At 43.1% G+C, this 72,089-nt stretch overlaps 2 protein-coding genes, 1 non-coding gene and 3 pseudogenes across 3 annotated transcripts; 4 read left to right on the forward strand and 2 right to left on the reverse strand.

Annotated features, from left to right (window-relative positions):
- Positions 1 to 6,375: 6,375 nt before the first annotated feature.
- LOC136479903 (uncharacterized) lies at positions 6,376 to 6,807 on the reverse strand. Its single transcript, XM_066477619.1, has one exon. The coding sequence runs from the start codon at positions 6,805 to 6,807 to the stop codon at positions 6,376 to 6,378; it is 432 nt and encodes a 143-aa protein (XP_066333716.1).
- A 14,206-nt stretch (positions 6,808 to 21,013) lies between these two features.
- Positions 21,014 to 21,799, forward strand: LOC136481930 (uncharacterized). Its single transcript, XM_066479208.1, has 2 exons — positions 21,014 to 21,136; positions 21,226 to 21,799. Exons 1-2 carry the CDS (start codon positions 21,079 to 21,081, stop codon positions 21,573 to 21,575), a joined length of 408 nt encoding a protein of 135 aa, XP_066335305.1. The 5' UTR covers positions 21,014 to 21,078; the 3' UTR covers positions 21,576 to 21,799.
- Positions 21,800 to 33,959: 12,160 nt separating this feature from the next.
- On the forward strand, positions 33,960 to 35,215 carry LOC136479904 (uncharacterized; annotated as a pseudogene).
- A 2,230-nt stretch (positions 35,216 to 37,445) lies between these two features.
- On the forward strand, positions 37,446 to 40,475 carry LOC136479905 (uncharacterized; annotated as a pseudogene).
- An 11,329-nt stretch (positions 40,476 to 51,804) lies between these two features.
- LOC136479906 (uncharacterized) lies at positions 51,805 to 54,282 on the forward strand (annotated as a pseudogene).
- A 15,181-nt stretch (positions 54,283 to 69,463) lies between these two features.
- On the reverse strand, positions 69,464 to 69,572 carry LOC136484489 (small nucleolar RNA R71). Its single transcript, XR_010766008.1, has one exon. It is a non-coding gene; the product is annotated as a small nucleolar RNA R71 (small nucleolar RNA).
- Positions 69,573 to 72,089: the final 2,517 nt, after the last annotated feature.

Genomic DNA, 72,089 nt, shown 5'->3' on the forward strand with positions numbered 1-72,089 from the left:
GGGTTCGTGGGTGGGTGGGATAGATGTATGTGGCCAATAGTTTATTTTATATTTGGGGGGCATGAACAACACTATCGGTTTTTAAATAGAACTGACAGTGAAAGTTATTATCACTACCGGTTTTTAAATAGAACCGACAGTGAAGGTGCATATATGTAAAGGATATATTTATTTATATACTATAGTGGGAAAGTTTTAACAACAACGATATATTTATTTAGATAGTAATGAAATACATCAAAAAATTACAAAAAAATTAGAAATAAGTTACATATACGATAACAAAGACCTTACACTAAAATTTCATATACGATAACAAAGACCTATTTGCGAACTGGTCATTGTTACCACCAATGTGTATCAACAAATTATAATTTAACCACCTCACTAGCATTCTTCTAGCACCAACTAGGGTCAAACAATAGCACTGAGGTGGTCTACGAGCTATACCGGTTGGAGATGATAAGGTGGCATCGATGAATCCAAGCCTCTGCTGTACATGGCCTTTTTCTCGGTACAGTCCAGAGCACAGCGAATTCAGCTTGGCACCGCACCGATGAACCAATGCTGCTCCGGGACAGGAAATTGCCAAGAGCACATCAGGTCTCTCTGGACATACAGTCCAGAGCGCACCACAGCGGATGGCCCTGTGAAACTTGTGGCATCTCTAAGCGTTGCTCTATCTTCTGTAGCATTCTTCTAGTACCTCATGTGTGCACCATTTTGGTGGACTACGATGCATAACGATATATGTGGTTTGTTGTGAGAGAAAAATATTGTATTATAGCTGACAAGGCCTGGCTGAAACCAACATGCATGGAGAGGCTAGCTTCTGATCGAGGGCCATTTTATAGGGGCTAGCAGTCGTGATACATTTTTATTTCTAAACTAAAGTTGTTGGGTAGGTAGGAGCAGTGTTCCAACTATTATGGTTATGGGAGCACTGTTGGCATGTGAGGAGCATCTACACATCACTGTCGGTTTTAGTTTAAAAACAGACAGTGAATTGGGCCTTCTGTGCTGGTTTGAGCAACCAACTGTGATAGAAGCTGTCTCTGTTGGTTTTAAAACCAAAACCAGTAGTGAAGGGCCCTACCGCCATCTTTTAGTAAAAAAATATAAAAAACACTATCGGTTTGGAGCATGCCATCACAGCCTTTTTGTAAAAAATATAAAAAAGTTTGGCCCGCCTAAGATTCGAGCGCGGGTAGTGGGGTTGAGAGTGCGTGACCTTAACCGCTGAGTTAGGATAGGGAGTTCGGTTAGAACGGTTTTATTTTTTTCTTTTATCCCATCATAATGCACTACTAAATAATAAATGCAAAATCAAAAAAGTTTGGCCCACCTAGGATTCGATTGCGGGTCTCATAGTACAGAGTGCGCAGCCTTAACCGTTGAGCTAGGATAGGGAGTTTGGTTAGTTTGCTTTTCTTTATTTATTTATTAATAGAAATAATGCAGTTAGTTTATATTCTAAAATAACACAAAAATTTGTGTCTTGATTATTTAATTATATGATAATTAATTAATGGTCTATAATTATCAAATAATAGTGTTTGTGAACATCATCTTAATATTTGATTACATAGTCAATAATTAAATTATAGAGATGCGCACAAAATATAAATTAAATATTTAGTGCGAATTACTGATACAACATCTGCATAATGATTACATAGTTAACAATAATCTAACTATCTTTAGGTGCATCAACAATGAGGGCCTCATTGTGATCAATTCGTACGTAAGCAGGTTTGTCACCCTCTTGAAGGATATGTAGGGGTATGTTCGCCCCGAATGGATGTATTTCCTGATAGCCCCTGTAGTCTTCTTCATCCGTCACTCTATTGACACCGACAATCTTCCTTTTCCCTTTTAGGACTATTTTTAGCCTTCCTTTTGTCTTGTTGTCCCTTGCATAACATCTCTTGCAAGGACGAAGGGGTCGTCTCAGTATGCGGTCTTAGTGAGATCAATGGTAGTGAATCCTTTGCTATCAGTGTTGATTTCCTCGAGCCAGACCCATTGGCAGCGAAAAAGAGCTGCCTTCAACGGACCGTAGACTAGCTCCCATATCTCCTCTATGAAACCATAGTATGTCGCCTGCACGTTGCCGTTTTTGTCGTGAGCATCAAAATGAACACCACAGTTTTGGTATGTGCTCTTTCTATCTTGATTTTTTGTGTAAAATGTGAATCCATTAATCTCATACCTTTGGTACTTAAGATATGTACTTGAAGGCCCCTTGGCTAAGGCATCCAGTTGATTACCCAACTTTATTCCAAGCAAGCGACTTCGTAAACAGCTGACAAATTCCTCCTTTTGTTTTTTATCCAGCCAAGCCTGTGACCTGCTCGGATACAGTGTTTGCAGCGATTGCTTGTGCTCGTCAATGTATGGCATCACACCCTCGGCTTGCTGGAGAACAGTGAACTGTGCCTGTCTGAAATAAACAGGGTCGTCTATTGTAACAGATTTCTCTCCGATCGTTCCTTTGCCATGTAGTCTTCCCTCGTGACGAGATTCTGGAACTCTGACCCTTTTGATGTCCAGATAATATGTGTAGAACTCAATGGCATCCTCCATTGACCATCCTTCAACCATGCCCCCTTCTGGCCTGAATCTGTTCCTAACATACCTCCTAAAAACTTTTATCAATCTTTCGAAAGGGAACATCTAATGTAGGTACATTGGGCCAAGGGCTCTAATTTGGTCAACAAGATGAATGGGTAGATGCAATGAGATATCAAAGTAAGTCAGCGGGAAATGCATCTCAAGCCTAACGAGAGTTTCAGCTATGTCCCGCTGCAGCTACTCTAGCGTGGACACATCAATGACCTTTTTTGAGATCACGTTGAAGAACGAGCAAAGCTTTATATTGGGGCGCAGACCTTTGGGGGGAGGATACCACACAGGGCAACAGGGAGCAGCTGAGTCATAATGACATGACAATCATGGGCCTTCATAGGGCCATAGTTGAACTTGAGTTCTCTCATATTCACTAGCCTCTTTGGGTTCGCACAGTAGCTCGTCGGGACTTTGAATTCATTGAAGAAAGAAATAAGTGCACGCTTTTCTTCCTTCTTCAATGTCCATGACGCAACCAGAAGTTCGAACTGGCCATTCTCTAGCTCCACGGGATGCAGCTCCTTCCTGATTCCCATGTGTTGCATGTCTAGGCGTGTGGCTAGTGAATCCTTCGATGTCCCCCCGGTGTCCATTAAGGTGTTAAGAGTGTTAGCGCACACGTTTTTAGTGATGTGCATGGGATTAAGATAGTGGCGTACACTCAGAAATGGCCAGTAAGGTAGTTTCCAAAAAATCAATTTTTTCTTCCAAATGCTCCCATCAGGCGCTGCTACTGCATTGTCCCCCTTTACAATCACAACCTCCAGTTTATTGAGTTCTCAAAGTATCACAGGCCCGTCTCGATATTTTGGAGCTAAGCATTTCTCAATAGTACCATTGAAATCTTTTTTGTTCCTGTGGTAAGGGTGATCCTTAGGTAGGAACCTACGGTGTCCCATATAAACTATCTTTGAGTTATTTGACAGATTTACCGCATCGGTGTCGCCCAAGCACTCGACACATCCAGTATAGCATTTTGTCTTCTCTCTGGACAACGAACCTCGACCTGGCAGGTCAGTGATTGTAGCGATAAGTACTCCCTTGATCATGACATGTTCCTTTTTGTACTCATCCCAAACATCCGGCACACCCTTTCCAAACATCTCCACTAGTTTATCGATCACTGGTTCCAGAAAACACATCGATGTCATTCCTAGGTTGTCTTGACCCTTGGATCAGTAGTGGCATCTGGATGTACGACCGCTTCATACAGACCCAAGGTGGAAGGTTGTATATACAGAGCGTCACTGGCCAGATGCTATGATTGCTTCTAACCTGGTCGAAAGGATTCATCCCATGTGTGCTCAAAGAAAACCAAAGGTGCCTTACCTCTCCACCGATGTCCTTATACAACATAGTATTGTCAGTCCTCAAGTTATGCCCATCGGCAAGGTGCCTCATCATTGTATCTTTCTTACGCTCTTCACCATGCTAGCGCAACAGCTTGGCTGACTTTGAACATGCAAACAGCCTATGCTCCCGGGGAGCTATAGGGAAATACCAAATGACCTTTATGGGACCCTCATCTGGTTTTGGTACCCTCATCTGACGACCCTTCCTTGTACCATGGAGCTTCACACTTGGGGCACTTGTCCAAGTCTTTGTATTTTTCTCCATAGTACAATATGCAATCATTGGAACACGCGTGGGTTTTTTCAACCTCAAGGCCGATGGGGTAGATCATTTGCTTGACCAAGTATGTCTTTTCTGGCAACTCGTTTTTTCTGGGAGCATTTTCCTTATTATACCTAACAACTGATCGAAGATTTTATCGCTCAATCCATTTGTCGATTTGAACTCTAACAGCATGATGTCGGCTTCTAGTTTGCTCATTGGACAATTCCTATACAATGTTTTGCCATCTTGTCTTATTTTCTCTAGCTTTCTCAGTTGTCTTTCACTAAGACATCCAGTCTCTATCAGGTCTCTATATTACGTAGCAGCTGAGAAATGCCATTGTTATCCTCGGTGTCGTCAGCTAACGTGTTCCTAAACACATTAATAACTGTGGCCATAGGTTCTATGTTGAAACCGGGTTCCTCGTCAGCATCGTGGATGGCTACGCCAGGCATGTCCACATCATCATCGTTTTCCTGCAGAACATTCACACCAACCTCGCCATGCATAGTCTATATCGTATAGTTTGGCATGAACCCCCTGGTAATCAAGTGCGATCATATAGACTCAATTTGATGAAAGTTCCTATGATTCTTGCAATATTTGCATGGGTAGAAAGACAGGGTTCACATTTTCAGCATGGGCTTTGGCATCGGTGATAAACTAGCTGACGCCATGCATGTACCATTTGTCCACTCGGGATAGATGCATCCACTCTCGATCCATCTCTGCATAAAAAAACACTGAGACAGTAATTACAAAGAATTAATAAGAAATTGAGCTTCATGAACAACAATTGTAGCTCGAAAGTACCATTTTTAGAAAACATTATTGTACACTAATTATTGGAAAATTAAAATTGGTAGCCCCGGCCCTGTAAATTAAAAATCATAGTAAAAAATAATTATTGCACAATATTGAAAAATAACTATTCTACTCTACTTCTAAGAACTAATTATAGCATCACATACTAACAATGATGATCTTGACCACCATGGAATAATTAACTAGGAATTTAAATGTGTTCATAGACACCAACCTTTTGGATGATGGATTCACCATAATTTGAGTCTTGCACAAATGTTCAATTAGAAAAGTGCTCTCTAGAATAGAGAAAGAACTAGAATGAGAATCAAGCAATGTAGCCATCAAAACGAAGCTAATTAAGCAACAAAATTAAAGGAGTGAATGTTTGTTACTAACCTTAAAGCAAAAAGATCAAGCTATTCTTCAAAATCCAAGCACTAGCTTCATGGTGAAGAGCAGCCGCAACAATAGAGGAAAGGGTCCAAACACGCCCCTTTGTTCTCGGGATCGAAGAGAGGAGGAAGGAGAGGACAGCTGTAGCCTTTTTGTGTCGTAGGCTTATCACCGTCGGTTCTTGGCTAGAACCGACAGTGATAGAGCCCAATTACTGTCGGCTCTTGGCTTAAACCGGCAGTGATGAGTGCCCGCCAAAACACTGTCGGTTCAAGCCACAAACCGGCAGTGATGTAGTCCTTCACTGTCGGTTTTAGCTCAGCCCCAATTATTTTTTCATTTTCAAGCTCATAACCGGCAGTGAAGTGAAAGTACATCACTGTCGGTTCTCATAAATCCGGCAGTAACGATGATGCCGATAGTGACGTGCAAATCTGACGTAGTGCTATATGTATCTTCAACCTGTCATGGTTTGTAGCCAGGCTAATGAAACTAAAATTCAGCCCAAACCTGTGCTTTGTTTCTAACAGTGGCGACATACCATCCGCGACGAGGATGGCCAGAACCACCCTTTCGTTTGGAAGGAGCCCCTAGAGAAGACAATTGGATCGGAATCGGAATCACGAGCCTGCTGTTGAACAAGACGAACATCAAACCTAGCACAATGGGTGACATCCAAGAACTTTATGTATCCAGAGAAATGCTAGAGTAGCTAGTACGTAGCTAGATAAACAGGAGCTCTGGTCCTCTAGATCTGGATTTCAAAGACAACTGTCTTTGAGCGGCGGTGTACAACTCCAACCGGATGGTTCTATCCCTTGCGACGACATGGACTTGCACGGTTGCACCCCAATAGAGGACGAGTTTATTACATTACAAAAACGTCTTCATAGTAGAACAGCATCCATGAGTGGAATCATACAGAGAAACCTAATCTTGAAGGGCTGCAGCCTCTAGGCTTGGACCACTCCCCTCGTCACACCGCGAAGTGGCGCTGACGACGGTGAAGTCCTGCGGCGTGTTCCAGGCGTAGGTGAAGGAGATCTTGGACCCCCTGAAGAGAGTCGTGGCGAGCATGCAGAGCTCATCCATCACCTTGATCTGCCTGCTGTCGATCGGCTCGACGCTGGGCAGGCGGTTGCAGCGCACGTCGACGTAGTCCTGCGGGCAGTCGCACAGGTTCTCGAAGGTCACCCGGTATTCCGGCTGACCCTGCACCACCTTCCCCGTCTTCTCCTGCGAAACCTTGATGTCCGACAGCTGACACCGCCCTCCTATCTGCTGCGCGTTGCCCGTCCGCGCATGGAAGCAGCAGGTTACGGCGGCGGCGACGACGAACAGGATACCGGCCCTGGCAGCCATGGAAGCTGCAGCCATCTGGGTGGTTTTGTCTCTGGTTCTTGTCCTATGATGATTGTTCTTGATTAAACGAGGCAGTGGCCGAGGCCGGTTTCTAGTCTAGATGCAGACTTGCAGTGAACGAAGATAACCAGAGACGATATGGTTTTGCTAGCTTGGTTATGGGTATATGGGAGGGAGGAGATAATTGGTATGAGATAAATTGACGCGTTAATTTGTTGTATGTATACCTGTAGGCTTTGCTGCATGCAGATTAGTACGCCTCTATTTATTGATTTCCTGAATCGTGCTCCTGCCTTTCTGATACAACCTTGCAAACACATTATTAAGACATGCATTTTTAGTAGTAGTATCGGATGAAATCCTGACCAATTTGCCTTGATTCTGAAGAGTCTTTAAAAAATGTATTTTATTGTCTTAATCGATGCAAAGAAGGATTTATTTCTAATTCTAGCCTCGAAGAACCACTAAAAACGAAATTAAATTAGGTGGATCTCGGATCTAAACCATCACCTGTGTGCCCCACTGTTGGATTGTTGTAACCAAATCCTCACAATCTGTGCAGCACCTGGTGTAACACCCTAAATTTTGAATTTTTGGAAATAGAGCTAAACTGATTAAATTGGGAATTTTGTGTTCATTAAAACATAGGAAATAAAAATTTTCATGAAATTAAAATTTAATATAAGGTTTAGAAACATGTTTGTGCATACATGCCCTTGCATTCGATGTATTTGATTGAGCGGTTTTGATTTAAAATTCAAAATAGTTTGAATTGATTTGGAAAGAAATTAAAAATGGCTTTAAAGTAAAAGAAAGGGAAGAAAAGAAAATTTGAAAACAAAAGAATTTTTTAAAAAAAAACTTGTAAAATTTATTTTTGGGAGCACACCAAAATTTCTCATTTTTATTTGTATTAAAAAAATGTATTTCAAATCATATTCGAATTTGATTTGATTCGAATTTGAATTTGGTTTTGAAAACAAATTAGAAAAGGATTTGGAAAAAAAAAGAAAACCCTCTCTCCTCCCCTCTTTCTCTTTCGGCCTGCTTGGGCCAGTCTGTGTTTTTTTCTCCCGCCGGCCTGCTTCTTCTCCCTGTGAACCAGCCCAGCTGCTTCTATTCCCCTCCCGCGCAGCCAACAGAATGGCCCAGCTCCCTCCTCCGCTTCCGCGAGCCCTTGGCCAAGTGGCCGGTTTCACCCTCAGCTCCGCAGGCCTGTTTCTTCTCTGTCGCTGGCCCAGTCCACCAGTGCCAGCCTGCTTGCGTCTCGCGGCCCGCTGTAGTCGGCCTAGCAAAGCAAGCCCACAGGCCGACCAGTCGCTTTGCGCTTTTCCTTCCTCTCTGAGCCGCTGACGCGTCGGGTCCGCTCGTCAGGCGTCTCCTTCCTCCTCCGTCTCGTGTCCGGCATGGACACCACGCCGACACCGCCCGAGTCCGGCCCTGCCACGCCTCATGCGTCGTGCCGCCCAAGTTTCTGTGCCCCATAAATACCTCCGTGCCGCGCCGCCTCCCTATACTGCCTCAGAGCCAGCTATTGCCCTGTTTTCGAGCTGCAGTCGCCAAAGGAGATCCACTGTCCGCCTCGTGGAGTACTGCAGCCGCTCTGTTCCCTCTCCGCCGATGAGATGACCCTAGGTGAGACCGCCGTCACCCCCTCTCTCTCTCCTGGACCTCTTAGTTCGTCGAACAATGCACCTTAGGCCCTAAATCGATGTCTTCGGCAGCTCCTAGCCGTCCCAGCCATGGCGCCACCGCGCCTGTCTATTTCGGTCAGCCGCTGCCGTCTTTTTCCCCGTCTAATCTGTTTTGGTCCGTTAGATCGGGATCCAACGACCGGTATTCAAGGATACCGATTCGGCTGGCAGTTTTGCAAGAAGGTCCCTCGGGGTTTTAATTATAGAACCCGCCGTTCCTAGCACATTTTCAGATCCCATTTTCTTCTTTTGAAAGCGTATTTTGGTTCGTTTAGATTGAAAATACGTTTTCACTTATTCACAGTTTTGCCACTAGATTTGTTTATACCATAATTTTTCCGTTTTAACTCCGATTTGACCCGTTCAAATTGCGTTAGGTTCGTAATTTCATAATGTACATGTTCATCCTACTATTAGATGTGTTTTCAACTTTTAAAATTCGTGATTAGATTTAATCTATTATTTTGTCAAAGGAAATCTTGTTCATTTTATATCTTCTGCGTCTTAGATCCGTTTTAGTCCATTCAAGTTGCGTTAGATTCATAGCGTCAAGATCTACGTGTTAGTAACGGTGTTTATCATTTAATTCATGCTGCATGTGTCTACCTTGACTGCCACTAAGGAATTACTAGTAATTTACACTTGTACCTTGATGCCTTTGGGTTATTGCATTGGGTAGCTTTGCTAGTGCTCAACTACAACCATGATCTTGTAACTTGACTAATGTAATATGCAATAAACATTAAAGGATGCTTTTTAGCAACATGGAACAAGGAGGCTAGAGCATTGGGCTATTTATGGTGCTCTAGATTCCTCTCCCTAAGGACTTATCTATAAGTGATCATCCGGGACTTACAGTACAGCTGTGAGGGCTACATGGCTCTGGATTTAGCTCAGTATGAGGACCTTTTCTAGCTTGTTAGTGGTTACCTTTATTGGCGTAAGAATGGCTTGCCAAATCGGGTATAGCGCGGCCTCTGTCCCCATGTGTATAGGCTGCGTGTCAATGTGCCATCGGGAAGGGGGGCTCTACATCTGTTTGCCGAGTGAATCTAATGGTCCTAACTTGTTAGACGAACCTTTGAAAGGCTTCATAGTGAACCTTGCCGACCTTCCTTGGTAGTGGGTCAAGAGGTTGGCCGCCTTGGGCGAAAGTGTAAATCACGACTCACAGTGAAAGTGTACAACCTCTGCATAGTGTAAAACTGGTATATCAGCCGTGCTCACGGTCACGAGCGGCCTTGGAACATTTACGGAATAGATGATCACTAATGATATGGATGATGAAGATGCTCATTAACGATTACTGTTTATGCTATTCATTGTTCATGTCTACCTGATCATGTATTTATGGGCTTGAGGTGAACTTGTTGCTACTCAATTGCTAAAATCATGACTCATTAAAAGCTAATTGCAGTTAAACCGGTGTCAGCCTTTTGAGCCTCATGAACCCCATGTTATATTTGTTGAGTACGACATGTACTTACGCTTGTTTTATTTTCAATCATTTGGATAAAAATTTCGGATGGGTACCAGATTGCTAGAGTTTGGAGGAATTAGGCTTGTGATCAACCAGTCAGTTGTCCCTGTGGATTTGGAGTCTTCGCCTGAAGATCGGAGTCGTCTTTACGCTGTCTATACTCTGAAGTTATATTCTTTATACTAATACGTTATGTATTTAAGCATTGTCTATTGATATTATCCTTATTTGTAGCTATATGTGAAATTTGACTTCCTGGGCTCACATATGGTGTGTATCTGGTTTTGTTCTTAAAACCGGGTGCGACAAAGTGGTATCAGAGCAATGCTGACACTAAGACGCAAGCCTAGTTAGAAACTGGTGGTTCTAAGGTTTACAAATTGCTACAAAAATTCTTGCTCTATGAACCTTGATATTTTCTTCTCTACTATATATCTACCCTTGCTATTCATCTCTACCTTGGTGCTTATTTTAAAATCTTTGTTCTCATCTGCACTCCTTGATTTGATATGCTTTTAGAACTGTTCCTTATCACCTTCTTGCATAATCTGAAGATAAGTCTTAGGATTTTTACCCCTAATACAATGAGGACGATAGTATCGCAAGTTGAGTCTATGATTGAATTATGCACCTTTAATGCTTGTTGAATTGTCATTATGCTTATGATTGTTTTGTATCTTTGTAATGATTGCAATGATCTTGTTGGGTGTTCCCACAATTTCAGTTAATTTATAGACCTAAGGTATAAGGATTAGTGAAATAAATAGTTGGGATATGTTATTTTTCTGTTTTCCCTATCCTGTCTTTTTAGAGTAGTCCACACTTTTCGGCTTATATCTCTATTCTTGGACAACCAAAAATCATGATAAAATTCTGGACAATACTAGACTCCAATATATTTCTCTGAGCGTAAGAATCACCCTGATAGCTATTTTAATCATGGAGATATGAAAATCACAAGCCGATGCATCTGTGTTGTTTGGAACCTGGAATAGTTTCTGTTGTGCACTAATTTCGACCAAGTTAACTGCAGAATTTGGAAAAGTGTTCTATAAGGAAGTTGTGGATAATTTTATAAGCTTTCCAACGGTATAAGCTACAATATAATTGGATTAACAAAATGAGAGTTACAACTATTTTACCGCACTACTGTTTTTCTGCTCGTGAGGAATTCCAGATTTCTTGTTCTTGCCCATACACAAGAGTCTCATTGGGATGTCAGGACATCGTGATACTAGTTAGATCATCGGGAAGAAGATTCAAGCTACCCTTCTTGTGTACCCTAGTTTATCTTTTCTTAAGGGGGTAGCCAAGTTGAAGAATTTACAAGATGAAGTATCCTACGTTTTAGTTTGCGTAGCGGAAGCGTGGTGGTACTCAAAGATGTGAAAGAAGTTCAGAGTCTCAATGAGGTTTGATTAAAGGTTCAAGGGAGGTTTAACCAAGGTCATTAAGATATTGATAATGCTACTAGAAGAGGTTTTAAGTTAGTTTGTATCAAGAGACCTCAGCTAAGTGCTGAAGGAATCCAAGAAAAGGTTGAAGTAAAATCTAAGTATTAGCTTTGCCAGATCTGGACAAGAGCTTCATAACTACAATGATGCACCTTGTCAAGGTATGGGATGTGTCCTGATGCAAGAAGAAAAATGTAGTACCTTGTTCATTAAGTCAACTAAGGAAGCGTGAGTTGAACTAACCGACATGTTACTTGGAGTTATCCATTGTGGAGCGTGGAAGTACTGTCTTTTTGGAAGTAAAGATGACATTTAGGAGGATCATAAGAATCTATAGGACATCTTCACTAAGTTAGTCTTGAGCTTGTGATATCTTCATTGGAATGAGATTGATTATAACTTGGAAAGGCGCTATCACTTCGAGGAGCAAAGTCATGGCCGATGCTCTTAGACATGGAGAATTATACTAAGAAGGTTCGGGTGACACCAAGGACTAAGAATTATATGCCAAGTTGAGCAACTTGACCGGAATCATTAATGTTTTGAAGGTTGGTAGTAGAAATTCCTTCTGACTAAGAGATTCGTCAGGCTCTGTTGGAAGATAAGTATTTTAAGGAAGAAAATTGGTATTATAGGAAAGGTGCTTAGTGATTGAAGTTACCTGAGTATCTTTTAGAGTATCTATCAGAATCTTGGAATCCTTTTTGGTAAGTTATTTAGAGTAAGGTCAACAGGTGTGCAAAGTAAAGTGAGATCCTTATCAAGACGATGGAACTACACGAGGAAGTAAAGAAGAGTCTAAAGACGAAGTATCTCTATCTCCCAGTCGATGTCGTCCGAATCTTGGGGATGAGATTTATCTTAAGGGGGTAGAATTGTAACACCCTAAATTTTTAATTTTTGGAAATAGAGCTAAAATGATTAAATTGGGAATTTTGTGTTCATTAAAACATAGGAAATAAAAATTTTCATGAAATTAAAATTTAATATAAGGTTTAGAAACATGTTTGTACATACATGCCCTTGCATTCGATGTATTTGATTGAGCGGTTTTGATTTAAAATTCAAAATGGTTTGAATTGATTTGGAAAGAAATTAAAAATGGCTTTGAAGTAAAAGAAATGGAAGAAAAGAAAATTTGAAAACAAAAGAATTTTTTTAAAAAAAAAGTTGTAAAATTTATTTTTGGGAGCATACCAAAATTTCTCATTTTTATTTGTATTAAAAAATGTATTTCAAATCATATTCGAATTTGATTTGATTCGAATTTGAATTTGGTTTTGAAAATAAATTAGAAAAGGATTTGGAAAAAAAAAGAAAACCCTCTCTCCTCCCCTCTTTCTCTTTCGGCCTGCTTGGGCCAGTCTGTGTTTTTTTCTCCCACCGGCCTGCTTCTTCTCCCTGTGAGCCGGCCCAGCTGCTTCTATTCCCCTCCCGCGCAGCCAACAGAATGGCCCAGCTCCCTCCTCCACTTCCGCGAGCCCTTGGCCAAGTGGCCGGTTTCACCCTCAGCTCCGTAGGCCTGTTTCTTCTCTGTCGCTGGCCCAGTCCACCAGTGCTAGCCTGCTTGCGTCTCGCGGCCCGCTGTAGTCGGCCTAGCAAAGCAAGCCCACAGGCCGACCAGTCGCTCTGCACTTTTCCTTCCTCTCTAAGCCGCTGATGCGCTGGGTCCGCTCGTCAGGCGTCTCCTTCCTCCTCCGTCTCGTGTCCGACATGGACACCACGCCGACGCCGCCCGAGTCTGGCCCTGCCACGCCTCATGCGCCGTGCCGCCCAAGTTTTTGTGCCCCATAAATACCTCCATGCCGCGCCGCCTCCCTATACTGCCTCAGAGCCAGCTATTGCCCTATTTCCGAGCTGCAGTCGCCGAAGGAGATCCGCTGTCTGCCTCGTGGAGTACTGCGGCCGCTCTGTTCCCTCTCTGTCGATGAGATGACCCTAGGTGAGACCGCCGTCACCCCCTCTCTCTCCTGGACCTCTTAGTTCGTCGAACAATGCACCTTAGGCCCTAAATCGATGTCTTCGGTAGCTCCTAGCCGTCCCAGCCATGGCGCCACCGCGCCTGTCTATTTTGGTCGGCCGCCGCCGTCTTTTTCCCCGTCTTATCTGTTTTGGTCCGTTAGATCGGGATCCAACGGCCGGTATTCAAGGATACCGATTCGGCTGGCAGTTTTGCAAGAAGGTCCCTTGGGTTTTTAATTATAGAACCCGCCGTCCCTAGCGCGTTTTCAGATCCCGTTTTCTTCTTTTGAAAGCGTATTTTGGTTCGTTTAGATTGAAAATACGTTTTCACTTATTCACAGTTTTGCCACTAGATTTGTTTATGCCATAATTTTTCCGTTTTAACTCCGATTTGACCCGTTCAAATTGCGTTAGGTTCGTAATTTCATAATGTACATGTTCATCCTACTATTAGATGTGTTTTCAACTTTTAAAATTCGTGATTAGATTTAATCTATTATTTTGTTAAAGGAAATCTTGTTTATTTTATATCTTCTGCGTCTTAGATCCGTTTTAGTCCATTCAAGTTGCGTTAGATTCATAGCGTCAAGATCTACACGTTAGTAACGGTGTTTATCATGTCACTGATACTGGAATTTCATGGTTTGAATCATATCTTAAATAACAATTATGCAACTGGATTTTATAAATAGAATATGATTTGTTTCACTTTAGTTTTATAAATCAAATCTAAATTTGACTTAAATTATAATCTCTATGAAATATCTTATATATGTTTTTATATATTTAAAACACATGAAGCTAATAGTTTTATATTTTCTCCTATGAGCGAATCTTTCGGTAGATGTATCTTTTTCACCGTAGCTTCGATTAGCGTGTTTTTCGCATCTGTGTGTTCGTAGCGAGACGTAGATTCGTTTTACAAACTTTCATCTTGATTTTATGTTTGGTGTACTGTTCTAATTTAGATATATTGTTGCTTTGTGTATGATTGTATGGATGTTTGTGTGGTGCTTTATGATTACATCCAATCAGTGAGATATACGTGGTGACCAAGAAGAAGAAGGAGTATGTTGAAGATTAAAGCTTACCGAAGGATCGGTGTTTTAAGGCAAGTATAGCATGGGATCTTCATTGTTGCCTATTCACTGTTAATCATTTAATTCATACTGTATGTGTCTACCTTGACCGCCACTAAGGAATTCCTAGTAATTTACACTTGTACCTTGATGCCTTTGGGTTATTGCATTGGGTAGCTTTGCTAGTGCTCAACTACAACCATAATCTTGTAACTTGACTAATGTAATATGCAATAAACATTAAAGGATGTTTTTTAGCAACATGGAACAAGGGGGCTAGAGCATTGGGCTATTTATGGTGCTCTAGATTCCTCTTCCTAAGGACTTATCTGTAAGTGATCATCCGGGACTTATAGTACAGCTGTGAGGGCTACATGGCTCTGGCTTTAGCTCAGTATGAGGACCTTTTCTAGCTTGTTAGTGGTTACCTTTATTGGCGTAAGAATGGCTTGCCGAATCGGGTATAGCGCGGCCTCTGTCCCCATGTGTATAGGCTGCGTGTCAATGTGCCATCGGGAAGGGGGGCTCTACATCTATTTGTCGAGTGAATCTAATGACCCTAACTTGTTAGATGAACCTTTGAAAGGCTTCATAGTGAACCCTGCCGACCTTCCTTGGTAGTGGGTCAAGAGGTTGGCCGCCTCGGGCGAAAGTGTAAATCACGACTTACAGTGAAAGTGTACAACCTCTGCAGAGTGTAAAACTGGTATATCAGCCGTGCTCACGGTCACGAGCGGCCTTGGAACATTTACGGAATAGATGATCACTAATGATATGGATGATGAAGATGCTCATTAACGATTACTGTTTATGCTATTCATTGTTCATGTCTACCTGATCATGTATTTATGGGCTTGAGGTGAACTTGTTGCTACTCAATTGCTAAAATCATGACTCATTAAAAGCTAATCGCAGTTAAACCGGTGTCAGCCTTTTGAGCCTTATGAACCCCATGTTATATTTGTTGAGTACGACATGTACTTACGCTTGTTTTATTTTCAATCATTTGGATAAAAATCCCGGATGGGTACCAGATTGCTGGAGTTTGGAGGAATTAAGCTTGTGATCAACCAGTCAGTTATCCCTGTGGATTTGGAGTCTTCGCCTGAAGATCGGAGTTGTCTTTACGATGTCTATACTCTGAGGTTATATTCTTTATACTAATACATTATGTATTTAAGCATTATCTATTGATATTATCCTTATTTGTAGCTATATGTGAGATTTGACTTCCTGGGCTCACATATGGTGTGTATCTGGTTTTGTTCTTAAAACCGGGTGCGACACCTGGTTCTATATTTCAGCCTCCAAGTGTGCTACCTGGTGTCCGCGTGATACTCTGCACTGCCACATGTCGTTCATCCACCATGAGGTCCCTACTTGCATGTGCATCATGACGTTCACGTATACTCCCTTCATCATGTAATATAACACATTCAAGCACTCAAAAATTATACCCAATATAAGGGACAAAATATTTTTGCAAAAGTAGTTGCATAATTTGACAGGTATTATATCTATATCTGTATCTATATCTATATCTATATCTATATCTATATCTATATCTATATCTATATCTATATCTATATCTATATCTATATCTATATCTATATCTAATAATAAAGAAGCAAAGTTTCTGCCACAAATAAATTTTCGTCCAAACTAATAATCCTAAAGTGGCTCCATTTCTGCAATCATGCAACTGTTTTTTGTGTCCGCCCGATCCTATTAACCGTGTTCCCTTTGGTTTTAGTCTAATAAATAAATAATTTTTTTCTTTTCCTACGTTGGTTCCTATACGTTTCGGTTTCCATCCATTTTTTTGTTTTGGATCTTTTCGTTGTTTTTTGGTTGTTCGTTTATCCGTTCCGGTTATGGCCATCAAAAAATAAATTGTAACTTTTAGTTTTTGAATTTATAAATGGTGAAACATAAATAATATGTACCATTCTTATTGTCGTTCTCCAAAAAATATTTAATAGGTTTTTTCCTCCCGTCGCAACGCAAGTGCATGTTTGCTAGTTGGTACTTGGTATTTATCAACCAATCACTATTAGTCCTTGTTGATGATAATGTCTGACTATAGAATAAAGTGATGGTATATGAGTCTTTTGTGTTCTCTCTTAATCTATTCTAAAATCTCAAAAATGCACAATATTACATGACAAAAGCAGTATACTCTAATGTAATAGGTGTACTAATTCCTTTCCTCTTTTAGTGTCATCAAATTGAAAAAAATAAAGGTGACAGAACAAAAAAATGTTAAGGAAGCAAAACTTTGTGAGGTCCATCGACTAAAATTGTTTAGGGATCAGCAAGTCAACTAAAACGCACTCACATGCCATCGAGACAAATGAAAAACAACAAACATATGATATAGTTGGAAAAAACTAGGGTTTTAAAAAAAATAACACAACGTGGTTGATGTTTACTGGACCGCCAATATAAAAAAGGGATTTTAAAATACAACCTCTCTGATTAATAGAGATGGACATATATCTAGGGGCCATCTCTGTAAATGGCCAGGGCCTCCAGGCTAATGCCCTCCTATGTTAATCATTTATAGAGACAGGCATTCTAAGACAACCGTCTCTGGTTAACTGATGATTTACAAGGCCCGACATCTTAAGATGTCTACCTCTGAAAAATGGTATTAACATAAAGGCGGGAGTTGTAAGAATCTTGCTATAGAAATTGATTACCAGAGGTGGGCATCTTGAGAGGCCTGCCTCTGAAAAATAGTTGCATCAAAACATAATTCATATCTTTTTCGTATGAAGTCAGATGAAGACAAACTTTGTATCAAAATTATAGCTTTTGATGTGACTATGACTTTGTATTTAAAAAGTTTTGACTTAAACTGTTTAGAGTCCGAAAATATTATTTTAAAGTTCATGAATTTCAAAATTTAAAATTTAAAATTTTTCAAACAACCTCTAATGTCAACATGGTCTATACTCTATACAAAGTGTTGTTATCTCTACAGGATAAAGCTATGCAACCTAGGTTACAAACCTAATCACTAACCTAGCAAGCTACTAGAAAGATAAGAGCAACTCCAAGAGAGTAGCTATTTGTGTTGTGAAATCCTATTTTACGTATTTTTGGAATAAACACGGCTCCAACATCTATTCTATCATGTTTTCCAAAATAACAAGTCACCCATCCCGCACTTCTCGCTGGGTAAAAAAAGCAAGCCGTGGTGGCTCACCATCCCTTCCTGGTGGTGTGCAAGCAAATGGTGGGAGTACAAGAAATGGAGAACTGAACCAATCTTAGCATGGCATGTCCACTTTAAAAAATAAATAATGAGAAATTTAGAAAGGTTGTTGCATTACTCTACCGTATTGTAGGATGTTCTATTCTAGAGAATGGCTAAATCATGGATTTTAGACTCTTCTTTTTCATAATCTCTTGGAGTTTCTCTAAGCACACAACCTAGGTAAGCAAATAAAATATGGAAGCTTAAATGTGATAGAGATGCAAACTCCTTCTAACGATGATAATTCTTTGAGGTATCAAGAAGCTCATGCTTCTCCCTGATCCTTGTTGGAGCCCCTTGCGAACACATGGTTGATATGTGCCCACGTGTATCAAGTTGTGATGAGTGATTGTTAGGAGATGATCAGGCTTCGGTTGAGTTTGAGACTAATCCTAGCGTGTTTGTGGGCAACATGTCTATTGGCTATGTTAGTGAGCAGGGGCGGAGACGTGCTATGCCGATGGACTGGGAGCGGTGAAGGATGGACGTACGACCTGGACCGAGGGACCAAGGTGGCCGGGAACATTGACCGTGGGTGGCTGACACTTGGGGACATCGACGGGCAAGAGTACATGTGGAGGAATAGACTGTGTTGACCAAGTCAAGCAGAGGCGCAAGAGGACTTAGTGATTTGGCGGTCGAGGACAATGGTGACACATGTCGAGATAGTGGAGGAGGCATAGCGGATACACATCTCTAGGGGGTTTAGTTCTCAAAACCATGAACGGATGATTTTTTTTTTGGTTTGGGCCTCAAAACCTGGTTGGAGTTCGGGATGGACTTGGATGCGGCACGTGCCATCATCATGAAGCTTGCATCTAGGTGAAGCAAACTCAAGAAGAGCTCTTGGCTACCGGATGCACAAATCTTGACTTCGACCATTTTTCCCCTGGGCTAAGTGGTTCAACCAAAATATCTAAGGGCTTCTTTGGAATGTCTAATAGGCCTATGAATAATATAGGAGACTACCCCAACTAGTCATCTCTTCAGTTGTTAGGTTTCTTAGTCTCTAGTTTCTCCAATTAAGTTTCCGAAGTCTGCTGTTGAGATTCACAATGTAGAGAGTGATTCCTCTGTTGTGTAATCTGACCTCTGTAAGAACCAGATCTTGTTGGTGCTTGAAATAAACCAAGTTGTCCTTTGAAATTTCTGGCTCAAGGTCTGAGTTCTTGTTTCGTTTGGTTTTTCCTCTCCCAAATCCCCTTCTCTTGGTTTTTGGGTGATTTTGTTTTTCTAGAGATTTGAGACTCATAGGGGTGGATAGAAACACAAGGACCTTAGAGGAACATATCTACTTGCCTGTTTGGTCAGATTCCACCCGAGCATGATTTGGCCGGATTTTGAGGAAAGTTCAAAAAAAAACATTCCAGACCGAGAGAATCATGATCTATGGAGTTCCCTTGATCTTTTGGACATTATCTTCTAGGAATATCTTCATAACATGTTATTCTACCTCTGTGCCAAGTTGAGAGCTTCACTTTTGGCTTTTGGAGAGTTTCGGTCAAGCACTTGGTTTTTGGTTGTGGTGAGTGTCCGTTGTGTTCTCTGGTCTTTACTGAGAACATCTAGCCACCAGTTGGCTCAAGGGCACCATATTATGTGAGTTTTTGTGTTTTGAGTGTTGTTTGGTATAGCATCCATTCGAAAGAAATTTTGATTGGCTCCCATTCATCTCCCTCTGGTTGCCTTTCTCGGTCCATCACCCTTCGCAAGGATGCCCACACGAGGGCCAAGCTCCTGGTCGATTAAAACTATGGATAGCCCATGGTCCTTCCCCACGCCCAAGTGGATCTCCATAATGGCCTTCTTCCAAACACCTACATGCCATCTTCACTATCGTGTTTCTGATCAAAACACCACAGGACACACGTTCCCATGAGTACCCACTCGGTGACCTCTCCACACATCATAGGGTATCGCAAGACTACAAACTCCAAGTGTATAAGCAATGGTGCATGCAAAAACCGAGTGGCAAGAGGTATGCAAACCTCACTAAACACTAAGCCAAGCATAGAGCAAGCGCCAATATGCATGTCTAACTAGTCTAAGCACTTCGCAGCGCACTATGCTAATTACCTAATCATATTTCCCTAAGCACTTTTGCTGGTCGAGCACTTGAGAATATGCTCATCTTTCAAAATATATTCCTAAACTCTCGAAATGGTCAGTTGGGTATATATAGCTCTAACATTCAAAACTAGCCGTTAGGTTGTACATCTGTTTCATAGTGAGCACCGATGATCACCCTATTCGCCTAAACTGCTTATCAGCCATGGTACAGTGTTAACAAAGCAACATCAATCGGCTTATCAACTGTAGAAATCATCAGCCGAACTGGGCGGATGTCTGGTGCTACCACCAGAGGTTTCCGGTGAAGCCATGTGCCAAGAGGTAGGAATTCCACCACTGCTGCTTGAGAGCTCTAGTGTACCAACCGGAGAGATCTAATGCATTAACTAGCTAGTGTTGTCATTCTGTCGCCAAAGGCACCTAGCTTATGCTCTGGTGCTCTTCGGAGTCCTTGCACCGGACAAATCTGGTGTCTTGGATCTTCTCCACTGCGCTGTGCAACCGTCTCTGGATTATAGCTCCGGTGCCACCGTAGAGTTCCAATGCATATTTTCTGCAGCTACCTCAAACTATTCTTCACCTAACTTCCGGTGCTCCTTCACAGATAACCATGGGAGGGTCCGGTGCTTGTTGTTAGCACGCAGTGGGTTCCTGTCTTTGCAACTTCTTGTCTAGGCTTCATGTCTTCGATGTCTTGGACTCTACGAAAGTCTTCTAGGATCTTCAATGGTACTACATGGTCTTCCTTGAGGTTTTGATCACTTGATCTTCATGTTGCTTTTGTTCAAGCTACCCTTGCATCCAAATGAACTAGATACCTTATATACTAAAAAACAATATTAGTCCATTTCATCATGTTACCAACCAACCACCAAAATCACTAATGGCCCTTTATAGATGCCATTTTCCTCATAGGATGAATATAAACTGTTTATTTTAATCTAACCATTTAGAAAGTGATATATTCAGGGGTGAACATCATTCCACAAACAAACAGATAGTACCTATTTTTGTTTTGCAAGCATTATTGGCCAAATTTAGCCAAATTGAGCTATACCATTGTTGTAATGGAGCTCGCTCGAGCAGAAATAGGCTGAATCAGAAAGCAGAGCTCCAAAAATAGTGTGACTTTCAGTTAGAAGGCATGCACACCACCCATTTAGAACACAAGCCCTCTCAACCTCGTACCTTGCTCAATATACAAATAGAGGGTGAAAATGTTTGAGGGTACGCAAATCGCAAGAACTTTAACCCAATTAACTTGAGCAGCATGGCACAGTCCGTGAATCTTCTTATTCAAGCCTTTGTCCTCCTCGTCCTGGTGCAAGGTAACCCATTCCCTCTTGGAATTCCTTTTGAGCTCCTCCAGTCAATCTGCTTAGTTGTTTTTATCATATTGATCGTTCATAGTGGTCAGGGGCGAGGTCATCCGAGAAGTGCGGGCAAGGGGCCGCGGGCATGGAGGTGCTACAGACCAGCAACGGGGACAAGGCCGGGGTGGACACAGTGTTCGAGGTGACCGTGAGGAACCCCTGCGCGTGCGCGGTGCGCGGCGTGTTCCTCCGCTCCGAGGGCTTCACGAGCTCCATACCCGTCGAAGGAAAGCTGTTCCGCCGGGAGGGCAACGACTACCTCGTCGCCGACGGCGGCCGGATCGAGAGCGGAGGCGAGGTACGGTTCCGGTACGCCTGGGAGCGCCCGTTCAACATAACCCCCGCCGCCGTGCAAGACGACTGTAGTGGTGGAGTTCATCAGTTCACCATGTAACAATCTTGGTCCGTCGCCCCTCCCTACAGAAGCGAAACAGGAAAACGTAATCGTCGTAACCAAAAACAACAGCGTGAAAAAAAAAAACATAAAAGTCATTAAATTCCTAAGAAGAAACATCCATAATGTATAATATCGTCATGTCGTTTGATGCAATATAATATCAGAATCATTGATCATTTTATCTCTATAGTGTTAATGAAAATGGGTTCAAACTTCAAACTTTTGAAGTTAGTGCTGAACCGTTCGATTTCATGTCAAACTGTGTCAACAAGACGATACCGCTTCACGCTCTCTCCTAATTATTTCTCCTCAAAATAAAACATGATACCTGACATCTAATAAATGTGTATGATACCCTCCATTAAAATTAGCCTTATGTGTTTAGAGCTGATTCACTACCAGCAAACCGCCAAAAGAATCATCTGTGGCGATCCACCCTCAAGGAAGGAACACCGAGAATAGAGACAGAAACCATTCGTGGCGGCAACACTCAAGAAAGAACAACCAACAACGGAAATTTGATTCCCTTTGGGACCGGCCACCATAAATCTATTTATAGGGGCTATTATGTAGAAATCAAATTTGGCTATCAGCACAGATCACATTCTTAGCCGAGTGACATGCATAAAAAGATAGTGGACTTCTCTGCTACTTCGTCATGCACAAATGTGTTCATCGAAATGGCAATTATTCTGCAGGGATAGCAAGCCAGCCACGGAAAGTACAAAAAATCAGAGCATGGGAGAAAATAGGGATTAAGAATAAAAGCTGCCACACCTGTTTTAGACAATTAAACTAAATCCTGGCTTTGTTTAGTCTATAGTTTGTAAATGTTCGTGCTATGATGACAAGTATATATAAGATTATAATTGCGACAACAAAATTCAAATATGATAGTGGGAAACGAAATAATTCAAATCCGAAAACTATTAACACAGGCTCGAATACTGGGCCAGCTGCCTTTGTTAATAGTTAATAGTGACAGGCATCTAATAGAAGCCGCCTTTGTTAACCGTTAATAGAGGCAGACATCTTAGGTATGTCGGTCTCTGAATTTTTTTTTCAAGAACATACATAGCACGTGTTTCATTAAGAAGAAGTTAGAAGGTTTACATGACCAACATCACAATACGGCGAGGTGCCATGAACGATGGGGTTGAACACGAACACAAGGCACCGCTAAACAGTGGAACGCATGCTGTTGTAACTAACTAAGCAACTAAATCCGGCTTGATCCGCTTCTTTTTGCATCCGGGATAGTGTTTTTCTCTCACAAATTCATCCAGATTCCTCCACATTCATCCAAAATTCCTCCAATCAAACGTGGCCTATTTGTGTGACCGAAGGGCTTACGATGTTGACCGAACCCATGCTCAAGATGCCAGCATCGGCGCCCGCCTTCTGCAAGCACCAGCCATGGCGAAGAGCTCTCGCATTGCCGCGCACTGACGATGACAACGGCTCTTGAAATGTTAGGTGGAACCGTTCAGCGATAGGCGTTGCCGAAGCCGGGCTTGGCTGGGAGACCCCAACGGCCCCAGAGCCCAAGGAGACGTTGCGGCCCATGTCAACGTCAGGGTTCTGCTGAGCTCCCACGCAAGTTGGGATGGCGACGACGTCTTGGCGGTCCAAGTCGGTAGGCTGGCTTGTTTGTATCGCCACGTCGACGGTGCGGCCCGAAACATGAGCTCGTGGGGTGTGAGTAGGCCCACACGGCTCAGGAGCAGGTGGCCTCGCCTCCGCTTCCGGCTGCCCACGCGGCGGAGGGAGACTGCCTTCCCCTGCTACACCACAAAATCCGCGTTCAGCAGACATCCCGGAGATGCTCCATCTTGGGCAACGGGCGATATGGCGGGTCCGGCTGATGTCGCGTGCTGATCAGCGACCAGCTCAGCGAACCCGGGTGACTGCGGTGGCGCGCTTAGCAGCGCCATCGCCGGCACGATTGGCTCGTCCCTTGGAATCGAGCTTTGGCGACGAGCTCAGGTCCATCAAGTCAGCGAGACCGAGCAAAGGATCCAGCCGTTCAGAAGGCACCTCAGGATGGGAGAGAATTTGAATTTCGAACTGGGTGGATGCGTCGGATGCCTGGGAGGAGGTAGGCGACACAGGAGGCGACCGAAGCAGGTGACGATGCTCCTCCGTCAGCAGCTGGACCCGCCTGCGGTTTCCTGACGACCAGTGTCCACCGCCGTTTGCGACCGGGCATGGAATGGATCCCACGAGTACATGTGGCGCTTGCCGGCCGGAAGGTTTGGCCCCACCCCGGCCGGGCCAAGAGCTGAGGGTACGGCGCTCCTCCGGCGGCCCCTTCGCAGCCACCATCACCGCCAGCGCTCCCAAAGCGGTGTAAGCGACGGCACGGTGCCGCACAAACCGAGGCGACATGCCGGGAAGGCGAGCGATCGTATTTGCAGTCACCTGCACGATGGCCCGTGCCCCTGCAGAGGAGGCACCTTGACGGGAAGCGGCAGTCGGCGGCGACATGGTCTCCGCCCATGTGGTTGAAGCAGAGGCCGACAAGGGCAGAGGGGACCGGCCGGGGGCGTGTGGTGAGCGCTCGATGGCGTCAGCGACGGCGGCTCTCGACGAGCGAGAAGCCCTCCTCATCGACGCGAGCTCCGGCCCTGGGGACGTGGTGGCGAGGGCGATGCTTCTGCGCTCCGACAGCGGCCCTTGCCCCAGGGCGGAACGTGGGTACGAGTTCAAGGTTCCAGCACCATGTCTCAGGGCGGCGGGTGCTGCACCACATCACGGGCGTTTGGAGGGGCCGCACGCCGGGCATTAATTCGCCATGAAGCCTGACCCCGTGCCGCACGCACGACGCCAGCGCCTCCGGCGGGTTGGGGCCATGACCGCCTTGCCCTTGTCGTCAAGGTTTCAAATCTCCGGCTATGCTGCAGCTATAGCCGGAGATAGCTGTTGGATGACATTAAAGCTAAGATATGCAGCTTTTAGCGCTAAGAAATGACAACAGCTAATAGCTGGCTAAATCCGGAGATAGCCGTAAAATGGGCCACATTTTAGCGGCAGCTAAAATTTTGTCGGCCCAGAAAACTGGCCCAGCGTGGCCCAACTTAACTCCCAACCCACCTCATCCCGTAACCCTAGCACTTGGTCACTCATTCGGTCATTCCACATCCACAAGCGTCGATCTCTCCCGGTCTCGGAAAAAGAAAAAGGAGCAGGCGGCGGCGGCGGCTTCTCTTCCAGCGGCGGCAGGCAGGAGACGACCGTGCGGCTAGTCGGAGCTCCCAAGTGGCGGCAGAAGCTGCCTACGCCTCTCCTCTTTCACTGGACTGCGGTGGCAGCGCGGTCCCCGGACAAGCGGCGACAGTGGCAGCGCGGTCCCCGGACAAGCGGCGGCGGCGGCGGCACGGTCCCCGGACAGGTGGTGACGGCGGCGGCGGCGAGCATGAGCGACTGAGACGGCGGCGTCCAGCATGAGCGGCGGTGGAGGCAGCACGAGCAGCACACTCCGGTTCTTCGTCTTCCCCAATTCAATTCTAACTTCTATATCTATTCTCTGTTTCTCTGTGTTGAAAATTGCTACTTGAAACATGGAGATGTATCATTAATCATGTATTCTCTATTCTCTGTGTTAAACTGTTAACCATTGTGTTGAACATATGTCAATGTTCTATGTTTTTTCTGAGTTTTGCAAAAACAGCTAAATGTCTTAGCCGCGGAGATCTCCAGCTATAGCTGCATTTAGCTGTTCAAGAGGACAACAACTAAATGGCATCTGCGCACGTGCGCGGCCGGGGAGGGGTGGAAGGGGAGGGGCTGGAGGTGGATCTCGGGAGGGGGAAGATTGGGGGCGAGGGGGAGGTGGACGCCGGCGCCGGCAGTGGCTGCGCGGGCGGTGGCAGGGGCGGCGCAGATGCGCCCGTGCGCGCCGGGGGAGGGGGGAACGGGAGGGGTTGCTGGTGGATCTCGGCTGGGGAGAGGGGGGAGGAGAGGGGTGGGCGGGCGCCGGCGGGGAGGCGGCCAGGGGATGGGGTTAGGGTTGGAGCTGTTGGATCCGAAAACGACGGACGACGTCCATCTCTGAAAATGTATGGTTGATTAACACCACGGTTCTAAATAGCCGGCTATAGCGGACGCTATAGCCGGATATAGCGTCTAGGGAGGGCCAAGGCTACGATACTTCACTTTTAGCGCTAAGTTCTGGTAGGCGCTAATAGCCGCAATTAGCGCGCTAAAATCGCTAAATGAGGAGCAAATTAGCGGCGCTAAGGCATATGAATGCGGACAAAAGGAGCGCAGGCTTTCATTGGGCCAAATTCACCCGTGGTTGTGGCCCAAAATGGACGTATAAAGGCCGACACTAATCAGCAACCGTAGCTAAACTTTCCTCTTCTACTAGACGACTCAGCTTTTGGCGGCGGCGGCAGCAGCGGCAACCAAAATGGGCCAAATTCTACTAGATAATGTCCTTTTTGCTGCTTTTGAATTTCCATTCTCCAATTTTTATCCCAGATTTTGGATTTTCTTACTCATCCGCTAAATGGGGTTAGCGGACACCATAGCGGGCTATAGCCTTTTTAGCGTGTTGAAAAAACAGCCGCTAAACGTGATAGCCGGATATTTTAAACATTGATTAACACTGATCATTTGGCAGAGACGGTTGCAGTTTCCGCGTCTAAACTATTTTTGACCGTCTTCAAAAATGTTTTCTTACCGACCAATTTACATAAGCGGTGATGTGTGCAAATGTCATGCATATGTCTGTGGTGTCCTTGAAAGTGGAATTGGAATAGTATACAGCAATTCGTCCTGACTGCCGAAGCTAGCCTTGTCACGTACGAGCAAGAAAACGACTAGAGTCCTAGAGAAGCAGCTCATCGGGCGACAGATACCAGGATGGATCACTGTATTGTTTTAGTTTCTACCGAGTGGTCAGTGAAAATAATCACGGCTGAAAGTTGGCAATGTAGTTTCGCAATCTGGGTTTTGTCACGATATGCCCTTGTTGATCATGATTTGCTATCGCTTCTCTCTTTCTTTCTTTTTTAGAATTACGCGGTACAACGTAGATGTCCACAACACACACATATCCCTATGAACACACGTACGTAAACCCTACCCCTAAAAACACTTTCGAATGACTGAGCCGACAGATCTCAAGATTCACGAAGTCAACACAGACGCCTTGCTGTCGACGGCGATACCAAACAACTCTCCGTACTTTAGAGTTTTGTCTGGATGAGCTAGAACTAGTTACTAGTTAGGCTAAAAATTCGCTCAAACTAGCCGAGGCTAGCTCGCTATATAGGTGCGTAGAGGGGACCTGTGTCTTATTTGAGTGAGTTTTTTAAAAAATTTCAAATTGTGCGTCCCACGTAAATTTGTATAAATGGACTATACAAGCAATGTTTTTTTCTGTCAGCCTCCCAAATGATAAATGGGGAGGTACAAGTCACCTTTTGTCGTTGGCTTTGCGGATGACTTAAGGAGTAACTAGGTAAATAATTGTTGAGGACACTATCTTGTTCCCTTTATTTATGTTGGGGACAAGATAGAATTGGGTGGAAATTGGGCAATAAACATAGATTTTCTGTGAAAACTACATATAATTCTCTGACTATTATGAATGAAGGTGGTCCTGCATTTAAACACATTTGGTAAGGAAAGATCTCAGCCAAATTAAAGTTCTTTCTATGGCTAGATGAGAATAATGACATACTAACGAAAGATAATGTGATTAGAAGAAACTAGAAAGTGTCATCCCTCCTGCTATTTTTGTGATCAAGATGAAAATGTGAATCACGTGTTGTTTTCCTGTTGTATTGCTAGAACCGTGTGGGCTACTATTGCTACTTGCCTGGGGGCTTTTGATATCTCTACAAATGCTTCTCAAAGTTGGAAGTGGTGTGGAAAACGACTCCCAAATGGCAAGAAACTTTTTTCTATCTAGAGATTGCTACCATCTACTGGGCAATTTGGAAAACTTGAAACAAACCATGTTTTGATGGAAAATTGTTGAATAATGCTATTGAGGTTATCTGTCATGTCTATACGCTTCTAAGATTCTACGCAGGTCTTCAAAACGATGGTGACAAGGAGATGCTTATCAACGGTGTCAATGCTATGCTCAAGATAGCTCTAAAGCAGCTTGCCAAACCATCAAATGCTCCTATCAAGACAAAGCTGCTTCCAGACGTGGAAGAAGATGAAGACGCAGAGCAGGATCTGACAAGCTTATGGTCCTTTCGTTGGTCGATGGTTGTTTAGCTCTATTTGGCGTTAAGTTTTAGGTGGTTTGGCCTGTTTATCTTTAGGTGAGATCAAACTCTTATATATCTTTGCTGCCTGAAATAAAACTCTAACCACTGATGTATTTCCGTTAGTCTTTAATGGAAATGGGGAAAGGCCTCGGCTCAAAAAAAAATGTTTTCTCTATGAGTGGTAGCAGGTAGAGTTCATTATACATTATGAGAAATTGTGAATATAAGTCATATACAATAAAATAAACCCATGTGATTAATTTTCGTCAGCTGTGCTCAAACAATAAACAATGTAATTAGATAGCTGCCTAGCAGCCATGCATGTCGAGCAGGCGAGCAGAGGGGAGGCGAGCGTGCGGCATATGACTCAAGGAATAAGGCCGACACGAGCCTTCTAGAGGCATTGGTCCAACCAGAGGGCGGCATGAAGGAGAGTAAAGAGATTAGGACGTGTGGGTGGAAGGAGAGGTGTCAAAAACCGATCGTTTAATCGAGGCGATGTCAATGGACTAGCCTGACTGCGCAGAATCCAACTCCTTTGTAAATACAAATGAGAATTTCATGGTGTATACTTAATTTGTACGCAACGACTTATCATATTTAATCAAAAAAAATAAATCAGCATGACAATTGTTTGCCAGCTCTATCAAAACAGTAAACCACGATGATTTCGAGACACACATGATTTGGATCCAACAGCTTGTACTGTTTAATTAAATAATTTAATGAAGCACAATTGTGTGCCAGTTGTGTCAAAACAGTAAACCACAAAGATTTCATAAGGCGTAGTTGGTTTGAATCCAATACTTTGTCATTTTTAATAAATTTGTACGGCAGTTATCTGCCAGCTGTGTCGAAATAGTAAGCTACAAGGATTTCACGATGTACCCTTGATTTGGATCCAATGGCTTGCCATCTTAATTTACTTATGGCAATCCACCAATGTTTTGAAATAGTAAACGATGAAATTTTTTACCACCAGCAGGCAGTGTTGAAATAGTAAACGACAAGGATTTCATGATAGATACTTGGTCTGAATCTATAATTTTGTTGTCTCTAAATGAATTCATATAATACTTGTGAAGGGGACGCCTAAGAGGGGGGTGAATTAGGCAACTTAAAAATCTACTTCTAAACTATAGCCTCTTTTTCTAACCTTAGCAAAACCTATGCAAAAGATAAATTATCTAAATGTGCAACTACGGTTTTCCTAGTGTGTTGCTATCTCTACCGCAAAAGGAGTAATACAATTAATGTAAATGTAGAAGCTAAAGAACAAGGTAGAGATATACAAACTCCCGTCGACGACTCCGGTATTTTTACCGAGGTATCGAGAAGCGCACAAGCTTCCCCATAGTCCTCATTGGAGCCCCTCGCAAGGAATCCCTCCCAAGGGCCAAGCTCCCGGTCGGGTAACTCCGTGGATAGCCTCGGGCCTTCCCCACGCGCAAGTGGGTCTCCGACGTGCCTTCCGGCAAGCCTCTCCCGGATGCTCCCCGCCGTCTTCACTATCAAGCTTCCGTCCGAAATGCCGCGGGCCTTGTTCCCTCCGGCACACGGTGGCAGCCACACCACAAACGCGATTGGTGTGATCTCGCAAGACTACAAGCCCCTCCGATGTACAACAATGGTGCGCGTAAGCACCAAGTGGTAAGAGGTATGCAAACCTTACTAAACACTAGGCCTAAACCTAGAGCAAGCGCATAAGCGGCGGTCTAATCAACCTAAGCACTTCGCAAAGCACCTACGCTAATCACCTAATGAACCACTAAGCACTATGCAAGTGGAGATCACTAAAATAGTGTATTAACACCCTTGGTATGTTTCCTCAACTCCACACCACACATTTGGCCGGTTGGGGGTTGTATTTATAAGCCCCACTGAGAAAGTAGCCATTGGGGTCGAAGTCCCGCTTTTCTGCTACTGACCAGACGCTAATCACGTCCTGACCAGATGCGTCCGGTCGTCCCGACCGTTGAAGCCGCGAACCACTAATCGGACGCTGCCAGCGTCCGGTCACGTGCCACTGGACGCGTCCGGTCGCAGTTTCGTCGCTCTGGAACCTCTCTGTACTCGATCGAACGCTGCTGCCCTGCGTCCGGTCAGTTTGCCGCCAGCGTTTGGTCCAGCGTCCGGTCGCTGCTGATGATGCCTGTTTGCCGAGCCTCTTCATCGGAGCGTCCGGTCCAGCGTCCGGTCGCTTCTGCCAGCGTCTGGTCACCTCTGTGAGCTCGTTTCTTCGCGATCTTGCGTACGTTTTGGTTCCTATCTTCGTGCTTGGACTTTGCTTGATATCTTGAGTCTTCTCTTGTGCTTCTAGGGTTTTGCTTATGGTGTTGATCATTGGATCATCATGTCGCCTTCGTCCAAGTCATGTCTTGCACCCTATTAGACTACAAAACAATCACTTGCAAATTCATTAGTCCAATTTGGTTGTGTTGGTCATCAAGCACCAAAATCCAAAGTAAATGGGCCTAGGGTCCATTTTCCTTACAACTTGTTTGCCAGTTACATTAAAATACTAGATAAATTGTGAGGTTTTCGTGACATATATTTAGTTTTTGGTGTTTGTTGCCTCACACATCTTTGTGAGTTGCCTATAACTGCCCTTAAAAAAAGGCAATCGTTGCACCAATATACTGTAATTCATATGACCACATGATACATGCCTTGTATATGTCCTGGATTTGAACAATTTCAAATCTAGAAAGGAATTGGAAGTAGGACAAATCAAATCTAGCTAGTTGTATGTTATCTAGAAGTGAAACTAGAACATCTGATACAGTGAAACACATCGGGAGATAATTAGTTTGAAATACTTGTCTATCAAATTGTTGGCATATTCATATATGTATATCAATCATCTCAAATTCCTAGATTGGAAAATAAAACATCTTATGTTACAAAAATAATGTCAGATATGAATTATTATTTAAATTAGATGCTATTATTCTATAAACTAACACCTAATTGGAAGAAAAGAAAGCTACTCCTTCTATCTGTTTTATTATTAGCACGCTCTTTATAGTCACTATCTTAGCTAGAGTAGTAACAAATTAATGCAACAACTAGTGTGGTTGGTCAAAATAGATGATAACCCTTGGCAGCATGGGAAAGCGATGATGTGTCATGTTGGTGGTGGGGTGTGGGTGGAGGCCTCACATCTCTAGAGAGCAGAAACAATGAAGTCCACACAACAACAACCCGGACATGATGACCTTCCCATCTTCCCCATTTATTTTTCCTCCCTCCTGTCCCACTGTCTATCTCCTAAGAAACCCTAAAGGTCACGCCTTCCGCTCGCCGCCGCAAAAAATCGAGTCATAGCAGCCACCACCATGTCGACCGCCCTTGCTTGGCCACAATCTAGGACTTAGTCCCATGCCCCCCGCGTTCCTTTCCCCTCCCTCACCCCAAACTCCAACCGAGGAGTCGCCACTAAGCATGTCCCCAAAAGCTGCCTTTGCCTCCCCTACCTCGTCGTGATTTAAGATTCATCCCCCCATGGCACGAACCCCTAAAGCTCGCAATTTTCCTCTACCCCATCCCTGAAATTCGATTGGTCATAGCCGCCGCCACCAAGAAACCCTAAAGATTGCGTCTTTCCCCTTACCCACCACCAAATTCTGATCGGAGCCGCCATCGTGTCACCCTGCCTCCACCGCCTCACCATGATCTAGGACTCGCTGGTCACAACACCTCTTGTTGTGCAACATCAGGTACGTCGTGTCATGATTGCTATCCTTTTTTCATCTCTTGCTTTCCTTTCCCACCTCTCCTTTACTATTTTCATCGCTTGATTTGATCCATCTCCTCCCGTCCCCCATGGACTACCTTTTCTGGCTTCTTCACTGGGCTTAGAGCTTTGGAGCCTATTTGGGGCCGCTCCTGGATCGCTTGTGGTGAAAAGAAGTTGTTCGACTACCGTAAATGTGCCGATTCCTAAGCGACTTATCTTCCCCGTGATTCTCCTCCCCACGCTCTTTCAACGTTGAAGGAAAAGTGGTTCTCAAAACCTAGTGGGAGAAATCATGCTTATTTCTTAAGCCACTGTTTGGCCTGGGCACGATCACCACCGGGCCGTGTCGTGCTGAGCCAAAAAAATCAGGTTTCGCGTCGTGCTACCGGCCCATGGGCTGCATGGCCATCTATAGTCATAGCCCCTCGAGTCCCCGTCACACTACGTGTCCCTCTTTCCCCGTGATTCCTAGCTACCACACAACTCCTCATCGGCACTCATGCCCCCTCCTCTTTCGACGGTCGCACGACTTCTTCCTCCTCCGCACCATTACTGGTGCCACCTCTTCTTTCTCGTCGGCACCCATGTGGCCTCTTCTTTCTCATCGGCGCCTGTGTCCCTTCTTCCTCCTCTTCACCAGCAGCACACCACACATCGGTCTCCCTCACCATAACGCATTGCCCCTCTGGCCCCCTCGATCTAGCACGACAGCTGCACTAGGACCTTCTCCAGTTGAGGATAAGGCACTAGATCTATCGATCTAGTGCTCCTACTTGCGACGAAGTCACCATAAGAGGGCATGGTCATAGCGGTGGCCCTAGGAGCCCCTTCGAGAGAACACAAGCAAGTGTAGAACTTCTCCTGTAAGTAGACTCTCAAATGCCATATTTTTACATACTTTGCTTCTAATTAAAGCTAGCTATGGTAGAAAGATAGATTTGATTCCAAGCATGGTTTGATAAAAATTGTCACAAACAATCTTGGTTTGGTGGGGAAGTTTTTTCTTTGGGTTTGGGGAGTCCATCATGTCCAAAAGGGAAAGAAAAATTTGACTTTCCCTTCTGTCAGGTTCGGCAGGCGCTAGCCCTCGTCCTCTACCAGTTGTGCCTGTTTGTGGGCCCCTTGGGGACCTGTGCCATACCTTAGCTAGGTCAAGGGTAGGTCCGATCCACTATAGTGTGCTGCAGCGAGATTAGTCGGGACTATGAGTTCCAGCTTAGTGCTCGCACCAATGGAGGCAGTAGAGCGTTCCATAGCCTTAGTGTTGTAGTGTGTCCACATAGTGGCTCGTGGGCCTCATACAAACAAATAGTCCTACCATGGATACATAGATCGTGCGAGGCGAGGAGCAAATCAGATCGACCGGTGAAAGATCCAGGAGCAGGCAAAGCATTTTGGGCGTAGATTTGGGGCGCAACCCGCCGCGGGGATGGGAAGGCGCTCTTCTATAGATGTGTCGGTTGGCTCCCACTGGTAGGGAACATAAGCGCTCAGTGGCATGGTGCTACGCCAGCAGAAGTCGGTGAGCCAAGTGAGGCAGCAGCCAGTTGGCGCAGTCGATGATAGCTCCGACACCGCTAACCGACCATATCACGGTCCAGCCAGTAGCTCGTTGGGAAGGGCGCTGTCGGCTCCATCACCATAGACTGCCAGCTCATTTAGGAGCCCCACGGGGACAACACGGGTGAGGTCAGTGCTCTGCATCACTTCCTCACTAGGTTAGTGTTGGGCATGGAGTGCCACGTTGAGTCCAAGATAGACTTTTTTATCCCACTCGGTGCGACTCATTGGCAGAGGCTGGTTTGACTAACAATCATGATGTGGATACTCCATTGTTGGTGGTTCAATTAGAGCAGCCCGTGGTTCGACATTGAACCACAGCAGCAGCTATGGCCACCTATATTTCGTGTCACGAAAAATGTGAGTATTGTGTGGATTCTTGAAGATACTACAATTGGTAACAACGTCACCACCAATATCATAGCTTCATTTACTAGCATTGACATTGGCAATGCTAGCGCCTGGATGTTCAGGCAGACGCCCGCGCCTACACTCCACATACCATGCCAACCCCACGTGGCATCTATGCCCCCCCCATCGCCCCACATGGCGTGTGCACCCCACCCAACCCCTTGCGCCCCCTCTAGCAGCTACAGCAGGTGGGTCACATTACATAATTGCTACACCTAATCTACTTTTGAAACATCTAGATACAATACTTGCAACATAATCTAAAGATAGATGAAACACATAAAACATGCATCTAAAACACTTGCTAAAACACCTAAAAACATTTGAAAATCATTGTAAACATACGCAACTTCCAGATAAAATACTTGCAACATATGTGTGAAACACATGCAACATACAGATAAACGCACTTGCAACATACACAAAAGTTATCATAGTGTCATGCACACATCCAGCACTGAGGATCTCAATGGTCACCTTCTTGAATCACAAATGTAGAATTCATTTCAGGTACATGCATTACTCGTAACAAGTTCTTCCATTTTGTACCCTCCAAAGGCATGTGTCCTTGATATTTTAGATTGTGTCCATGAATAACAACATTTCTGAAGTAATGAAGAAGTACCATTGCATGTACCTCACCAATATTTCCACATCATCAACATATTGCTGAAGTGTCTGATCGGAGCTAGAGAAATAAGCGGGGAAAGAAGGTAACATGGCATTATTTCAAGGCAACTTCAAGGAATTTACCAACATCAACATATGGTTTTCAATTCAGAAACTAACTTCAAGAAGTTAATCCAACTCCCATTCATGTGTATGAAGCTTCTAGTAACTATGCAGCTCACCCTCTAGTAATTGCGGCCTTAGACCAACTACATGAAGGATGCAGTTAGCCAGGTTTAGCCAAAAAGTGTTCCAAGCAAAACATTAATTATAGAGGCTGGTAGAAGTGTTGCAAGCACTTCATTAACAATGGAGGCTGGTAGAAGTGTTACAAACACATGATTAACTATGGGGGGTAGTACTAGTAGGCTGTACCATCGAAGGATTGCTAGACAGTCTGGCCTTTACCCAAGCAAACTTATGGAAGCAACCCATCTTTTGAGGCTTGTGGATCCATCAACAGCGTGAGGCTTCACAAACTATCAAAGAGCTAACATGCGCTAGATGGAACTTCAAACACAAACTCTCAGTTCATAGTATGTACAGTATGATCAGTACAATTTGTCACCAAGCACATCATATGGAGGCCACCTAATTGAAAATGTTCCACTAACATTGCAAGACTTGTCTCAATGTCAAGTACAGCAAAAGTTACACAGACCATTGCGCCCTCACCCTCGAGTAGGTGTGCTTGTTTCATTGCTGCAGTAGGACATTGCAAACTGGTTAGAGAATAGTATGGGACAACATCGCTTTTTGATATGGATAGTGGAGGAAACTATGGGACATTGAACTCAGTAATGTTCTCAATAGGAATAAATGCCCAGCAATTGGGTTCTGTTAGCTCTTTTCCCAACCCAAAACATTGATTGCCAAGGCATGGCACCAGTCAACCTTGGTCTAGTGGCAAAGGGAAAATGGTGCATCCTTTGGATAAGCTTGTGAAAAAGGATAGCTGCGTTACTAATAGAAACCCAGCTAATTTTACAGTAATTAGTGACAAGAACAAGTATATGAGAAAAATGTGAGGTAGAGATAAGTGTCGTAGTTGGAAAACAGTTAGATTGATACATTTCCCTTTGTTAAGCAATTATCATTTGTAAAGGATAGGGAGGATGGGCTTTGTTGAATCTTGTGCAAGGCAAAATATCATTTTTCTCATTTTTCCTATTTTACTGAACCACTTTGATGAAACATTGAGGTTTTATTACTTTAGTCGGATGGTGCATGTAGGATGTGTGTAAGACACTAATTCTTTGGAAAACAATCATACTTGACCCGAGATAGCTGCAATTGATTGAGTGGAATTTGTTGCCAAGGACGGTCCCATTGATACATCAATAGAGCTTGACACCAATTTTCACAAATGTTTGGAACCAAAAAGTATGCAGAAGTCCTTATAGGGTCCTACATCATCTAGCACAAAGGCTCCCAATGTGAATCTGAAGGATTTACATACACAGAAGTTATCACAGTGTCACGCACACAACCAACACTGAGGATCTTAATGGTTACCTTCTAGAATCACAAATGCAGAATTCATTTTAGGTACGTGCATACCTGTCACGAGGTCTTCCATTTTGTAACCTCCAAAGCTAGGTGTCCTTGACATTTTAGATTGTGTCCATGAATAACAATATTTCTAAAGTAACGAAGAAGTAACCATTGCATGTACCTCACCAATATTTCCACATCATCAACATATTGCTGAAGTGTCCAATCAGAGCTAGAGAAATAAGGGGGAAAGAAGGTAATGTGGGATCCTTTCATGGCAACTTCAAGGAATTTGCCAACCTCAATATATGGTTTTCAATTCAGAAACCGACATCAAGAAGTTGATCCAGGTCCCATTCATGTGCATGAAGCTTCTAGCAACTATAGAACTCACTCTCTAGTAATTGAGACCTTATACCACTAAACGAAGGAAGAAGTTAGCTAGGTTTAGCTAAAAAGTGTTCCAAGCACAACATTAACTATGGAGGCTAGTAGAAGTGTTGCAAGCACATCATTAATCGTGGAGGCTGGTAGAAGTGTTGTAAACACATCATTAAATATGGGGGCTGCTACTAGTAGGCTATACCATCAAAGGATGGCTGGATAGTCTGGCCTTAACCCAAGCAAACTTATGGCTGCAACCTATCTTTGAGGCTTGTGGATCCATCAACAGCGCGTTCACAAACTATCAAAGAGCTAATATGCGCTAGATGGAACTTCAAACACAAACTCTCAGTTTATAGTATGTGTAGCATGATTAGTACAATGCGTCACCAAGCACATCATATGGAGGCCACCTAATTGAAAAGGTTCCATAGACATTGCAAGACTTGTCTCGACACCAGGTCCCACAAAAGTTACGCAGACCTTTGCACCCTCACCATAGAGTTGGTGTGCTTGGTTTGTTGTTGCATCAGGACAATGCAAACTAGTCATGAAACTAGGGGACACAGTCTAGATACAGCTTATGTGTGTCTATATGGACAACATCGCTTGTTGATATGAACAGAGGAGGAAACTACGAGACCTTGAACGCAGGAATGTTCTCAATAGGATGGAATGCCCTGTAGTTAGGTTCTGTTAGCCATGTTCCCAACCCAAAACATTGATTGCTAAGGCATGGTACTAGTCAACCTTGGGATATAGGCAAAGGTAAAATGGTGCATCGATAAGCTTGTGGGAAAGGATATCTGCACTACTAACCAAAACCCAGCTGATTTTACTATAATTAGTGAAAAGAACAATTATATGAGAAAAATGTGTTGTGAGAGGAGTGTTGTAGTTTGAAAGCAGTTAAATTGATACATTTGCCTTTGTCAAGCAATTATCATTTGTAAAGGATAGAGAGGATCGGCTTTGCTAAATCTTCTGCAAAGTAAAATATCATGTACCTCTTTTTTCCTATATTACTGAACCACTTCGATGAAACATTGAGGTTTTCTTACTTTAGTCGGATGTTGCATGAAGGATGTGTGTAAGAAACTAATTCTTTGGAAAACAATCATACTTGACTCGAGGTAGCAGCAATTGATTGTGCGGAAATTGCTGCCAAGGACAGTCCCATTGACACATCAATAGAGCTTGACACTAATTTTCACAAATGTCTAGCACCAGAAAGTACGTAGAAGTCCTTATAGGGTCATACATCATCTAGCATCGAGACTCCTAATATGAATCCAAAGGATTTACATACACAGATGTTAGCATAGTGTCACGCACACAACCAACACTGAGGATCTAAAGGGTCACCTTCTAGAATCACAAATGCGGAATTCATTTTGGGTATGTGCATTACCCATCATGAGGTCTTCCATTTTGTAACCTCCAAATCTAGGTGTCCCTAGCGTTTTAGATTGTGTCCATGAATAACAATATTTCTAAAGTAACGAAGAAGTAACCATTGCATGTACCTCACCAATATTTCCACATCATCAACATATTGATGAAGTGCCCAATCGGAGCTAGAGAAATAAGTGGGGAAAGAAGGAAATGTGGCATTCTTTCAAGGCAACTTCAAGGAATTTACCAGCCTCAACATATGATTTTCAATTCAGAAACCGACATCAAGAAGTGATCCAGGTCCCATTCATGTGCATGAAGCTTCTAGTAACTATACAAATCAGTCTCTATTAATTGAGACCTTATACCACTAAACGAAGGTAGCAGTTTGCCAGGTTCAGCCAAAATGTGTTCCAAGCATAGCATTAACTATGGAGGCCAGTAGAAGTGTTGCAAGCACATCATTAACCATTTAGGCTGGGGAAGTGTTGTAAACACATCATTAAATATGGGGGCTGGTACTAGTAGGCTATACCATCAAAGATGGCTATACAGTCTAGACTTAACCCAAGCAAACTTATGGCTACACCCTATCTTTTGAGGCTTGTGGATCATCAACAGTGCAAGGATTCACATACTTTCAAAGAGCTAATATGCGCTAGATGGAACTTCAAAAACAAACTCTCAGTTTACAGTATGTATAGCATGATCAGTACAATACGTCACCAAGCACATCATATGGAGGCCACCTAATTGAAAAGGTTCCACTAATGTTGCAAGACTTGTCTTGACATCAGGTCCCGCAAAAGTTACACAGACCTTTGCACCCTCACCCTCGAGTAGGTGTGCTTGGTTCGTTGCTGCATCAGGACATTGCAAACTAGTTAGGGAACTAGGGGACACAGTCTAGATACAGCTTATGTGTGTCTATAGGGACAACATCGCTTGTTGATATGAACAGAGGAGGAAACTACAAGACCCCTCAACAGGATGGAATGCCCTGTAGTTAGATTCTATTAGCCCTATTCCCAACCCAAAACATTGATTGCCAAGGCATGGTACTAGTCAAGCTTGGTCTATAGGCAAAGGGAAAACGGTGCATCCTTTGGATAAGCTTGAGGGAAAGGATATCTGCACTACTAACCGAAACCTAGCTAATTTTACTGTAATTATTGTAAAGATCAAGTATATGAGAAAAATGTGTTGTGGAGAGGAGTGTTGTAGTTCGAAAGCAGTTAGATTGATACATTTGCCTTTGTCAAGCAATTATCATGTGTAAAGGATAGAGAGGATCGGCTTTGCTGAATCTTCTGCAAGGTAAAATATCATGTATCTCTTGTTTCCTATTTTACTGAACCACTTCAATGAAACATTGAGGTTGTCTTACTTTAGTCGAATGGTGCTTGAAGGATGTGTGTAAGACACTAATTCTTTGGAAAACAATCATACTTGACCCAAGGTAGCAGCAATTTATTATGTGGAAATTGCTGCCAAGGACAGTCCCATTGATACATCAATAGAGCTTGACACCAATTTTCACAATTGTCTAGCACCAGAATGTATGTAGAAATCCTTATAGGGTCATACATCATCTAGCATCGAGGCTCCTAATATGAATCCAAAGGATTTACATAAACAGACATTAGCATAGTGTCACGCACACAACCAGCACTTGGGATCTCAATGGTCACCTTCTAGAATCACAAATGCAGAATTCATTTTGGGTACATGCATTACCTGTCATGAGGTCTTCCATTTTGTAACCTCCAAAGCTAGGTGTCCCTGACATTTTAGATTGTGTCCATGAATAACAATATTTCTGAAGTAACGAAGAAGTAAGCGTTGCATGTATCTCACCAATATTTCCACATCATCAACATATTGCTGAAGTGTCCAATCGAAGCTAGAGAAATAAGTGGGGAAAGAAGATAATGTGGGATTCTTTCAAGGCAACTTCAAGGAATTTACCAGCCTCAACATTTGGTTTTCAATTTAGAAATCAACATCAAGAAGTTGATCCAGGTTCCATTCATGTGCATGAAGCTTCTAGTAACTATACAACTCACTCTCTAGTAATTGAGACCTTATACCACTAAACGAAGGAAGCAGTTAGCCAGGTTCAGCCAAAAAGTGTTCCAAGCACAACATTGACTATGGAGGCTAGTAGAAGTGTTGCAAGCACATCAGTAACCATGGAGGCTAGTAGAAGTGTTGTAAACACATCATTAAATATGGGGGCTAGTACTAGTAGGCTATACCATCGAAGGATGGCTAGACAGTCTAGCCTTAACCAAAGCAAACTTATAGCTACAACCTATGTTTTGAGGCTCGTGGATCCATCAACAACGCATTCACAAACTATCAAAGAGCTAATTTGTGCTTGATGGAATTTCAAACACAAACTCTCAGTTTACAGTATGTATAACATGATCAATACAATGCGTCACCAAGCACATGATATGGAGGCCACCTAATTGAAAAGGTTCCACTGATGTTGCAAGACTTGTCTCAAAATTAGGTCCCGCAAAAGTTACACAGACCTTTGCTCCCTCACCCTCAAGTAGGTGTGCTTGGTTCGTTGCTGCATCAGGACATTGCAAACTAGTCAGGGAACTAGGGGACACAGTCTAGATACAACTTATGTGTGTCTATAGGGACAACATCGCTTGTTGATATGAATAGAGGAGGAAACTATGAGACCTTGAACTCAGGAATGTTCTCAATAGGATGGAATGCCCTGCAGTTAGGTTCTATTAGCCCTGTTCCCAACCCAAAACATTGATTGCCAAGGCATGGTACTAGTCAACCTTGGTCTATAGGAAAGGGAAAACGGTGCATCCTTTGGATAAGCTTGAGGGAAAGGATATCTGCACTACTAACCGAAACCCAGCTGGTTTTACTGTAATTAGTGAAAAGATCAAGTATATGAGAAAAATGTGTTGTGGAGAGGAGTGTTGTAGCCTGAAAGCAGTTAGATTGATACATTTGCCTTTATTAAGCACTTATCATGTGTAAAGGATAGAGAGGATCGGCTTTGCTGAATCTTCTGCAAGGTAAAATATCATGTATCTCTTGTTTCCTGTTTTACTAAACCACTTCAATGAAACATTGAAGTTTTCTTACTTTAGTCAGATGGTGCATGAAGGATGTGTGTAAGGCACTAATTCTTTGGAAAGCAATCATACTTGACCCGAGGTAGCAGCAATTTATTGTGCGGAAATTGCTACCAAGGACAGTCCCATTGATACATCAATAGAGCTTGACACCAATTTTCACAAATGTCTAGCACCAGAAAGTATGTAAAAATCCTTATAGGGTCATACATCATCTAGCATCGAGGCTCCTAATATGAATCCAAAGGATTTACATAAATAGATGTTAGCATAGTGTCACGCACACAACCAGCACTTAGGATCTCAATGGTCACCTTCTAGAATCACAAATGCAGAATTCATTTTGGGTACATGCATTACCTGTCATGAGGTCTTCCATTTTGTAACCTCCAAAGCTAGGTGTCCCTGACATTTTAGATTGTGGCCATGAATAACAATATTTCTGAAGTAACGAAGAAGTAAGCATTGCATGTACCTCACCAATATTTCCACATCATCAACATATTGCTGAAGTGTCCAATCGAAGCTAGAGAAATAAGTGGGGAAAGAAGGTAATGTGGGATTCTTTCAAGGCAACTTCAAGGAATTTACCAGCCTCAACATTTGGTTTTCAATTTAGAAATCAACATCAAGAAGTTGATCTAGGTTCCATTCATGTGCATGAAGCTTCTAGTAACTATACAACTCACTCTCTAGTAATTGAGACCTTATACCACTAAACGAAGGAAGCAGTTAGCCAGGTTCAGCCAAAAAGTGTTCCAAGCACAACATTGACTATGGAGGCTAGTAGAAGTGTTGCAAGCACATCAGTAACCATGGAGGCTAGTAGAAGTGTTGTAAACACATCATTAAATATGGGGGCTGGTACTAGTAGGCTATACCATCGAAGGATGGCTAGACACTCTGGCCTTAACCAAAGCAAACTTATAGCTACAACCTATGTTTTGAGGCTTGTGGATCCATCAACAACGCGTTCACAAACTATCAAAGAGCTAATTTGTGCTTGATGGAATTTCAAACACAAACTCTCAGTTTACAGTATGTATAGCATGATCAATACAATGCGTCACCAAGCACATGATATGGAGGCCACCTAATTGAAAAGGTTCCACTGATGTTGCAAGACTTGTCTCGAAATTAGGTCCCGCAAAAGTTACACAGACCTTTGCTCCCTCACCCTCGAGTAGGTGTGCTTGGTTCGTTGCTGCATCAGGACATTGCAAACTAGTCAGGGAACTAGGGGACATAGTCTAGATACAGCTTATGTGTGTCTATAGGGACAACATCGCTTGTTGATATGAATAGAGGAGGAAACTATGAGACCTTGAACTCAGGAATGTTCTCAATAGGATGGATTGCCCTGCAGTTAGGTTCTATTAGCCCTGTTCCCAACCCAAAACATTGATTGCCAAGGCATGGTACTAGTCAACCTTGGTCTATAGGAAAGGGAAAACGGTGCATCCTTTGGATAAGCTTGAGGGAAAGGATATCTGCACTACTAACCGAAACCCAACTGGTTTTACTGTAATTAGTGAAAAGATCAAGTATATGAGAAAAATGTGTTGTGGAGAGGAGTGTTGTAGCCTGAAAGCAGTTAGATTGATACATTTGCCTTTATTAAGCACTTATCATGTGTAAAGGATAGAGAGGATCGGCTTTGCTGAATCTTCTGCAAGGTAAAATATCATGTATCTCTTTTTTCCTGTTTTACTAAACCACTTCAATGAAACATTGAAGTTTTCTTACTTTAGTCAGATGGTGCATGAAGGATGTGTGTAAGGCACTAATTCTTTGGAAAGCAATCATACTTGACCCGAGGTAGCAGCAATTTATTGTGCGGAAATTGCTACCAAGGACAGTCCCATTGATACATCAATAGAGCTTGACACCAATTTTCACAAATGTCTAGCACCAGAAAGTATGTAAAAATCCTTATAGGGTCATACATCATCTAGCATCGAGGCTCCTAATATGAATCCAAAGGATTTACATAAATAGATGTTAGCATAGTGTCACGCACACAACCAGCACTTAGGATCTCAATGGTCACCTTCTAGAATCACAAATGCAGAATTCATTTTGGGTACATGCATTACCTGTCATGAGGTCTTCCATTTTGTAACCTCCAAAGCTAGGTGTCCCTGACATTTTAGATTGTGGCCATGAATAACAATATTTCTGAAGTAACGAAGAAGTAAGCATTGCATGTACCTCACCAATATTTCCACATCATCAACATATTGCTGAAGTGTCCAATCGAAGCTAGAGAAATAAGTGGGGAAAGAAGGTAATGTGGGATTCTTTCAAGGCAACTTCAAGGAATTTACCAGCCTCAACATTTGGTTTTCAATTTAGAAATCAACATCAAGAAGTTGATCTAGGTTCCATTCATGTGCATGAAGCTTCTAGTAACTATACAACTCACTCTCTAGTAATTGAGACCTTATACCACTAAACGAAGGAAGCAGTTAGCCAGGTTCAGCCAAAAAGTGTTCCAAGCACAACATTGACTATGGAGGCTAGTAGAAGTGTTGCAAGCACATCAGTAACCATGGAGGCTAGTAGAAGTGTTGTAAACACATCATTAAATATGGGGGCTGGTACTAGTAGGCTATACCATCGAAGGATGGCTAGACACTCTGGCCTTAACCAAAGCAAACTTATAGCTACAACCTATGTTTTGAGGCTTGTGGATCCATCAACAACGCGTTCACAAACTATCAAAGAGCTAATTTGTGCTTGATGGAATTTCAAACACAAACTCTCAGTTTACAGTATGTATAGCATGATCAATACAATGCGTCACCAAGCACATGATATGGAGGCCACCTAATTGAAAAGGTTCCACTGATGTTGCAAGACTTGTCTCGAAATTAGGTCCCGCAAAAGTTACACAGACCTTTGCTCCCTCACCCTCGAGTAGGTGTGCTTGGTTTGTTGCTGCATCAGGACATTGCAAACTAGTCAGGGAACTAGGGGACACAGTCTAGATACAGCTTATGTGTGTCTATAGGGACAACATCGCTTGTTGATATGAATAGAGGAGGAAACTATGAGACCTTGAACTCAGGAATGTTCTCAATAGGATGGATTGCCCTGCAGTTAGGTTCTATTAGCCCTGTTCCCAACCCAAAACATTGATTGCCAAGGCATGGTACTAGTCAACCTTGGTCTATAGGAAAGGGAAAACGGTGCATCCTTTGGATAAGCTTGAGGGAAAGGATATCTGCACTACTAACCGAAACCCAGCTGGTTTTACTGTAATTAGTGAAAAGATCAAGTATATGAGAAAAATGTGTTGTGGAGAGGAGTGTTGTAGCCTGAAAGCAGTTAGATTGATGCATTTGCCTTTATCAAGCACTTATCATGTGTAAAGGATAGAGAGGATCGGCTTTGCTGAATCTTCTGCAAGGTAAAATATCATGTATCTCTTTTTTCCTATTTTACTGAACCACTTCAATGAAACATTGAAGTTTTCTTACTTTAGTCAGATGGTGCATGAAGGATGTGTGTAAGGCACTAATTCTTTGGAAAGCAATCATACTTGACCCGATGTAGCAGCAATTTATTGTGCGGAAATTGCTGCCAAGGACAGTCCCATTGATACATCAATAGAGCTTGACACCAATTTTCACAAATGTCTAGCACCAGAAAGTATGTAGAAATCCTTATAGGGTCATACATCATCTAGCATCGAGGCTCCTAATATGAATCCAAAGGATTTACATAAACAGATGTTAGCATAGTGTCATGCACACAACCGGCACTTAGGTTCTCAATGGTCACCTTCTAGAATCACAAATGCAGAATTCATTTTGGGTACATGCATTACCTGTCATGAGGTCTTCCATTTTGTAACCTCCAAAGCTAGGTGTCCCTGACATTTTAGATTGTGGCCATGAATAACAATATTTCTGAAGTAACGAAGAAGTAAGCATTGCATGTACCTCACCAATATTTCCACATCATCAACATATTGCTGAAGTGTCCAATCGAAGCTAGAGAAATAAGTGGGGAAAGAAGGTAATGTGGGATTCTTTCAAGGCAACTTCAAGGAATTTACCAGCCTCAACATTTGGTTTTCAATTTAGAAATCAACATCAAGAAGTTGATCTAGGTTCCATTCATGTGCATGAAGCTTCTAGTAACTATACAACTCACTCTCTAGTAATTGAGACCTTATACCACTAAACGAAGGAAGCAGTTAGCCAGGTTCAGCCAAAAAGTGTTCCAAGCACAACATTGACTATGGAGGCTAGTAGAAGTGTTGCAAGCACATCAGTAACCATGGAGGCTAGTAGAAGTGTTGTAAACACATCATTAAATATGGGGGCTGGTACTAGTAGGCTATACCATCGAAGGATGGCTAGACACTCTGGCCTTAACCAAAGCAAACTTATAGCTACAACCTATGTTTTGAGGCTTGTGGATCCATCAACAACGCGTTCACAAACTATCAAAGAGCTAATTTGTGCTTGATGGAATTTCAAACACAAACTCTCAGTTTACAGTATGTATAGCATGATCAATACAATGCGTCACCAAGCACATGATATGGAGGCCACCTAATTGAAAAGGTTCCACTGATGTTGCAAGACTTGTCTCGAAATTAGGTCCCGCAAAAGTTACACAGACCTTTGCTCCCTCACCCTCGAGTAGGTGTGCTTGGTTTGTTGCTGCATCAGGACATTGCAAACTAGTCAGGGAACTAGGGGACACAGTCTAGATACAGCTTATGTGTGTCTATAGGGACAACATCGCTTGTTGATATGAATAGAGGAGGAAACTATGAGACCTTGAACTCAGGAATGTTCTCAATAGGATGGAATGCCCTGCAGTTAGGTTCTATTAGCCCTGTTCCCAACCCAAAACATTGATTGCCAAGGCATGGTACTAGTCAACCTTGGTCTATAGGAAAGGGAAAATGGTGCATCCTTTGGATAAGCTTGAGGGAAAGGATATCTGCACTACTAACCGAAACCCAGCTGGTTTTACTGTAATTAGTGAAAAGATCAAGTATATGAGAAAAATGTGTTGTGGAGAGGAGTGTTGTAGCCTGAAAGCAGTTAGATTGATGCATTTGCCTTTATCAAGCACTTATCATGTGTAAAGGATAGAGAGGATCGGCTTTGCTGAATCTTCTGCAAGGTAAAATATCATGTATCTCTTTTTTCCTATTTTACTGAACCACTTCAATGAAACATTGAAGTTTTCTTACTTTAGTCAGATGGTGCATGAAGGATGTGTGTAAGGCACTAATTCTTTGGAAAGCAATCATACTTGACCCGATGTAGCAGCAATTTATTGTGCGGAAATTGCTGCCAAGGACAGTCCCATTGATACATCAATAGAGCTTGACACCAATTTTCACAAATGTCTAGCACCAGAAAGTATGTAGAAATCCTTATAGGGTCATACATCATCTAGCATCGAGGCTCCTAATATGAATCCAAAGGATTTACATAAACAGATGTTAGCATAGTGTCATGCACACAACCGGCACTTAGGTTCTCAATGGTCACCTTCTAGAATCACAAATGCAGAATTCATTTTGGGTACATGCATTACCTGTCATGAGGTCTTCCATTTTGTAACCTCCAAAGCTAGATGTCCCTGACATTTTAGATTGTGGCCATGAATAACAATATTTCTGAAGTAACGAAGAAGTAAGCATTGCATGTACCTCACCAATATTTCCACATCATCAACATATTGCTGAAGTGTCCAATCGAAGCTAGAGAAATAAGTGGGGAAAGAAGGTAATGTGGGATTCTTTCAAGGCAACTTCAAGGAATTTACCAGCCTCAACATTTGGTTTTCAATTTAGAAATCAACATCAAGAAGTTGATCTAGGTTCCATTCATGTGCATGAAGCTTCTAGTAACTATACAACTCACTCTCTAGTAATTGAGACCTTATACCACTAAACGAAGGAAGCAGTTAGCCAGGTTCAGCCAAAAAGTGTTCCAAGCACAACATTGACTATGGAGGCTAGTAGAAGTGTTGCAAGCACATCAGTAACCATGGAGGCTAGTAGAAGTGTTGTAAACACATCATTAAATATGGGGGCTGGTACTAGTAGGCTATACCATCGAAGGATGGCTAGACACTCTGGCCTTAACCAAAGCAAACTTATAGCTACAACCTATGTTTTGAGGCTTGTGGATCCATCAACAACGCGTTCACAAACTATCAAAGAGCTAATTTGTGCTTGATGGAATTTCAAACACAAACTCTCAGTTTACAGTATGTATAGCATGATCAATACAATGCGTCACCAAGCACATGATATGGAGGCCACCTAATTGAAAAGGTTCCACTGATGTTGCAAGACTTGTCTCAAAATTAGGTCCCGCAAAAGTTACACAGACCTTTGCTCCCTCACCCTCGAGTAGGTGTGCTTGGTTCGTTGCTGCATCAGGACATTGCAAACTAGTCAGGGAACTAGGGGACATAGTCTAGATACAGCTTATGTGTGTCTATAGGGACAACATCGCTTGTTGATATGAATAGAGGAGGAAACTATGAGACCTTGAACTCAGGAATGTTCTCAATAGGATGGATTGCCCTGCAGTTAGGTTCTATTAGCCCTGTTCCCAACCCAAAACATTGATTGCCAAGGCATGGTACTAGTCAACCTTGGTCTATAGGAAAGGGAAAACGGTGCATCCTTTGGATAAGCTTGAGGGAAAGGATATCTGCACTACTAACCGAAACCCAGCTGGTTTTACTGTAATTAGTGAAAAGATCAAGTATATGAGAAAAATGTGTTGTGGAGAGGAGTGTTGTAGCCTGAAAGCAGTTAGATTGATACATTTGCCTTTATTAAGCACTTATCATGTGTAAAGGATAGAGAGGATCGGCTTTGCTGAATCTTCTGCAAGGTAAAATATCATGTATCTCTTTTTTCCTGTTTTACTAAACCACTTCAATGAAACATTGAAGTTTTCTTACTTTAGTCAGATGGTGCATGAAGGATGTGTGTAAGGCACTAATTCTTTGGAAAGCAATCATACTTGACCCGAGGTAGCAGCAATTTATTGTGCGGAAATTGCTACCAAGGACAGTCCCATTGATACATCAATAGAGCTTGACACCAATTTTCACAAATGTCTAGCACCAGAAAGTATGTAAAAATCCTTATAGGGTCATACATCATCTAGCATCGAGGCTCCTAATATGAATCCAAAGGATTTACATAAATAGATGTTAGCATAGTGTCACGCACACAACCAGCACTTAGGATCTCAATGGTCACCTTCTAGAATCACAAATGCAGAATTCATTTTGGGTACATGCATTACCTGTCATGAGGTCTTCCATTTTGTAACCTCCAAAGCTAGGTGTCCCTGACATTTTAGATTGTGGCCATGAATAACAATATTTCTGAAGTAACGAAGAAGTAAGCATTGCATGTACCTCACCAATATTTCCACATCATCAACATATTGCTGAAGTGTCCAATCGAAGCTAGAGAAATAAGTGGGGAAAGAAGGTAATGTGGGATTCTTTCAAGGCAACTTCAAGGAATTTACCAGCCTCAACATTTGGTTTTCAATTTAGAAATCAACATCAAGAAGTTGATCTAGGTTCCATTCATGTGCATGAAGCTTCTAGTAACTATACAACTCACTCTCTAGTAATTGAGACCTTATACCACTAAACGAAGGAAGCAGTTAGCCAGGTTCAGCCAAAAAGTGTTCCAAGCACAACATTGACTATGGAGGCTAGTAGAAGTGTTGCAAGCACATCAGTAACCATGGAGGCTAGTAGAAGTGTTGTAAACACATCATTAAATATGGGGGCTGGTACTAGTAGGCTATACCATCGAAGGATGGCTAGACACTCTGGCCTTAACCAAAGCAAACTTATAGCTACAACCTATGTTTTGAGGCTTGTGGATCCATCAACAACGCGTTCACAAACTATCAAAGAGCTAATTTGTGCTTGATGGAATTTCAAACACAAACTCTCAGTTTACAGTATGTATAGCATGATCAATACAATGCGTCACCAAGCACATGATATGGAGGCCACCTAATTGAAAAGGTTCCACTGATGTTGCAAGACTTGTCTCGAAATTAGGTCCCGCAAAAGTTACACAGACCTTTGCTCCCTCACCCTCGAGTAGGTGTGCTTGGTTTGTTGCTGCATCAGGACATTGCAAACTAGTCAGGGAACTAGGGGACACAGTCTAGATACAGCTTATGTGTGTCTATAGGGACAACATCGCTTGTTGATATGAATAGAGGAGGAAACTATGAGACCTTGAACTCAGGAATGTTCTCAATAGGATGGATTGCCCTGCAGTTAGGTTCTATTAGCCCTGTTCCCAACCCAAAACATTGATTGCCAAGGCATGGTACTAGTCAACCTTGGTCTATAGGAAAGGGAAAACGGTGCATCCTTTGGATAAGCTTGAGGGAAAGGATATCTGCACTACTAACCGAAACCCAGCTGGTTTTACTGTAATTAGTGAAAAGATCAAGTATATGAGAAAAATGTGTTGTGGAGAGGAGTGTTGTAGCCTGAAAGCAGTTAGATTGATGCATTTGCCTTTATCAAGCACTTATCATGTGTAAAGGATAGAGAGGATCGGCTTTGCTGAATCTTCTGCAAGGTAAAATATCATGTATCTCTTTTTTCCTATTTTACTGAACCACTTCAATGAAACATTGAAGTTTTCTTACTTTAGTCAGATGGTGCATGAAGGATGTGTGTAAGGCACTAATTCTTTGGAAAGCAATCATACTTGACCCGATGTAGCAGCAATTTATTGTGCGGAAATTGCTGCCAAGGACAGTCCCATTGATACATCAATAGAGCTTGACACCAATTTTCACAAATGTCTAGCACCAGAAAGTATGTAGAAATCCTTATAGGGTCATACATCATCTAGCATCGAGGCTCCTAATATGAATCCAAAGGATTTACATAAACAGATGTTAGCATAGTGTCATGCACACAACCGGCACTTAGGTTCTCAATGGTCACCTTCTAGAATCACAAATGCAGAATTCATTTTGGGTACATGCATTACCTGTCATGAGGTCTTCCATTTTGTAACCTCCAAAGCTAGGTGTCCCTGACATTTTAGATTGTGGCCATGAATAACAATATTTCTGAAGTAACGAAGAAGTAAGCATTGCATGTACCTCACCAATATTTCCACATCATCAACATATTGCTGAAGTGTCCAATCGAAGCTAGAGAAATAAGTGGGGAAAGAAGGTAATGTGGGATTCTTTCAAGGCAACTTCAAGGAATTTACCAGCCTCAACATTTGGTTTTCAATTTAGAAATCAACATCAAGAAGTTGATCTAGGTTCCATTCATGTGCATGAAGCTTCTAGTAACTATACAACTCACTCTCTAGTAATTGAGACCTTATACCACTAAACGAAGGAAGCAGTTAGCCAGGTTCAGCCAAAAAGTGTTCCAAGCACAACATTGACTATGGAGGCTAGTAGAAGTGTTGCAAGCACATCAGTAACCATGGAGGCTAGTAGAAGTGTTGTAAACACATCATTAAATATGGGGGCTGGTACTAGTAGGCTATACCATCGAAGGATGGCTAGACACTCTGGCCTTAACCAAAGCAAACTTATAGCTACAACCTATGTTTTGAGGCTTGTGGATCCATCAACAACGCGTTCACAAACTATCAAAGAGCTAATTTGTGCTTGATGGAATTTCAAACACAAACTCTCAGTTTACAGTATGTATAGCATGATCAATACAATGCGTCACCAAGCACATGATATGGAGGCCACCTAATTGAAAAGGTTCCACTGATGTTGCAAGACTTGTCTCGAAATTAGGTCCCGCAAAAGTTACACAGACCTTTGCTCCCTCACCCTCGAGTAGGTGTGCTTGGTTTGTTGCTGCATCAGGACATTGCAAACTAGTCAGGGAACTAGGGGACACAGTCTAGATACAGCTTATGTGTGTCTATAGGGACAACATCGCTTGTTGATATGAATAGAGGAGGAAACTATGAGACCTTGAACTCAGGAATGTTCTCAATAGGATGGATTGCCCTGCAGTTAGGTTCTATTAGCCCTGTTCCCAACCCAAAACATTGATTGCCAAGGCATGGTACTAGTCAACCTTGGTCTATAGGAAAGGGAAAACGGTGCATCCTTTGGATAAGCTTGAGGGAAAGGATATCTGCACTACTAACCGAAACCCAGCTGGTTTTACTGTAATTAGTGAAAAGATCAAGTATATGAGAAAAATGTGTTGTGGAGAGGAGTGTTGTAGCCTGAAAGCAGTTAGATTGATGCATTTGCCTTTATCAAGCACTTATCATGTGTAAAGGATAGAGAGGATCGGCTTTGCTGAATCTTCTGCAAGGTAAAATATCATGTATCTCTTTTTTCCTATTTTACTGAACCACTTCAATGAAACATTGAAGTTTTCTTACTTTAGTCAGATGGTGCATGAAGGATGTGTGTAAGGCACTAATTCTTTGGAAAGCAATCATACTTGACCCGATGTAGCAGCAATTTATTGTGCGGAAATTGCTGCCAAGGACAGTCCCATTGATACATCAATAGAGCTTGACACCAATTTTCACAAATGTCTAGCACCAGAAAGTATGTAGAAATCCTTATAGGGTCATACATCATCTAGCATCGAGGCTCCTAATATGAATCCAAAGGATTTACATAAACAGATGTTAGCATAGTGTCATGCACACAACCGGCACTTAGGTTCTCAATGGTCACCTTCTAGAATCACAAATGCAGAATTCATTTTGGGTACATGCATTACCTGTCATGAGGTCTTCCATTTTGTAACCTCCAAAGCTAGGTGTCCCTGACATTTTAGATTGTGGCCATGAATAACAATATTTCTGAAGTAACGAAGAAGTAAGCATTGCATGTACCTCACCAATATTTCCACATCATCAACATATTGCTGAAGTGTCCAATCGAAGCTAGAGAAATAAGTGGGGAAAGAAGGTAATGTGGGATTCTTTCAAGGCAACTTCAAGGAATTTACCAGCCTCAACATTTGGTTTTCAATTTAGAAATCAACATCAAGAAGTTGATCTAGGTTCCATTCATGTGCATGAAGCTTCTAGTAACTATACAACTCACTCTCTAGTAATTGAGACCTTATACCACTAAACGAAGGAAGCAGTTAGCCAGGTTCAGCCAAAAAGTGTTCCAAGCACAACATTGACTATGGAGGCTAGTAGAAGTGTTGCAAGCACATCAGTAACCATGGAGGCTAGTAGAAGTGTTGTAAACACATCATTAAATATGGGGGCTGGTACTAGTAGGCTATACCATCGAAGGATGGCTAGACACTCTGGCCTTAACCAAAGCAAACTTATAGCTACAACCTATGTTTTGAGGCTTGTGGATCCATCAACAACGCGTTCACAAACTATCAAAGAGCTAATTTGTGCTTGATGGAATTTCAAACACAAACTCTCAGTTTACAGTATGTATAGCATGATCAATACAATGCGTCACCAAGCACATGATATGGAGGCCACCTAATTGAAAAGGTTCCACTGATGTTGCAAGACTTGTCTCGAAATTAGGTCCCGCAAAAGTTACACAGACCTTTGCTCCCTCACCCTCGAGTAGGTGTGCTTGGTTTGTTGCTGCATCAGGACATTGCAAACTAGTCAGGGAACTAGGGGACACAGTCTAGATACAGCTTATGTGTGTCTATAGGGACAACATCGCTTGTTGATATGAATAGAGGAGGAAACTATGAGACCTTGAACTCAGGAATGTTCTCAATAGGATGGAATGCCCTGCAGTTAGGTTCTATTAGCCCTGTTCCCAACCCAAAACATTGATTGCCAAGGCATGGTACTAGTCAACCTTGGTCTATAGGAAAGGGAAAATGGTGCATCCTTTGGATAAGCTTGAGGGAAAGGATATCTGCACTACTAACCGAAACCCAGCTGGTTTTACTGTAATTAGTGAAAAGATCAAGTATATGAGAAAAATGTGTTGTGGAGAGGAGTGTTGTAGCCTGAAAGCAGTTAGATTGATGCATTTGCCTTTATCAAGCACTTATCATGTGTAAAGGATAGAGAGGATCGGCTTTGCTGAATCTTCTGCAAGGTAAAATATCATGTATCTCTTTTTTCCTATTTTACTGAACCACTTCAATGAAACATTGAAGTTTTCTTACTTTAGTCAGATGGTGCATGAAGGATGTGTGTAAGGCACTAATTCTTTGGAAAGCAATCATACTTGACCCGATGTAGCAGCAATTTATTGTGCGGAAATTGCTGCCAAGGACAGTCCCATTGATACATCAATAGAGCTTGACACCAATTTTCACAAATGTCTAGCACCAGAAAGTATGTAGAAATCCTTATAGGGTCATACATCGTCTAGCATCGAGGCTCCTAATATGAATCCAAAGGATTTACATAAACAGATGTTAGCATAGTGTCATGCACACAACCGGCACTTAGGTTCTCAATGGTCACCTTCTAGAATCACAAATGCAGAATTCATTTTGGGTACATGCATTACCTGTCATGAGGTCTTCCATTTTGTAACCTCCAAAGCTAGATGTCCCTGACATTTTAGATTGTGGCCATGAATAACAATATTTCTGAAGTAACGAAGAAGTAAGCATTGCATGTACCTCACCAATATTTCCACATCATCAACATATTGCTGAAGTGTCCAATCGAAGCTAGAGAAATAAGTGGGGAAAGAAGGTAATGTGGGATTCTTTCAAGGCAACTTCAAGGAATTTACCAGCCTCAACATTTGGTTTTCAATTCAGAAATCGACATCAAGAAGTTGATCCAGGTTCCATTCATGTGCATGAAGCTTCTAGTAACTATACAACTCACTCTCTAGTAATTGAGACCTTATACCACTAAACAAAGGAAGCAGTTAGCCAGGTTGATCCGAAAAGTGTTCCAAGCACAGCATTAACTATGGAGGCTAGTAGAAGTGTTGCAAGCACATCATTAACCATGGAGGCTTATAGAAGTGTTGTAAACACATCATTAAATATGGGGGCTAGTACTAGTAGGCTATACCATCAAAGGATGGCTGGACAGTCTGCCCTTTACCCAAGCAAACTTATGGCTGCAACCTATCTTTTGAGGCTTGTGTATCCATCAACAGTGCGAGGCTTCACAAACTATCAAAGAGCTAATATGCGCTAGATGGAACTTCAAACACAAACTCTTAGCTTACAGTATGTATAGCATGATCAGTACAATGCATCACCAAGCACATCATATGGAGGACACCTAATTGAAAAGGTTCCACTAACATTGCAAGATTTGTCTCGACATCAGGTCCCACAAAAGTTACACAGACCTTTGCACCCTCACCCTCAAGTAGGTGTGCTTTGTTCGTTGTTGCATGAGGACATTACAAACTAGTCTGGGAACTAGGGGACACAATCTAGATATAGCTTATGTGTGTCTATAGGGACAACATTGCTTGTTGATATGAATAGAGGAGGAAACTATGAGACCTTGAACTCTGGAATGTTCTCAATAGGATGGAATGCCTTGTAGTTTGGTTCTATTATCCCTGTTCCCAACCCAAAACATTGATTGCCAAGGCATGGTACTGTCAACATTGGTCTTTCGGCAAAGGAAAATGGTGCATCCTTTGGATAAGCTTGTGGTAAAGGGTATCTGCATTACTAACCGAAACCTAGCTGATTTTACTATAATTAGTGATAAGAACAAGTATATGTGAAAAATGTGTTGTGGAGTTGAGTGTTGTAGTTCAAAAGCAGTTAGATTGATACATTTGCCTTTGTCAAGCAATTATCATTTGTAAAGGATAGAGAGGTCGGCTTTGCTAAGTCTTCTGCAAGGTAAAATATCATGTATCTCTTTTTTCCTATTTTACTGAACCACTTCGATGAAACATTGAGGTTTGATTACTTTAGTCTGATGGTGCATGAAGATGTGTGTAAGACAATAATTCTTTGGAAAACAATCATACTTGACCCAAGGTAGCAGCAATTGATTGTGCGGAAATTGCTGCCAAGGACAGTCCCATTGATACATCAATAGATCTTGACACCAATTTTCACAAATGTCTAGCACCACATATTTCGGGCCATGTGGTAGATCACGGATGTGACACTCCCATTGAGTCCTATGTAGTCCACTCCCCGAATATAGGACAGATAGGATCAAGTTACGAAGGAAGACAAGCTCTGTTCTTGATGTTCCTTAGTAATATCCCTTATGGGTAGATATGAAGTTGATCTTAGCGATGACTACTAAGTGTAATTGCACTAATCAACATATGCTTTGACTTGTAATTAAGAATGACTTATGAATTATTCCTCTAATTTCTACTTAGCAATGCTAATGCCATAGAAAGGAGTACTCTGAGTGATCATTTATCATTACTTATCATGTTTATCTCTTGATTTACACCTGTAATGAGTAGAAGTTTGGTTATGGTTTATCTCTCCATCATGTGTATAAATTATCAATATATTCCATCTGTCAGTCCTTTCCTTTGGTAAAAATATAAATAACGATACCTGAAATACTCCTAGGTGAAGTGCTACAATGGTATATTATCTGTGCGCCCATAGATCCCTTCATATACATATTTATATTCTTTCTAGTCACAATGAAATACTAAAGTACTATCGGTGCGGGACCCATGGGATGCCCCGCAAGGAAGGGAGAAGATCTAGTCTAATTAGGATTCTTCCCCTGTAATCTTAGTAGTAGTATTATTCTATAATCCTACTAGGAACTCTCATTGTAAACCGACTAGGATTCTGACCTCCTGACTATATAAAGGAGGATAGGGTTCCTAGGGGCGGGGGACTTTTTGGTACAACACAACACTTGACAATCAATCCAACGCAAAGGCTAACACCGACTGGACATAGGGCTATTACTCAATCAAAGATCGAGGGTCCAAACCAGGATAAATCGACTGTCTCTTGCATTAACCGTCGAGTTCCGCATACGCTGAAGCCTAAACATACTGCCCCAGGGACCCCCGTGATAGGCTATCGGTGGTCAAACATCGACAGCTGGCGCGCTAGGTAGGGGTTTCGGTGACTTTGCATCCGAGAGCTCGATGGACCTTGACAACATGATCTTCTCGACAGGATCCACCTTCATCTTCGGTTCATGGATCTGCGAGGTAGGTGACAATGGCAAGCTCCAAGGCCATCCCCTCAAAGATTCGGATCATCATCAAGACCTTTCCATTTTGGCGACAACGACAGATCAACTTGCTGGAAGATTCATGTAGCTCTCAATGTTCGATCTGACTTAGATTTCGTGGCTTCACGCATCTGATTCAAACTCAAGTTCCGCTTCTAAGATGGAGTCTTATCCGAGTTCTTTCGGAAAACCGAGTTCTTTTCAGGCAAGGCTCCAGAACACGACATCAACCTATCAAGAATACAACTCGGAGTACACTCAGAGTGCTTTAATGAAGTTGGGTCCCCTTCCGTTCAGACTCCACAACATGGCAATGTCTTATCGGGCATAGCTCGAAAGATCTCTGAATCCAGTGCTTGGAATACCACTGACGGGAGCTCAAGAGGGTCTCATCTTAACTATAACATCTCAAGACTGCATCGTCCACTGGCTAGGTTCTATTCCTGAGGATAGCGGCACCCAACTAGTCGACAATGCGACAACAACAATTCTACCCTACCAAGAAGGAGACTCGATCTGCGACCTTGAAGCCTCTATTGAAGTTATCAACAACTCTGACAGTATGGAAACCAACGCCCATGATAGAACAACTCACACTTGAGAAGTATTCATGATTCGCCATCCTCAATCACCATTGGTCCCCCCAGAAGCGCCCGACGTCAGGTCTTCAGATGAATCTGAGTCCAACATATCACCATTTACCCAGGGGCATGATGGTGAGACCAAGAGTCAGAGGCAAGCCAGGGAAAGAAAGAACAAATTGAAACAAGGACGTCAACGCCGTGCTAAGCAGCGCAAGGAAGCTTGGATCAAATATGAGTCAGACCTAGCCGAATACAATAGAAGAAAATCAGAGTGAGAGGTTAAAGAAGGACGAGCAGCGAATACACCCTATGACAAGATCTGAGAAGCACTAGAAGAACTCAGGGCGACTTCACATCCCAATGAGAAACAAGAACAACTCTAGGACTTCCTCCGATCAACAGTCCTAAGGATGCACGATGGAAAGGCCCGCTCAAGACTACTCGACAGATCAACATCTCATGAGCAGGAGGATCAAAATCAAAGGAAGTCCGCCTTCGAGAGACTTGGACCAAGTGGAAGTCACAACAGAGAAAGTAAAAGAAACCATAGTCAAAACGACTGAGCCGAACAACCAAGAAAGGCAAGAAGCAAAGCACCTACTCGAACAGTCACGCAAAACTACTCTAACCAAGACAATAGTTGGCAAGAAGGGGGCGCTGAATCAGAATACACAGAAGCCAGAACACACGATAGATTCCCCTATTTTGCAAACAGACTTGCTTCAATATGATTGCCTCACAAGTTCAAGCCATCCAACCACTCCAAGTATGATGGCAAGACTAAACCAAGGCAGTGGCTTAGGATTTACTCGCAATCAATTGAATTGGCCAGAGGAGATGATGACATCAAGACCTTGTTCTTTCCCATGGCCCTAGAAACCATGCCACTTCAATGGTTTGACAAATTGAATCCCGGATCAATCAGGAACTGGGAGGACTTACAAAGAGCTTTCTGTGAAAATTTCATGGGTATCATTACACACCCAATCACCCATGTAGAGCTAAAAGGACTCAAGCAGAAAGGAGGTGAAAGTCTCAGAAATTACTATCGACGATTTGACAAACTATGAGCTCAAGTACATGACATCACCCAACGAGAAGTGATCGAAGCTTTCTCTCACGGAATCATGGCTAGGTGGCAATTTCAAGACTTCTATAAAGAAAACCCAAGAAACAATGAAGAATTCAGATGAACAGTGGAAAAGATGATTACCGCAGAGGAAAAGACACGAGAAAGATTCCCGGATAGAAACAACAAAGACAACCCGGATAGGCAAAATCCTCGAAACAATAGACATCAAGAAAGAAAACGTGGACCAGACAACACGGTAGCGGTCACTGACAAATCAAGGAAGTTTTCCAAGCCCAGGAGGTATGACGACATTGAAAACATGCATTGCGTCTTGCACCCCAAAGGAAATCACACCCTCGGAGATTGCTACACCTTCAAAGATCGATACACAAGAAAGGATAGTAAGGAAAATACCAAAGAGGGCAATCAGAAAAAAGAAGAAGACAATCACGAAGACAAGGGATTCCAAAAATATAGGGGGACAGTAGCAGTAATGTTTGTTAGAGTTCCAGATTCTAGAAGCAAACATCAAGAAAAGCTAGCGCTGCGAACCATCATGGCAGCAGAACCGACTACTCCAAGATATCTCAACTGGTCACATTATCCAATCCAATTTTCAAGAGAAGACCAATGGACTAGCGTAGGAAATGCAGGCCATTACCCGCTGGTTCTAGATCCAACTATTGTCGGTATGACTATCACGAAAGTACTAATCGATGAGGGAGCCGGACTCAACATCATTTTTTTAGAAACTCTAAGGAAGATGGGACTACAACTCACCGGGATGATTACACCAACAAGCATGCCTTTTTATGGCATAGTACCTGGCAAGGCAGTAATGCCACTTGGACAAATCACTCTACCAGTTACTTTTGGGACTCCCTCAAACTATCGTACAGAGTTCATCAAGTTTGAAGTCGCAGACTTCGATTCATCATATCATGCAATCCTCGGGCGACCAGCACTAGCAAAATTTAGGGCAATACCGCATTATCCGTACCTGTTGCTTAAGATGCCAGGGCCCAACGGTATCCTTTCTCTTCGGAGTGATTTGAAGCGCGCCTTTGACTGCGATGTTTAGGCAATCCAAATTGCATCAAAGGCATAGGCCGCTGATGGAAGAAAAGAAATAGCCACTATTACAGTAGAATTGAGCCCAGAAGAGCTCGTGATACCAACTAAAAAACCCAGCATCCTAGCACCTTCGAAAGAAGCCGACGTCAAGCAAATCGACCTAGGCACCAGCGATCCATCCAAGACGGCAACCATCAGCGCCCACCTCTCAGCAAAATAGGAACTCGCGCTCACCAACTTTCTTTGGGACAACAAAGATATCTTCGCTTGGAAGCCGACCGACATGCCAGGGGTCCCAAGAGAGTTGGCTGAGCACAGAATTGATATCAATGAAGGCTCCAAGCCTGTGAAGCAACGACTACGATGATTCTCACCCGACAAGAAGGCAGCAATTAAAAAGGAAATTATAAAACTAATGGCAGCTGGATTCATCAAAGAAATCCTCCATCCAGATTGTCTAGCAAACCCAGTTCTTGTACAGAAAAAGAATACGAACGAGTGGCGCATGTGTGTCGACTACACAGATCTCAACAAAGACTGCCTGAAAGATCCGTTTGGGCTACCATGCATTGATTAGATAGTTGACTCAACAGTAGGATCTTCCCTATTATCCTTCCTTGATTGCTATTTAGGATATCACCAGATCGCATTAAAGGAACAAGACCAGAGCAAGACATCTTTCATCACTCCATTCGGTGCCTACTGCTACAAAACAATGTCATTTGGACTCAAGAATGCTGGTGCCACTTACTAAAGAGCTATCTAAACATGCCTTGATGATCAGATCAGCGAAAACATAGAGGCATGTGTGGATGATGTAGTAGTAAAGACAAAGAACCCGGATACACTAATTGAAGACTTAAAGCAAACCTTCGAAAACCTAAAAAGATGGATGTGGAAATTGAACCCAAACAAGTGTGTATTCGGAGTTCCTTCAGGACAACTACTCGGATTCTTGGTCAGTCATCGTGGAATCAAAGCAAGCGCCAAGCAGATTCGAGCCATAACAGAGATGGGCCCTCCCCAAAGTGTTAAAGATGTGTAGAAACTAACAGACTGCATGGCGGCCCTCAATCATTTCATATCAAGACTGGGCAAAAAAGGGTTACCTTTCTTTAAATTGCTAAAGAAGACAGACAAGTTCGAGTGGATAGGAGAAGCCAACAAAGCTTTCAAGAAGCTCAAGGCATAACTCACCTCCTCACCCATTCTCATACCTCCAAAGAAATACGAAGACATGATGCTGTACATTACGACAACTTCTACTGTGATCATCACTATGATTGTCATAGAAAGAGAAAAAGAAGGACGTGTATATAAAGTACAATGCCCCATATACTACATCAGCGAAGTACTTTCAGAATCAAAAATCTAATACCCGCATGTGCAAAAACTACTCTACGCCCTCCTGATCACTTCACGCAAGCTTCGCCACTATTTCAAAAGCCACAAGATTACCGTGGTGACAGATTTCCCACTCGGAGACATCTTACACAACAGAGACACAACAGGGCACATATCTAAGTGGGCAATTGAACTTGGTGCTCTCAATATCGATTTCACCCCACGGAAGGCAATTAAATCTCAAGCCCTAGCTGATTTTGTTGCCGAGTGGATAGAAATTCAACAACCTATGTCAAATACCATCCTTGATCACTAGAAGATGTACTTTGATGGATCACTCAAGCTAGGCAGAGCCGGTGTAGGTGTTCTCCTCATTTCTCCAGATGGAAAACAACTCAAGTACATCCTTCAGATATTATGGCAAGCTACAAACAATGAAGCAAAATACGAAGCCCTCATCCACGGGCTACGAGTGGCAATTACCCTCGAAATCAAGCGTTTACTCGTTTATGGCGATTCAGCGGTAGTCATCAATCAAGTCAACAAAGATTGGGACTGCACCAAAGAAAACATGGGCGCTTACTGTGCTAAAATATGAAAGCTCGAAAAATATTTTCAAGGATTAGAAATTCTACATGTCCTGCGCGATTCGAATATTGCGGCAGACGTCCTCGCCAAGCTTGGATCAGATAGGGCGAAGGTCCCACCTGGTGTATTCATAAAGGAGTTATCAGCTCCCTCTATCAAACAACCCGGTGAGATAACCCCTAAAATCTCAGCTAAAGGCACCTAGATTTTGGTAATCACCACTTCATGGACCTAGGTTTTTATCGATTACATCAAAGAGAATAAGCTGCCAGCAGAAAAAGAGGAAGCTACCAGAGTTGTTTGCAGAAGCAAGAATTACGTCCTAGTGGGAGACAAGCTCTACAGAAGAGCCGCATCATCAGGAGTACTCCTAAAATGCGTCTCATTTGAAGAGGGCAAAGAGATCCTAGACAAAATACACTCAGGTTGCTGTGGAAATCACGTCACTTCAAGAACACTAGTCGGCAAAGCATTCCACACCGGTTTCTATTGGCCAACCACTTTGAAAGACGCAGAAGAACTCGTCAGAAGATGCAAAGGTTGTCAAATGTTCGCAAGACAAGCTCATGTGCCAGCTCACAACCTCATCTGCATCCCACCTGCTTTGCCTTTCTCCTACTGGGGGCTGGATCAAATAGGACCTCTCAAGAAAGCAAAAGGCGGTTTCGAGTACATCTTCATAGCAATTGACAAGTTCACCAAGTGGATTGAATACAAACCACTCACAAAATACAGTGCAGCCAAAGCAGTCGAGTTCATCCAAGACATTATTCACTGCTTCGACATGCCCCAATCGAATCATCACAGATTTGGGTTCTCCCTTCACAGCCATAGAATTCCAAAGTTGGGCACAGGACTATGACTTTAGAATAGATTACGCATCAGTCGCACATCCAGAGGCCAACGGACAGGTCGAAAGGGCTAACGGACTCATACTAGCCGGATTAAAACCAAGATTGTATGAAGAACTAGTAGACTATGGATCAAAATGGATTGAAGAATTACCCAAGGTCGTATGGGGGCTACGAACTCAAATAAGCAGGGCCACCGGATACTCACCTTTCTTCCTGGTTTATGGATCAGAAGCCATACTACCTGCCGACTTGATCTGGACGTCACCAAGGATAGAACAATATGACAAAGGAGAAGCAGAACACACCCGAAGATTACAGCTCGACTGTACAGAAGAAGTCAGAGCAAACGCTACCCTTCAATTAGCAAGATACCTCCAAGGATTAAGACGCCGCTACAACAAGAATACCTAGTCTCGATCATTACAAGTCGAAGACCTAGTACTAAGAAGAATACAAAAAACCAACAGATGCCATAAACTACTCAGTCCATGGGAAGGTCCTTTAATCGTCCCAAAAGTCACCGGACCAGGCACATACAAGTTAACAACTGAAGACAGAAAAGACGTCAACAATACATGGCACATCAGCCAGCTATGAAGATTCTACGCATGAAAACAACTCAAGGGAAAATATATATACAAGCCACAAGAGATCAACATTCATGGTCAACAAAGATAGAGCTCATCAACAACATATGTACTATTATGACCTATCAATATTCATGATCAATAAATATGGTTCTTTCTCGACAAACATGTCTTATTATGGCTTTCCCCGAGTTGTTTCAAAAAAGCAAAATGGCTAAAAAGACGCCTGAGCATACCGGCCAAAAGCAAAAGAGCTGAAAACATGCTTGAGCCCGCCGATGAGAGTAGCTAATAAGCTAACACCCGAACCAAAAAGCAAAATGGCTGAAAAGATGCCTGAGCATACTGGCTGAGAGCAAAAGAGCTAAAAACATGCTTGAGCCCGCCGATGAGGGTAGCTAATAAGCTAACACCCAAACCAAAAAGCAAAATGGCTAAAAAGACGCCTGAGCATACCGGCCGAGAGCAAAAGAGCTGAAAACATGCTTGAGCCCGCCGATGAGGGTAGCTAATAAGCTAATACCCAAACCAAAAAGCAAAATGGCTAAAAAGACGCCTGAGCATACCGGCCAAGAGCAAAAGAGCTAAAAACATGCTTGAGCCTACCGATAAGGGTAGCTAATAAGCTAACACCCGAACAAAAAAGCAAAATGGCTAAAAAGACGCCTGAGCATACCGACCGAGAGCAAAAGAGCTAAAAACATGCTTGAGCCCGCCGATGAGGGTAGCTAATAAGCTAACACCTGAACCAAAAAGCAAAATGGCTGAAAAGACACCTGAGCATACCGGCCGAGAGCAAAAGAGCTGAAAACATGCTTGAGCCCACCGATGAGGGTAGCTAATAAGCTAACACCCAAACCAAAAAAACAAAACAACTGAAACTAAGCCTAAGCATAAATCAGAGCAATTTCAAGACAAGACCCACCAGCTCCTTGTTCCAAATAGCAAGAGGCTCAGAGGCTACACTCAGTGGATCCCAAGAAGCGCTACACGGTTTCGCTCAAGAAAGCACTCGGACGATGATTGTTCCTACTCAACAAGACTTGAAGGAACAAGACGAGGCTTCCAGAATTCAACCATGAAGTGCTCAGGGGCTTGTCGATCATAGGATGTTTTTTGAAACCAAAGATAGGACCAGATGCTGACCACACTCCGAGTTAAGCCAAAAAGAAGAAGCCGGAGATGTCCTAAGTCCATTCAGTACTAACGAGAACACAAAGTTTGTCGAGACAACGATCTATACCGAGTTGTTTACAGGTCATAGACAAAAACCAGACAAGCACTCGACAAATCAAGGAAACCTATCAAGATATCAATCTACATATACTGAGTTGTTTACAAGGCATAAACGAAAGCCAGAAAAGCACTCGACAGATCAAGAAAGTTTGTCAAGACAGTGATTTACCTAAGCCGAGTTGTTTACGAGACAAAGAAATACAGACAAAGAAGACATCAACAAAAAATAAAGAATCTCCATTCAGTTTTCAAGTATAGTGTTTTGTTATAGAAGCTGGAATACAAAGGTCGATTACATCAGGCATTGTCATCAGGAGAAGAAACATCAATGTTAAGATTATCTACAATCTTCCTGGCTAAGTCATCGACCTCAGGCTCCAACCTCTCAACAGCATCCAGGTACTCTTGGCTCTCGGCTTCATCGGCAACCTTGGACAAAGGAAAGTCTAGAGAAATAACCCGGACCTAGGCAAGAATGTTCCTGGTACACAGATGGGCGCACCTCTTCATGAACTCCTGGAAACGAGTCGGCACTTGGGGAATAAATTGAGCCCAAGATTGACCATCATCCGTTGGAGTTCAGAGAAGGTCGGCTACTGACCAAAAAGACTTCCACAAAGCATTCTAGTTATCAGTAGCCATTGCCAACTTACCAGTCAAGTCTTGAATAGTTTTTTGGGCCTACACAAGATCCCTGTCAGCTCCACGCCTAATCAACTTAGCAAGCGTGAGTTCTTCTTGAGCTCGAGTAATTACCTCCTCAGCCTTGTTGTGGTTAGTGCGGACGAGTGTCTTCATCTCCTCGATACCCTCTGAGAGCTTCTGCTTTTCAACTCAGAGAGCTAGGCCAAGCAACAAAAACAAGTCAACAGAAAGGAAAATTAGAGTACAAAATAAAAACAAGTTAGCAAAAAGGGAAGTCAGAATACAAAAGGAAACAAATAGAACCAGCAATACCTTTGCACTCGTTCTTCATGGACTCCACTGCAGCATCCTTTTGCTTCTCCGCCTCTACCACCTAGGCATGAAGAGCCTTCTCCTCCTTCTGATGCGTCTGACGCTCAGTCTCTAGCTCGGCCCGATAGAGGTCAAGCTCTGCCTTCAGGGTACTCACCTCAGAGGACAATTTCATCTCATTTTTAGATGAGAAAAAGAAGCCGGTATGATCATGAGAAAAAGACTGAGCAAAAAGAGACAAAGAAAAACAAGACATAAGGACAGAACAAAAATGAACATCTAAAGAAAGAACTGCAGAAAAACTTACCTAGAGCCTTTCCCCAAAAGAAGTCGCAAGGGTCGATAAGCTTCCCCAGGTGGCAGTTAGCTCCGACAATCGATGAGTGGCATCAAACTGCTGCACCACGTCATTAGCAAAAGGCGGACCACCGAAGGCAAGAAGAGGAGAAGGAGAAGCCGGCCGAGGTGAAGAAGACACGACCAGGGCAATCTCCTGGGAAGCCAAGACAAATCCCTCAGATGAACCTACCACCATGGCCACGGTCACCTCAGGAGCCGGCAAATCAGTAGTTGTGAACTCTGTCCCCCTCACAGCCACCTCAGCGACCATGCGTTCCGAGTCCTGAGACTCAGTACGTAAGGGCGCACTAGAGGTTTGACAAGAAGTCAACTGGAGGCTTGGGAAAGACAAAGGCCTGAAAGTTGACAAGGAAACTCGTCAAAAAGAATAAGAAAAAGGAGAACAGAAGCAGAGAAATAAAACCAGAATTCACTCACTCAGCTATCTTCTTCTTCATAAAACCAAAAGAAGACCTCGCAGGGGGAACCATGGCAACAAAAATGTCACCGCCACTTGGTGGAAAGAGCGGCGTAGCCGGTACCAGAGCCCCAGAAGAACTCGGTACCAGAGCTATAGAAGAACTCGGTGCTGGAGCCCTAGAAGAACTGGTACCCGACGACCGCTTACTACAAAGAAATCAAGACCAAGGTCAGAACAAAGGAGGGGTTCAACAACAGGAAAACAAGAAAAGAACTCACCGACTCGCGACAAGAGGCGCATCATCAGCCTCATCTTTCTCCTCACTCTCGACCAAGGCCACCATAGATCCAGCTAAAAAAGGACAAAAGTACTCGGTCAAAGATAAAAACAAATAGCAAAAGGATAGAGTGTATTAATATGCTCACCTAAGAGCATGCTAGCTACAACTGGAGTACCTAGACGAGTACTCAACTGGCAAGACTTCTTGGCAGCAGATGGAGCAGAAGAAGAACTATCCGCTCACCCCCTCTTTCCAAAAGTACGAGGAGCTCGAGGGACTGGACGAGGAACATATTCTTCATATACGTCAGAAAATGCGGAAGAAACACCAGGAAGCATCATGGTAGTTTGAAACTTACTGGTCAAGGACGCCCCAGCAAGACTACCCCCAGCCTCCACATTTATAGGGACATCAGCAAGGAGAATTGGATCAGCAAAATTACACCCCAATTCCTATAAAAGAGTAAAACAACAAGACAAGGAAGAATAAGCAAAAGTGGATACAACAAAAGAGAATCAAAAGTACCCTCATAAAGAAAAGAACAACTCATAGCAGGGGGCGGGTTCTTAGTGCTGTACTCAAGGACAGCAAGCGGAACAACGCTTACTCCTTTCAGCATGTTCTGGAGATGCTCGAGTACCTCCTCGTCGGTCAACTCAAGGGTAGGGACCATATGAGAAGGGTCCTCCACCCCAGAGCACTTGAAACCATAATGTTTGTGCTCCTTCAAAGGTTGAACTCGACGGTGAAGAAAACTCAAAATAATACCGAAGCCGGTCAAGCCTTGCTGTTTCAGAGTGCAAATCCTCTCGAGAAAATGCTTGATTGTCTGGAGCTCAGTAGTCGTCATAGGGTTCTTTTTCCATCGGTCATTAACCAAGGGACCAGATCCGGAGTGAACAGAAAGAGGAGGAATCAAGTTGGCAGCATAAAACCAGTCAGCATGCCAATCCCTCACAGAATCAACTAGGTCATAGTCAAAGAATTTGCTTCTAAAACCCTAGCGAAACTGAATCCCGTAGCCACCAAGAACGCTGGTGTCATCGCGGCGAGGTTGGGGCTTTAGACGAAAGAAGTAATGAAAGAGGGAAATAGAAGGAGGAATTCCAAGGAAAGTTTCATAGAGATGAACAAAGATAGAAAGATGAAGGACAGCATTGGGAGCAAGATGATTCAGGCAAATCCCAAAATAGTTAAGAAATCGATGAACAAAGGCAGAAGTGGGAAGGCAGAGACCAGCACGGATAAAGGAGACGAAAAGAATAATCTCACTGGGACTTGGAGCAGGGTCCCGCTGCTTGCCTAGAGCTCTCCATTCAGCAATATCCTTGCTTTGGATCAGACCATCACCAACAAGCTCATGAAGCTAGTCTTCAGTCGTTGTAGGAGCCGGCCAAACCTTCTGGGCAGCCCTCATGGCCATGAACTCTTGGTTCTCGATCACAGAAAGTGATGACTCCTCGTCCACAAAGACTGTCTGGGACTTGCTCGTGGCTTTCTTCCTACCCATGTACTAGCGGAAGCAAAAAGGCACTAGGGAAAGATGAGGCTCAGACGGTGGCGCTCAGATGACGGCAACAATGGCGGTGGTGGATTTTTGAAAACTAGGGTTTCAAGGCAAAAGCGGAGCAGTGAAGAAGAAGATGAAAGGCATTTAAATAGATTTTACAGCAGTAAAACGTGGCCCACCAGGCCCATTTTATCATGGCATGAGGATGCAATGGTCCATCTAATGACGCAGCTAAATTGATGGACGACTCAAATCCACACAACGGTATAGTTCAATAGGCAGATTTCAGACTTATCCATCCAGCACCATGGCGGAGTGATCATATTACCACAAAAAAAACTCATCAACAATAAAGCAAAGGAGGGTTACCTCACAAGGAGCGCAACAACCCGGTCCTTACAGAAAGAACTCAGAAATCTCATCAACAACCGGGACATTAGGAAAATAAAGAATTACAAGTCAGAAGGCAAGATTCTTAACATCATAACTGGTTTCAAAAAATAGAAGATTACACATCTTACAAGACCCAACGAACTTAGTACCACGACAAGCAAAGTAGCAAAGAGGAACCCAGACACGGCTAGGCTCTGGAATGACTACGTGTTCCAAATTGCTACTCGGTAGGACAAACCGCCCTCGGCTACACTATTATCTTCAAAGGACGAGCGCAGTGCATCCAAGGCGGAAATCAGCAGCACGGCGGGACAACATGGAACAGAGAAGGCCGGCAGGCATCTGTCTACCCAAGTCCAATGTGATGCTAGATATGGTGTTGATCTGCACTGGACAGTCTCAGGGCAGGCGACGAGGATCAACCCAGAACTGCCAGATGAAGGAACGAAGCCCACATCACAAGACTTCCTCCAACTACTGCCACGTATATCCTGGTACATTGCTACCACGGGATTAGTCTACCTCTAATCCCTATCACAAGACTTCCTCCAGCTACAACAAGATATACAAGAACTACAAAATAAGCCTGGGGGCTGCTCTACTTCACAAACTATCATATTCATGACTACAGAGACTTCAGAACAAGCAACAAAATGCTCAATGAATCAAAACAACACTCCAAGAGGGTATTTATAGACCGAAGGAGCAGCGCACATGGACCAGGAGCACCAACAAAACAAGCCTAACAAAGGACACAGTGAAAAGACAGAACTCAATAATGGAGGACTCAGAAGTGAAGGAACAGTACTTGAAAATGAGCATATTCAGAAGAATATACCAACACTGTGTAGCTCATGAACAAACAACATTTATACTCAACTACCACCATGCAACTACACCTGACAAACAGCAGACTACCAGAGAACATGCCAATACCCTGCTTCCGAGTTCTTTCTAAACAAAAGAACCCGAATATATGCTCGGAGGCTGCAATAGGAGAGGTTTTTAGTTCTTTTGAATGATAGAAGATTCAGGACCCTCCAACTTTTTGTTCTAAATAGCAAGAGGCTCAGGGGCTACACTCAGTGAGTGCACTTTTTATTCAGAAAAAGCGCACGTCACAGAAAAGACTTCTTCAAGGCAAACCACTTCAAAACCTTAAGACAAAAAGAACCCAGAATGAGCCATATTCGAGTTCTTTTTGACCTTCAACGAAGAAACAGAGTAGTTTCAAGACAAGATCCTCCAGCTCCTTGTTCCAAATAGCAAGAGGCACGGGGGCTACACCTAGATGGATGAACTTTTTTCAAAAAGCACACACCACTCGAAGATTCAAAGAAGCGCTGCATGGTTTCGCTCAAGAAAACACTCGGACGACGCTTGTTCCTACTCGACAAGACTTCAAGGAACAAGACGAGGCTTCTAGAACTCAACCATGAAGTGCTCGGGGCCTTGTCGGTGTGGGACCCATGGGATAGCCTGCAAGGAGGGGAGAATATCTAGTCTAATTAGGATTCTTCCCCTGTAATCTTAGTAGTAGTATTATTCTGTAATCCTACTAGGAACTCTCATTGTAAACCGACTAGGATTCTGACCTCCTGACAATATAAAGGAGGATAGGGTTCCTAGGGACGGGGGACTTTTTGGTACAACACAACACTTGACAATCAATCCAACGCAAAGGCTAACGCCGACTGGACATAGGGCTATTACTCGATCAAAGATCAAGGGTCCGAACCAGGATAAATTGACTGTCTCTTGCATTAACCGTCGAGTTCCGCATATGCTGAAGCCCAAACATACTGCCCTGGGGACCCCCGTGGCAGGCTATCGGTGGTCAAACATTGACAAGTACTTCTTAGTGTCATTCTAGTGAAGATGCTATGAAGTATCAACAAGCATTTCTAGCATCATAGCTAGGGATGACAACTTAACAAAAGTGATGTTAAGAAAGGTCAACAACATTAGGTGGCTACTTAAACAAGGGACAAGTTAATAAATACCAACAAGCATTTCTGGTGCCATTGTCGGAGAAGGTAGCTAGGCAGAAGGAATATTGATAAACTTTTACTTATTGATAAGATCGAGAAAACCATATACCTCTGCTCGAGCAGGTACCCTTGTTCTATCTACTTTTATATCTTATGTAGGGTAATGTATGACTGGTTTTAACCTTCCAATAAACTACGTTGAAGTTCTAGAAGCACTATTCAGGAGGACTAAGGCTAAACTTAATAAAGTATCAGCTTTAGAATCGGAAGACAACTAGACAAGGCGGAGCTTAACACTAGTTTTCGAAGCCATGGCCAACATGACTCTCCGTGCACTTTCACCATCAAGGGAGTTACCAGAGATGCCATATTACTTCGCCTCTTCCCATTTTCACTTTTGGGGAAGGCAAAGCAATGGTTCTATGCCAACAAAGATAGAAATACTACATGGGAAAACTGCTCCACTGCCTTCCTAGCAAAGTTCTTTCCCACGGGCAAGACCAATGCTTTGCGTGGAAGGATTTCAAGTTTTCAGCAGCAACATGATGAATCTATCCCTAAGTCATGGGAATGCTTTCAAGACTACATATCAGAATGTCCTCATCATGGGATGGAGAATTGGCTACTCATGTAGACTTTCTACCATTGGTTGAGTAATAGTACCTGTGAGAATATGGATGCTACTGCTGGAGGTGCTTTCTTATCACTCACAATCCTAGGTGCAACAACTCTCATAGAGAAGATGGCCTACAACCAAGGTTGGAATGAAGAACGTCTTTAGACCTGCAAGAGAGGTGGAGGTATGCATCAACTCAAGGAGATAGACATGCTATCTGCCAAGATGGATCTACTGATGAAGAGGCTTGAAGATCGAGCCAATGAGAAGCAAGAAGTCATGCACATTCATCATTCCCGCATGATGTGTGAAGAATGTGGCAACATTGGGCATTCAGTGAACAACTGTCCTAAGACCCGTGAGGATGTGACACTACTACACAAACTTTACTGGAGGCGGGCGATTTGGGTTTCCTGCGGCGGGCAAAGCCGTCCGTCGTGGCCTAGAGGCCACGGTAAATCATGGCTTAACCGCGGCGGGCGGCTTTTCCCGCCGTGGTTAACCGATTTACCACGGCGGGCGGCGTAACGTGCCCGCTGCGGTAATTATACTTTTACCACGGCGGGCACGTTACACCGCCCGCCGCGGTAAATTATTTTACCGCGGTGGACACCTTTTGTGGCCCGCCGCGGTTATGTGTATTAGCCGTGGCGGGCTTTATTATTTGCCCGCCTCGGTAAATTATTTCCTGAATTAAAAAAATACAGCAGGCATATAAATTCAAATAAAATATAGCATGCATATAAATTCAAATCCAAATCCAAATCACATCCAGATTTCACAGATTAAACTTAAAAAGTATGCAGGCATTACACATGAGATAATATACATATATATACATTCATTTCGTCGTTCTTTTCATCGTTAATTCATTACATTTACATATTAAAGTCGTTATACATGCGCTAAGGTGTAATCCTGCGGAGGCATCATCGTGGGCCATTTCCTCAGCCTCTCGTACTCCGGTAAAATCGCTAGCAGGCTGTTCTCATGGAAGAACGTGCCCCCTTCAAGCACGCATTTGTCTAAGACAAACTTACATATGTCTGCCTTTGTCTGCTTGAAGCTGTGTTGGATGCTCTACATGTCTCTTGACCAGTTCAATCTATTCTTGAACACCCTCCAACTGCTGCTGTACTGCTTGCACACCCTCAGGAACTCACAGGCGTAGAAGCCACAGGTTTGTGATCCTACCGGTTGTTTGGCACACTGCATGATCGATACGCAAGCATTACAACATAGGCATTAGAACGCATATGAACGGAAAGCACAATTAAACCTTTCAAATACTTACCGAAAAGTTGCGTCTGATTTTGATGCGGTTCTTATGCTTAGCCTTAAATTTCTCTGTTCTTCGATCATAGCATTCAGGATCCTTCACGTACTCCTTATAAGCGCTATACGAAATGTACTAGTATTAGGCAGGGCATTAGAACGCATATGAGAAGATAGTTCAGTTACTTACACTCTGAGGCAATCTTCAAAGGCCTTGTACCCTTTTAAGTTTGGCACTGTCAATGAATCAAATACGCAGGCCCTGCCATCCTGAGGGTAGATGATAAATGCAACCCAGTGACCCTCGAGGCCTTGGCTGCGCCATTGAAACAAAATATAGGTTACGACGAGAAATAATAATACTAGCTAGCTACCCACTTATATCTATAGGCATGTCTTCGACTTACCCAAAGTGGTAGGCAGCTAGGATACACCCATTTCCCCTAATCTTCTTCATTGCTCCTAGTATGTATCTTGAAATGTTCAACTTCTCATTGTCCATCAGTTTCTTCCTGTGCGCCTCTCTCTGTCGCTTGGTCAAGTCTTTCATGGTTGGATGATTGTCATCTAGGTGGTAACCAATGATGATTCTTTGAGCAATATGCATTGGAGATAGATAGATAACATCAAGTTTTAGTTCCTTGGATATATAGGCCATCAACCTGCAAGGACAAGCCATCGTGGCATATATAAGTAGTCTTGACCGATTCAAAGGCAGGTGATATGTGAAACCCATAATTCAGCACTTACATAGAGAACAAGGTGACTTGGGCGATGTCAAGGTCTTGTTCCCGCAGTAGTCTGTACATGTCGTGGAAGTCCATGGGGAGTTCTACATCGTTGTCGGGCAAGTGGAAGTACTCTGCCACAACCTTGACTAGAAAACCATGCAGGCCAGCTTTTGCCGCTTCCATGCACCAGAGATGAAACCTCCTTGTCTCCCACCTTTCCTTGTCGTCGAGTTGGGCCTTGGTTATCATGAACTTCCCACGCTCATAATGACCGGGGCAGTCATCCGATTCAGGAAATAGATGGAAAGGTGATCTCGGCCTGGGATAGAAATGTTAGTACCATATTATGGCAAAGAAAAGTTATTAGCAAATTATGCTCGCCGCTACCATACCTTTTGAACTCAAGTGAGTATGTGAGCTGCCCTTGGTCGCCTTTAGTCTTCACCGGCGATGGAGGACAGTGGCTTGTGCTCGCAATGGCAGCAGGCGGTGTCTTTGCCCCTAGTT

The sequence above is a fragment of the Miscanthus floridulus genome, chromosome 9, assembly GCF_019320115.1.
Source record: "Miscanthus floridulus cultivar M001 chromosome 9, ASM1932011v1, whole genome shotgun sequence".
Classification (NCBI taxonomy): Eukaryota; Viridiplantae; Streptophyta; class Magnoliopsida; order Poales; family Poaceae; genus Miscanthus; species Miscanthus floridulus.

Excerpts from the sequence above, each read along its gene's own strand:
- LOC136479903 (XM_066477619.1), bottom strand. The coding sequence starts at position 6,807 with ATGGCTGCCAGGGCCGGTATCCTGTTCGTCGTCGCCGCCGCCGTAACC.
- LOC136481930 (XM_066479208.1), top strand. The coding sequence starts at position 21,079 with ATGGCACAGTCCGTGAATCTTCTTATTCAAGCCTTTGTCCTCCTCGTC. Across the intron at positions 21,137-21,225 it reads CCTCCTCGTCCTGGTGCAAG|GGGCGAGGTCATCCGAGAAG; the intron begins GTAACCCATTCC and ends CATAGTGGTCAG.